We start from the raw sequence: 71443 nt of genomic DNA on the forward strand, positions 1-71443 counted from the left end.
TATTGTAGCTTTAACCTTTGATATATATTAATAAAGCTTAAAATTGACAAGTGGCGAAAGTTAAAAGTAATGTGTATTTAAAGTGAAGATATTTCGTAAATGAGAATATTACGAATAACCATTTCAATTGAAAAACAACTCTTCTTGTGGCTATTTCGAAATGTGAAAAAGAACTAAAATCGTGATATGATAAAAACAATTTGAAATGTTTGTTCATAAAATTGTTTCTCACCTCAAATATAATTTGAATGATTTTTTCTCTTCTTCTAACTTGTAATTTCTTGTAGTATAATTGCACTTTTAACTTTCATCTCAACTCTCAATTTTGTAAGAAAATACAATAAAGGTTAGAGTGAAGATATCTAGCAACAACACGAAATAAAACATGACAAAATAACGAATAAGCTTAGATCTTAACAAATATTGGTTGTAGTAGACTAACAGCAAAGTTGATTAATTTATCAACAAGATATTTATAAGTGGTATACCCACATTTAAAAAGAGAAAAAAAAAAAAAAGTGGTATACCCATACCAAAGCATCTCAAAGCACAAATAATTGGGCCTTAATAAGAACATTTTGGGTAACCGACTTTACCGCCCACCTGCAGATTCTCCACACTTCCACATGGGCTACCCGCATTTTTACCCAATCACTTTCCAACACCCGTCTTTTTATTTTTTTTTACTATTTTTAATTCCCAAAATATCTTTTGCATCACTTAACCAAACAAATTTTACGCGGTTAATTATTATTATTGATTAATTAAAAAATATCATCAATAAACCAAATTAATTTGTCCCCAGTAAGGCAACCGGATCATAAACGACGCCGTTTTGCCTCTTTGTCCTTCCCCTTTTTACCTTCAACAAAAATCCTCTCTTTCTTAGCTGCTCATACATCAGTCTCTCTCTTCACCTATCTTTCTCTTTCTCTCTCTACTTTCTCACTTATTTGAATAAGCTTTGACCGATTAATCAGAAATTAATCGCCGATCTAGGGTTTTTTTATTTTATAAATCATCAATTCAATTATACGACACCGTTTTGTTTGATTGCTGTAAATGTCATCGGAAGATCTGAAGTTGTTAGATTGTTGAAGAAGAAGAATTTGCGACCGTCGATTGAAGAAGTGGTGTCGGAAAATTTAAATTAAAGAATGGACGCCGGAAGTCGAGCTCAAGCGTCGGTAAATCCTGCCATGGATATGCCGATTATGCACGATAGTGACCGTTATGATTTTGTTCGAGATATTGGTTCTGGAAACTTCGGTGTTGCTCGTTTGATGAGAGATAAAGTTACTCGAGAGCTTGTTGCTGTCAAGTATATCGAACGAGGCGATAAGGTTCATCTTCTTCTTCTTTCGTTTCTTTTTTTTTTTTAAGGATTTTTTTATTATTTTTTTTTTGATTTTTTTTTGGAGGAGTTTTGAATTCCTATCCGTTATGGTGGGTATTGATTGCAAACTGTTTGTTTTTTTGTGGGGTTTTATTTCTTGTATTGGGAATTTTTTGTTGGAGTTGTTTAGGAAAAAAAGATAACTTTTTTCTTGGGATTTCACGTGAATGGTGTTTTTTATCTTTCGTTTTTTGGGATAAATTTGACTGGAATCTTTGATTCTTTCACGCAGATATTCTACTTTCGTGATAATCAATGCTCTCTTTATTTAATTAATTTAATTTAAAGAAAAAAATCATATACTCCGTAGATGAAGTTTTAATGCAGTGATTTGTTTGGTTAATGGTTATTAGACTAAAAGATTGATTGGGAGTAATGACGGCGTTGGGATGCTATTAGTGGTAGTGATGCTATCTGTAGAAGTGTGGCTATTTTAAGTAAAAAAGGTTTTTTTCCCCAGATATGCATTTAAAAGACCAGTCTTGGGGTTATTTTTGGGATTTTATAGATGTTTGTAAGGGTGTTTTTGGAATGCCCTGCAAAAATAGGGAGACTTTTATTATTAATGGAGGTCATATACATTTATGCATGGTGAGGTTTGGAAAGTGAGACATTTATTATAGCATAACGGTCGTAGCAAATTTGGAATTTGAGTGTTTGTTTGAGTTTTGAACCTGATATGAAGAGTTTTGAGGTGTTTCATATTTGTGTGCTGGTTGCTGAATGCTGTTGGTGAAGAACTGAAGATTGTCTTAAGAGCATGTTTATCTAATTTACAGTAGGTTCTGGTTGAGTCGTTGATGGTGTACGATATGTGACTATTGGAGAATTCGGCTTGATGAGGGTGTTCATTACTAAAATGTTAGTTAAACATAGAAGTTATTTTATTTAGAGAGGTAAAAATAGTCAAAATATGTAGTTGTATCCTTTAAGGCAAACATTGGATTGTCGAGGTCTTGAAGACAAAAGCTTCTTGGATAATTAACTTTCTTTTCTCGATTGGTGTTTCAAATGGTAAACCTTGGATGTTTTGCTTCAAATCTTAACTAACTAATAGTTAAACTTATAACATGTCTGAGACTAAGGTATAATCTTTGGCTTTTTTTGTTGTTAACATTCTCTCATGATTCATGAATCCTTGACTGGGCCTATGGTGTAGGGATTTGCTACTTAGAGAGTATCAAGTCGTGTTTCTAAGATTGGGACAATAGGAAATCACGCCTTAATATAGAGGGTTTTCATAAGTGGTATGCTGAAATATAAGAGTTTCTACTCATCTAGTTGTTTGGTTGCCTTGAGTTCAGGAGAAGGCACACATGCAAATAGATGTGACATAGGTTCAAAAGTTTGTCCTATGGACCTATTTTCTTTTATATTTTGAACTGTGTATTAACCATTGTCATCATCTATCAACATCAGTGCAGCAGCAATGCCTTTTGAAATGGCTTCCATCCAGGATGGAGTTGGATTTAAGCAGCCTTAACCTAATCATGAATGTCATGATTCATATCATGACTGAAAGAGGCTCGCACTAAACTCTTGATTCAAAGCAAATGACCAGTTTAACGAGCAAGTTTGAATAATATAATTCCGAGTGAATCTTTCAGTTCCATTGGAATTGGATTTGGGTTAACCACTGTCATGGTTTCATGATAATTATGAAGGAGATACCAAAAACTATTTGAAGTTAGGAAAATAAATATAGCTAAGAGGTAAATGGTTTGATTTATTTCTTTGATATTATGGTTTACCAATGTTCTGAGTATCTGTATGTTAGTGATAGAGTTCCCTTTATTAGGAAATCGTTGTTACTATGCTAGTATGATTTGAACTAGCAGTGTGACAACTGACAAATAACCTTGAATTTGAAACTGTTTGATAGTCAGTTCTGTAATTGACATGGGTTTTGAGACGGCTATCTCTTTTCGCTATGTTTTATTGCAGATAGATGAGAATGTTCAAAGAGAGATCATCAATCACCGGTCATTGAGGCACCCAAATATTGTTAGATTTAAAGAGGTTGGTTCGGAACCTTTTTTCTCTTACTTAAACATTTGCAGTTATAGATGCTTAGTGTTTTTCACTCTTTCTGAATAGGTCATTTTAACACCTACCCATCTGGCAATTGTGATGGAGTATGCATCTGGAGGAGAGCTCTTTGAGCGAATATGTAATGCAGGCCGATTTAGTGAGGATGAGGTTCTTGATTTCAACTGTTATTTCCTTATCGTAGGAATTTCTGTGTTTATTCAATTTCTACTGACACTTGCGTGACTGCAGGCTCGCTTCTTTTTCCAACAGCTTATTTCGGGAGTTAGCTATTGTCATGCAATGGTCTGTAGTGCAATCTTTATGTATCTGTCTTTCAGCATTTTATATTGATGCTACTGTTAATGAAATTAAAAAAATCTGTAGTCACAAATAGGATAATTTTATGGCTCTTTCTTACAAGTCTTATTTTATGATGAAGCAAGTGTGTCATCGAGACCTGAAGTTGGAAAATACTTTACTGGATGGAAGTCCAGCTCCTCGCTTGAAGATATGCGACTTTGGCTACTCGAAGGTACCACATTTGACTATGTTATTGGCCCTCTTCTTTCTTTCGTGTTCGGGTGCATAGAGATTTGTGTTTTCATAATTGAATACATGTTCTGTTTCATAAACAAGCATTTATTTGCTTCACTTGTGTTATGGAGGATTCCTTCTTTTTATGTCTTAGTTTGATGCTGTAATGCTGTATGTAGACACTTTTACTTCTTTGGATGAGACCTTTTAGGTTATCATGGATTGCTAATGATCTACCTTATGCTTCTTTCTCCCAGTCTTCTGTGTATCATTCACAGCCTAAATCCACGGTGGGGACACCTGCTTACATTGCTCCAGAAGTCTTACTGAGGAAAGAATATGATGGAAAGGTATCTTATTTTACTTTCCTGTTTGTATTTATGACATTATTTGAACCAGTTTTGCATTGGCATCTGTATTTTAGAGAGCTTTTAAAACAATCTATAAAATCCATATGGAGAAATTGTTAAATGAGCTGAGCCTATAGAAAGAACAGCTGCTGCCAACTGGTAATGCTAATGTTAAACAGGAATTGTTTGTTGCTTCATTACATTCCGCAATATGTCATTGCAATCCTCTTTAGCATAGAACATAAATAAATACAAGGAACACAACATGCACTTATAGTAACCTGCACCAAAACATATATGTTAGTACAAGCGTACAAGGGAGTTGCCTCTTATAGGATTTGCTATGTTCTAGAACCTAGAGCTGTCAGTCTGTGACACTTTGTTTACATATTATGGGGATACCTCAATTATTATGACTTATTTGAGTTCCCTTGTGTTTCCCTGTTTGTGGCTAATACTTGACTATCAAGTGAACTCTGCTCTGAATACATGCTGGAGAGGAATTGACAAAGTGGTGATGCTCAGCAGGATTTAGACCTGAAAGGCAAAGGATTCTCTGAAGAAGATTTTTTGACCTGTGATTATTTTAAAAGTCAGCTCAATTGCAAGTAGTTGATTATAGCCCACTCTAACTTTGTAAGCGAAGTGAAGTTAGTATCAACTATATACGAACCTACAATAATTTTTTCAGCTGTAGTGCTAGTGCACAGTGCCTTTTCACTTTCCGTAAAGCAACTGGCTGCACAACAGCAACAGCTGGGCCTAAATAAAAAGACTCCATGAAGTACAACTTTCATCTGTTGCATACCATCCATTCCAAGACAAATGAGTGTTTTAACAAAACTTTATTGCTTTTGGTTTCTCTTGGCTTCTACGAGCATTCCTTTACAGACTTCACCAATCAGCAATGATAAGTTTCATGACCATTAAACTTGATTAATGCACTATTTATCTGGGCATCATCAACTTATTGATAAAGTCATCATATAATTGTAGATGAGCAAACAATATGGTGGTGGATTTCCACTGGAGATAGCAGGTGCTGACAATTGGGCTGTAGGAGAGCAGGGGTCTTGAAAATTTGAGTTGGAATATGATCAAGGTTGAATCGCAGAGGAGAGGAGGGGTGGGGTGGGGGGTGGTGGTTCTGAAAGGGCAACACTTCCCTTTCTGGTTGTTTCAAATCGCAAAATGTTTATATTACTGGACATTTACCTAATTTCATGCCTATGTGCATCAGAGACTGTTTTCTGGTAGTTATCAGTAAAGTGAAGATAATATATGCAATAACTAATTGTGAACATGATAGGAAAAAGAGTCTTTTTTACATGTTTTCTGGGCTGGAGGAGAGCAGAGGTCTTAAATAGCCAGGTTGGGATCAAGGTTGAATTGCAAGGGGGAGAAGAAGAGAGGGGGGGTTCGATAAGGCAACACTTCCCCCTTTGTGGGTGTTTCAATTGGTCAAGTATCTCTGTAACTGCAATAAATAATTGAGAACATGATAGGAAAAGGATGATCTTTTTTACACTGTGAGGCAATTGGCCTAATTCTGTGGGCGTACAAAGCCCCCACCCCCCTCCCCCCCTTTTTTTTTTTGTTTTTTTGAGGTAATTGTAATAGTAATTGTACATCACAACAGAATTAAAGTCTTTGTTAGAACAGCTAGGGGTTAATAGAAATATGGAAAAGGTATTGCTGTCCAAACAGAAACCACCCTCTGATTTATGCTGTAAACCTCCTAGTATTTGAGTTTGAGTACTTGAGAAGGGATGATTGACATTTTACTATTTTCCCTGATAATATTGGTGGTATGTTGCATTATTGCACTCTTTCTAAGAGTATAGTTGCTCTGCATATGCATATCCTAGACTGCGATGTGTGTCTATGTCAAAGTGGTATGCTGTTTTTACTGACATGGAAGTATTCTGTGAATTGCAGATAGCAGATGTGTGGTCATGCGGAGTGACTTTGTATGTAATGTTGGTGGGTGCATATCCTTTCGAAGACCCTGAGGAACCAAAGGACTTTCGGAAGATGATTCAAGTGTGTAATTTGATTACTGGTATTATCCTCGGTGATTTGTTTTACATACTTTTCATTAATTATGTATGTTTCTGTGTTACCTTTTTCTGCAGAGAATATTGAGTGTGCAGTATGCAATTCCTGACAGCATAAACATATCACCAGAATGTCGCCACCTTATCTCCAGGATCTTTGTTCAAGAACCTGAGTCGGTAAGTATTCATTCTTGACATTGGTAGCTTTTTTCTTGTTATTGTCAGGGGATGGGGGTGAGAATGATTGTTGCTTTTGTGAGGGATGGCATATGTTCCTTCTTTTGCATGTTGGGAAAAGAGAGTCTCCTGTTTAGCTGGTTTACTATCATTGTTAGCTAGATTTGGCTTATACTTGTAAGTGTGCATTCCAGAGGATATCAATTCCTGAGATTAAGAGGCATGAGTGGTTTATCAAAAACTTTCCCACTGACTTAATGGACGAGAATACAATGAGCAACCAATTTCAAGAGCTGGAGCAACCCATGCAAAGCATTGATGCTATCATGCAAATCATTTCGGAGGCAACCATCCCTGCTGCTGGGTCATCAGCACTCAATTTTCTCTCAGATACTCTCGATATGGATGAAGATATTGACGACTTGTCAGATTCTGAGATTGATATTGATAGTAGCGGAGAGATAGTTTACGCAATGTGATCATCCAAATGTTTTGCTTCCTGTTTAATGGAGGTTCCAACATTATCCCCATTGCTACTCTGGGCAATTTGGTTGCTCTTTAGTCATGATTGAAATGTTTCAGCTCCTTCTATCCTCTCTTCTTTCGTGCTCCAGTTGATACATGTAGTCATAGGGAAAGAAAAAGAAAAAGAAAAATATTAAAATGGGGAGGGTAGAGGCCTTGCAGGGTCAGGTATTGCTGGATGATTCTGCCCCCCACTTACAGTGGTAAGATCGAAGTTTCCCCTGGTCCTTTAGGATTGTAATATATGTATTTTATATTATTCATGTACTCTGTTGAAATTGTTGAAGCTTCATGTTTGTTATGCTATAATAATGGACATTGGCATGAATAGAGCTTAGAACAGATTTTCAGGGTAGTTTTTGTTCCTTGAAAAATCGAAGTCTGGAGTAGAGACTTATTGTCTGTCCACATTGTACAGTATATTCTGAAGTCCTGTGTGGTTTGGTATCCTGGGCAAGCTTAGGCATCAGAGATGTATTTTTCCTGTTTGTTTAGTCTTACCACATCTAATATAGTGAGATTATCACATACAGTATACTGCAGGTGGAGATATTGCCATGATAATCCAGATGAGATTTTGTTTATGATCTTGTGCAGTTGATTTGTATCAGAAGGTTTGTTGCAGTTGTTCAGGTGGTTGTTGGATATTGCAGGTTTTCACTCTTTTCAGTGTGGAGTATGCATTATTCCAATGATCATGGGTTCTACAGTTCTATTAGGTTTTGTCATTTCTGTGTAGATATAACTCGTGATTTAGGGGGTCACTGACTCACGGTCACTTAACTGATTGGATCAAATTCACATCATGCAAGCTCCAAAACTCCATTTAAGAAACTTGTCTCAAGTCTCAAGTCTCAACTCTCATGCAACAATGAATCAAAAAGTTCAACCGAAATTGATGTAATCTAGGATCCTATTGAAAATACACTGCTCTGTATTATCATGAATGGCGTAAATACTTGTATTTCTATAAATACGTTATTTATTGTAGATGCTGCAAACATAACCTCTATTATATGAGATTGGTAGGATGAACATGCGCTCAACTCTAACAAATTATATTTTTAATTAATAATACGATTTATTAATCTTAATAGTGTGTTATTTTCCTATATTTTTGTCAACGCCAACAATTGGAAATTTACAAAATTAAAAAAAAAATTGGAAAACTACTTTTTTTTTTAAAAGAGGGTAGCTTTTGCCTTTTGGGCTAATAACATGATCCGTTTTGTAAATGGGCGGTTTATGATTTGACTCATCTTTGTCGTTGAGTTCTGCACTCAAAACTGTGAAACAATGGCAGCAACAACAACTCTTCGTTTCTCTCTCCTCAGTATCAATCTTCAAAGGAGACTCTTATCATCTTCTTCAATCAACACTAATAAACACACTCAAAACAAATTTTTGCAGAAAAAGTTCAATCACCCAGTTCATAATGAGGAAATTATAAACCAATTATGCAGAAATGGAAGATTCAAGGAAGCCATTGATATATTATGCGAGAAAAAGCTTCTTAAAGAAGCTATTCAATTGCTGGGTCACATTCATCGTCCTTCTGCTTCTATTTACTCTTCTCTGTTACTTTCTTGTCTTCAACAAAGAGCCCTTCAAGAGGGAAGAAGGGTTCATGGTCATATCAAAGCTTCGGATTTTATTCCTGGAATTTTTATATCGAATCGTTTGATGGATATGTATGTAAAATGTGGGAGTTTTAGGGATGCCCAGAAGGTGTTTGATGAAATGTCTGAGAGAGACTTGTGTTCTTGGAATACTATGATTAAAGGGTATGCCAAAATAGGGAAGGTAGAAAACGCACGTAAGTTGTTCGATGAAATGCCGAACAGAGATGGGTTTTCTTGGACTGCTATGATATCGTGTTATGTTCAACATGGGAGGCCAAAGGAGGCATTGAATTTGTATAGGGAAATGCAGAGTTTTGGGAATTTGGATTCTAACAAGTTTACAATGTCAAGTGTGATAGCTGCTTCTGCTGCTTTACCGAGTTTACTATCTGGGAAAGAGATTCATGGGCGTATATTGAGATTGGGTTTGGAATCTGATTCCGCGGTTTGGAGTGCACTGTCTGATATGTATGCTAAATGTGGCTGTGTTGAAGGAGCTAGGCGTATATTTGATAAAACTGTGGACCGAGATGTTGTTTCTTGGACAGCAATGATAGATGGATATTTTGAGGATGGGAAGTGGAAAGACGGGTTCACATTGTTGGCAGATATGTTGAGGTCTCGAATCAGACCAAATGAGTTTACATTTGCAGGGGTTTTAAATGCGTGTGCAGATCAAGCTTTGGAGAATGTAGGGAAGCAGGTCCATGGGAATATGATCAGGATTGGTGTTAATCCAGATTCATTTGCTGCAAGTGCACTTGTTCATATGTATTCCAAGTGTGGGAATGTCAGGAGTGCAAGAAAGGCTTTTGAAGGACTGTCTACACCTGATTTAGTATCATGGACTTCACTTATTGTTGGATTTGCACAGAATGGTCATACAGAGGAATCTTTGGAGCTCTTTGAGTTGATGCTCAGATCAGATACTCAGCCTGATCATGTCACTTTTGTTGGAGTTCTTTCTGCCTGTACTCATGCAGGATTAGTCGAGAAGGGGATTGAATATTTCCACTCAATCAAGGATCGCCATGGACTAACACCAATTGTAGAACACTATTCTTGCCTCATTGATCTACTGAGCCGAGCTGGCCGTTTCAAGGAAGCTGAAGAATACATTAATAAAATGCCTATGAAGCCTGACAAATTTTTGTGGGCTTCTCTTCTTGGTGGCTGTAGAATTCATAAAAATGTGGAACTAGCAGAACAAGCAGCAAAAGCGTTGTTTGAGATGGAACCTGAAAATGCTGCAACATATGCAACTTTGGCCAACATATATGCCACTGCAGGTCGATGGGAGGAAGTGGAAAAAGTCAGAAAAATGATGGATAATAGAGGGGTGGTCAAGAAGCCAGGCTTGAGTTGGGTTGAGGTCCAGAGACAGGTCCACAGGTTTCTTGTGGGTGATATTTCTCATCCCAATTACAATCAAATCCATGCATTCTTGACAGAGATCTCAAAAAAGATGAAGCAAGAAGGCTATGTGCCAGACACTGACTTTGTACTGCATGATGTAGAAGAAGAACAAAAGGAGCAGAATTTGTCCTACCACAGTGAGAAGCTTGCAGTTGCTTTCGGAATCATCTCTACTCCACCTGGGACACCAATCAAGGTGTATAAGAATTTAAGAACCTGTGTAGACTGTCATACTGCAATCAAATTTATTTCTAGGATTACCAAAAGAAAAATCATTGTGAGGGATTCAAACAGGTTCCACTTTTTTGAGGACGGAAGCTGCTCTTGTAGTGACTATTGGTGAAGTATATGTTAAGTGAATACTTGGATTTTGCTCATCCCAGGCCAAGTCCTGATTCATTAGTCTGGGTTATCTACGCTTCAGTTGAGGTTTAAGAATTGTCAGCTGCAAATTCTTCCTGTAGTGTGCCTCTTGTCAGAGAATGATAGCTACCCTTGGTGTATCTTACCAGTGCCAATCACTAGAAATGGACAAAAAAAATCTGGTCTTTTAATGACCTTATTATATACAATATGATCTGTGCAAAAATGTCATCTATACCATCCTGGAGCAGATGCATTCTGGAATCCTCATGATCATCAGTAGTGTATTATCAGCTCTCAGGTACATAGTATTTGAATTTTGGGAAAAAAAAAAAAGAAACAAAAGAAGATTCTTTGTCTTATATTAGTTTTACCAGTTATGCCAACAATATCTAAATAACTTTAATCCACATTTAACTTAATCTATACGAATTCTTTGTCCTAATTTGTTTGGGGCTATTGCTTTTGAATGCAATAAGAGCATGGTACCACTGATCTTCTGCTTTTTGTAGTGTGTTTCCTGTGGCTGAAGGAAATTGCTATAAACATTTGTTTGGATCGTACTGGTTGATCTACTTTCAGAAAGGCTTAGCAAAATGCTATTTCAAGACATAACTGTATCTAATTTCAATAACGTTCCCCCAATGACTATACGTTTATATATACTGCCTAGTATGTATCTGCCTTTGGAAATTAAGCCGAATTGAATATTATGCTTGCTGATTAATGCTATATAGATTCCTGGTCAATGGTTATCGACGATCATTCTTTGTATGAGACCCCCTTTCTCTGTCGACCTTCCCAAGTTCTCTTTACTCTGAATGTTGTATTGAATTTTCCTTAAAACACTTTTGTTTCAATTGTGTTGGAGTATCAGAGATCTTGACGTTGCTAAGCTCACGATTTGTTATTACCTATTAGCCTCCTGCTGTCTAAAAGCTATTCCAGAGACTTGTTTGTTATATGCAGTATGATGTCCCTGGTCTACAGAATTCCGGTTTTTCTCAGTACCCATTTATCTCTCTTCATTGACTAATTTACAATCATGTGATGTATTTAAAAAAATGTACCATTTGCAACTAAAATAAACAGATCTGATCTTTAAATATATTGAAGCAAGAGAATATGAAGTTGAGCATATCATCTGCACATGTTGAGTCCATGAGCAATTGAATTTTCTCAAGTGGGTTTGCAAATTGGCGCCTAATTGGCTAATTCTGTTGAGGCTGCCCACTACCAGTGTTTTTTCTTATAGATCATTGACATTTTCTATGTGTTTTGTCTGAATATGCAAATATATAAGAATCTTTTCCTCTGTTTGCACCATCATATGCCTTACTTAACTGCTTCTGAATTATTTTCCAATTAGTTCTGGTTGTGTTCGTTCTATGTAATTTGGTTGGTTGCCTCCTACACACATACCCCTCTAAGTCTCTCACTCATTTGCTTTCTTTTGCTGTTTTATGTATATGCTTTTGAAATCGTCATGCTTTTGTTTTAACTTTTAAGGATATAGAATTATGGATTTTTTGTGTATTGCAACATTTTATAACTAATGTCTCCAAATCCAGGCCAACTCTCCCCACAAATATTTCTTTTCCTTCTTTCTTCATCTCAGAAGCAAAGTTTTTTTTTTTTTTTTTTAATTTATTGTATTATATTATATTTATTTTTTGTTAAGCTTTTTATTTGGGAAACAAGATTTTTCTAACTGTTTTTTTTAGCATACTGGTTTAAGACACTGTATTTCAATGTAAAATTGAAATAAGAAAGTAAAATGTATGCAAGGCATAGCTATAATTGTTTACCATAACATTTATGAAATTGTGCTTATAGTTCACGTACGAAGATTGTTGAAAGTTTTGTAAACATACCCTATATGAGTATATAGTATACTAATTACATTATAATTTTTTTTAATATAACATTGGATGGAATTGTTTCATTATTAAAATAAAGTTTTTCCTTGGAATAAAGAGATTTGTGTCCCTTGGTGAATTGACACCCTTGCAAATTATTATCAGTAAATAGAGAATGTATTTATGATATATGGATGACCTTGAGTGTTTTGACAAACATTAAACACCAATTATCTAAAACTTTTATGTCTACCAAAATATGTTTCAAACATGAAGTTTTCATGAAGAAACAGGCTGTTTTTTTTTCCCTTCTTACATTATGTATAATTTTCTCACAATCTCTCCTCATTCTTATGCAGAGCGTGTATTAACTTTGGTACTTCCAGAAACTTGCACTGACAGTGTCTCAGTCAGTCTGTCACAGAAGGAAATCGCAATGATAGAAGTTGCTGCGGCAGTTACCAAAGGCGGCGATATCTGCAGTACCCTTAATGCTATATATATTGACCCCGGGACAGATTGTGGTAGTAATGGTAAATGTTCTGTAATCAGTCCTACAGAAGGTTTTACTTGCATCTTGGATGCCATTGATGGTATCCGTCAAGGGAAGGTTGTTTCTTTGTTTTTTTAGTCTTTCTCTCTCTCTTTTTATTATTTATGCTAATTTGGGAGGTTTGAGAGGTGTAGAGGGTTATCTGCAATTCACCTTGTATTATTTTCACTTTCTACCTTTCTCAATTGTTTATCTTATGAGTGTGCTTATGCAATGCTTTCTGTAGCCATCGTATCCCATATTAGCTCCAGTGTCTGCAGCAAATGTATTGTTAAAGGTGGAAAACTGAATTCGAAATAAAGTTCAAACTTTAACTGGAAATACAAAATGGGCAATATCCTCTACATGTTTATGGGAGTAAAATTAGTAATTAATATTAAATAGTCCCTCCTTGAATATTTATCTTTTTCTGTTTCAAGGTATAATTAGGGCAACTTAGACAATCATTCTCTTCATCTCATCTGTTCTTTGCAGATGGTGATCATTTTAGGTAAAGAAAAGAGAGAAAATAAAGGGTTTCTAATGGTGGCAGCTTCACATATATCACCTGAAGTTACAGACTATTTTATGAGGCGAGGATCTGGGATAATCTATGTGACAACAAAAGAGGGAGACTTAGAGAGACAGCAGGACCCCTGTATGGTAATAACTAAGAACTAAGTAAATATACATAACGATATGTGATATTATTGATTTATTTATTTTTCTATGCATACAAATCTATAGACTAGAAGAAATTGATTCAATTCCATTGAACAGGATATCTGACAAATCTTCATTTTTCTGTACTCTATGTGAATGTATTATATGCAGTTTTGAGAATCTGATTCTAATTTTTGGTCTTGTTGTTTGCTTCTCTATTGAATGCTCCAACGCTTGTCAGTTTATAATGATTGAGATAAGTCTCAGGACAATGAGGACAGTAAGACTTGATATAAATGAGATAATCTGGCTTATGAACTATAATAAATATGTGTGCTTGAGGCTAATGATTCTGACCAATGTTAACTGTTAACATGCTGGCATGCTGCTATACATTAGTCATCCAATGACTGCATAAAGTTTCTCTAATGGTATCATCTATTACAAGGGTTTCATGACAATGTTTTATGATGTGCTCTACAGAATGTGGAACGGGCCACTACTGCTTGCATTAATGACTTGGCAACCACCTGGCTTTAGCATCAACGGAGTCCAAAATTGAGGACTTCTGCTGCTCAGGTCCTGTTTCCTTAGTCCTTACTAAAGTATAGAGAGGGAGGGGTTCTGGAAAGAGCTGGGCACGGAGAAGCTGCTGTAGATCTTGCTGTGCTTGCTGGGCTAGAACCAGTTGGGGTTTTGTGCGAGCTTTCTTGTGAAGATGACTCAACAGAGAGACTTACCAAGCTTCATGAATTTGCTAACAAGGAGAAACTGAAAATCATATCTATCACTGATCTCATATGGTAAGTCTCAATTTAATTAAAAATGATACACCCTAGTGACCCTCTAGCTCAAAAAACTCTTAGGATGACAATACATGTTTTTACTTGTCCTTAAAGGTTGTAAGTTTGTGCATACTAGATTCTACGGACTTATTATTTCAATCCTGTTAGATTTGACATATACCCATCCTTATTCCTGCTTATTGGGCGGGTCAGGTTAGGGGTCAGTGTGGGTCAAGGGCAGGTTTGGTCATTAGCGAGTTAAACTGGCTCAAACAAAGCGGGCCACAAGTCAATGGCAGGTCGATAATAGACATGCCAATAATATAGCCAAGAAATATGTAAAAGGAAAGAGACAAAAGTGAACACAAGTGAATACTAATCTATACTTCAAACTTAATTTATAACTACTCACTCCGTCCCCAAATAAAAGTCTCATTTTCACAAATTTATTTATATTATTCACTTGGAATCATCCAAACCCCACTATTAAATCAACCAAACCCCACTATTTTCATTTTCTTATACACTTTTAATCAACAAAATCCCTCTTTCTCTCTCTCTCTCTCTCTCATCAACCAAACCCCATTACCTTATATTTTTTTATTCACCTCTCTAAAAACTTGTGCTAAAGGCAAACAAGACTTTTATTTGGGGACGGAGGGAGTAAATTTTGTACAAAATTATCGGGCTATTATTTTGGCCCCATTAACCCTGTCCATTAAAGGCTGTGTACACTGTACAATATGACCCTTTTAAACTTGACTTTAACCCTATGCCCATTGAGTTACCATGTCTATTAACTAGGTCTAATCCTAATAGCAAAGAGGGATTGTTGAATGAAAATTTGACACAAGGTTCTTACCAGGGACATGAAAAGGAGATTCCATTCAAGCATTTCATCCTTCACATCCTTGGTCCTTGAGACTTGAGGTGTTATATACGAGTTTCTACATATATGTACTCTGTACTTTAAAGTAGGTGGATGACTGAATACATTCTGTTATCTCACAGGCACAGAAGGGTAAATAATATATTGATTAATCATACTGCAAGTGCAAGTATTCCTACTACACGGGGCACATTTACAGCTCACTGTTACCTGTCAATCATGGATGGCATTGAGCATATTGCAATGGTCAAGGTGTGCAATTTTAATTTATCATTGCTAGATATATTTTCTGCTGTAACCCTTATATTAATTACAACTAATAAAAGACTATGGTCAAAACAGGGTGCAATAGAAGATGGCCAAGATGTCCTTGTGAGGGTACATTCTGAATGTGTAACAGGGGACATATTTGGCTCAGCCAGATGCGACTGTGGGGATCAACTTGCACTTGCAATGCAGCTAATTGAGGAAGCTGGCAGAGGTGTATTGGTTTACAATCGTGGGCATGAAGGAAGGGGCATTGGTTTGGGAAACAAACTTCGTGCTTATACTTTTGCAGGACGCTGGACTGGACACTGTTGATGCTAATATAGAGCTTGGTTTACCTGTGGACTCACGCGAGTATCACATTAGTGCATAGGTATTACGAAGCTTATCATGGAATGGCCATTATAAATGAATATTCATATTCACACATTTTTCAGCACATTGCTCTTGCTCTCTCCCTGCTTCTCTACTTTACATGTAGACATCCCAAATATTGTGTGTCGAATTCTAAAACCAGATCAACATCAGGGTTAATGGTTAATTGTATTACTTGGTTTTGTTTGTTTTGAATTTAGTTAAAAGAAATTCAGGTAACCAATTCTACATGAAAAGTCAAAACTTATATAAGCTCACTTTCAGTTGAACTATTTACTTTGGTACGCTGATCATGCCTTGGTAAGCTTGCAGATACTGAGGCATCTTGGAGTTCGATCATTGAGGCTATTGACAAACAATCCTGTGAAATGTGTTGAGCTCCGTAACTATGGTCTTGCTGTTATTAAGAGAATACCAGTTGTCACTACTGTCACAAAGGAGAATGAGAGATATCTGGAAACAAAACGTGCTAAGATGAACCATGTGTTTGGCCTTGGATCTGATATATGTACGTGTAACATTATCAAATGGTAAGAAAATGTCATGATCACCTTCCACCCCTATCCCCCTTGCTTTCCTGATACTGTGGGGGCTTGTTTGGATGGAAAGTGATAATAATGGTTTTGTAAGTAATATTATTGAGTGTCATGGCCATATCAACGAAAATATGCCAATTTATCTGTCGCCGAACCATATACAACCTTGTCCTCTGAACAGCTTCAGCAATTGGAAAAAAGTTGACTTTTTGTGCCCAGGCACTTAGGCCAGTTGATGAGTTTTTCGCTCTTTGCCCTCTAAGAATATTCGTTTTTTTTTTCTTTTTTTTTTCCTCTATTGGATGTCCAGAATTGTGGATGTACTTTTGTGGTGGCAGTAGGATTCTCCGCATTCCATTTGGAAAAAGTATGTTTAAATTGACATTGTATATCCTAATTTCAGGTAGTTAGCTGCCTGCTGAGCACTGGAATGCACTGGCTACTTTTCATTATCAGTGATGAAGCGGCTTGTTTTCATGATAGTGGACCAGTATTATCAATTAAAGAAATCCAGGATTTTGTTTAATTTATGCAAGCTAAATTCTGCGCTCTGTACGTGCTTCATGCATATATTTACTCTTCTTTGGCTTCTGTAATTAGATATGGCAGATTGCGCAAATTCTGGTTTGGTTTCAGCTCGATTTCGGGTTTTGAGTATATGCTCAAATTTGGTTTTTGTAAAATTACAGTACAGTTTCTAATTATGATTGATGGATTAAATTGGGTTATTTGAGTTCAAGGTTCCGTCTAGAGATAGTTTGACTGTCAATGTGAGAACTGAAAAGAGTTATACACTTATACTTGCACATTGCTAGCTGATCCAGCACTACAAATTATCATTGTTAGCTTTACACATCTAGTTCTACTATGATCCCGATTTTTTTTTTTTATTTATTTTTATTTTTTATATATCTTTTTCATTCTTAAAAAAAGAGAGATTTCATGTATTAGAGTAGAAGATGAAACAAAAGCTCCAGCTCGAGCACCAACGAATCGAGCTTGAGAAGTGCTTACAATTCATGAGAGTCATAGATATAAACTGGTAACATTTGAATATCTGATAAATCCAAACCATTAGTCAATAACTTAATACTAAAACAGACATCGGGAATGACATGTGTCACATTTTGGCGCTGTTTTTACCCTCCAAAATCCCCCTTCCCTTTTAGCAAAAAATATTTTATTTTTGAAATATTTTTATAATAAAACTATAATAATATTATTCCAAACTTATATATTATCTCTATATAAAATGTATTCCTTTTTATTGTGTTCTAAAATTTTCCATTCACATTTACCTAAAATAGTTTTTCAACTCTTTTTTAATTATCTTTTAAACGAGTATTATTGAGTTTTACCGAAAAAGTAATAATAAAATTGATTCATATCTAAGTAATTGATATTAAAGAAATTACTTTAAAACATCACTTTAATTATATTTTTTTTTCAAATTCCTTTTTATTTTGTTTATTAGACTAATGGAGTATTAGATATGACCATAAAATAAATGTTGTGTTCGACAACTATATTATATGTCTAATTCGAAAATGTAAAATATCAATCAATTTTTTGTTATTACATTATTAAAAAAAGTTAATATCTTAGAAAATACAAAAAAGTTATTATCTTTTGCTCAAACACTTTATTGAGATAATAATTTTATCACATCCGACATTCATAAATAAGCTGCATTTTAAAAAGCACGTCGGACATAGTGACATTTTTATTTATTTATTTTTTTTGGATAAATACCTATCATCGACAAATAAAATTTTAAAGCAATAAACAAATAATGATAAAACTAGAATTATTGGATAGCTTTCAAACACATTTTTATATAATAACAAAGAGCGACGATATCATATAGAGCATCAATCCATAAATAGAAAATGTACTACTAATAATATAGGTTAGTGTTGCCTAATTATTGATTGTTGTTGCTTTTAATGCTCTAAGTAGTATTTATTTCCATTGAAATTATTTTATTGGATATAAAGATGATATATTATTTAATTTGTAATATATATATTTACATGTATGTTGTGCCAATAGTTTTATTGTCGATTTTAGTTTGTTGTTTGATTAATGTTTTGATGTTTATTTAAAGGCATTTATAAATAAGTCTTTAGTCATATAGTCACTAGATTGTATAGTTTCATTGAGAATAATATGCATTATTAATGTAATATAATGTATATTACTTTTAAATATTTTCAACTCAACTAATCAACAATAATTTTTTTTCTTTCTCAATTGTAGTTTTAATGAATTTTAATATAATATAAAAATAAGACAACTCATGTGAAATAAACAAATATAATGCATATAGGAAAATAAAATAATATATAGAAAAAGATTACTACCTGATGCACGGACACTAATATAGTTATATCTAAAAACTAAGCAGAAATGAGAAAAATAGTTTTAAGTATTTAACGCATGCAAAAACAAGAGGGCCTAAGTTCGGGATATTGAACCCGACGTGAATCGAACACGCAACCTTCTGATCTGGAGTCAGACGCGCTACCATTGCGCCACGGATCCTCTAATTTAATAATAATTTTCACTATGTATACAAATACGCATCTGTTACAAACTTACCAAAACCAACTAAATATTTTTTCTTTTTGAGGAAATGCAGCTAAAATATTTTATTAAGAAAAGAATCAGAAATTAGATTTCTACATTATTAATTCATGGGTAAGTCTTGAATGTGGCTAGCCACACAGTATGGTCACATTAGTTTATAAGAGCAATCTTCATTTATATGTATGAGTAACCTCATTTTTTCATAAGAGTAACCTCATATTGTCCATAAAAGTAACCCAAATTCATCATACAATTAAAGTCAAGTAATTTAGAAATAAGTAATCCCATTTGTTCATTCGAGTAACCCCTATTATTTTGTTTTGAAAAATAAAAGAATAATTCCACTTATTAAGAAAGTAGCAATTTTTTCTCATTTAAGTAACTCCATATACGTTAAGGTAACTTCATTTGCTCATCACCATGACCCCTATTACTTAATTAATTGCCTTATATGTGATTATGTGAAGTGGCCACACCATGTGGCTAGCCACATATAAGAATTTGTGTTAATTCATTATTCAAACAATCTAATTTTTTTATTCAACTTTTTTTTTTTTTTAATTTATTTCATATTAATTCTCATTTTTATGCAATACGGAGTATTATTTTGAAAATACCTTGTCATCAACCATAGGAACAAACTATGTATTCTTATGCCTTGATCTCTCAACTTTTTTGTTTGTATTTTTATAGTTTATTCTTTTTAACATAATCACAAGGCCCATTCCCTTCATTATCCTTGCAAACACTAAATTTGACTTTAAAAAAAGGATTTATATTAATATTTTTACTTTTTGAAACTTGACAATTAAATTACTATACTTGCTATTAGTATATAGAAGGATAATGGAGTATAATGCCTCATGTCTCCCCATACGGTACCGCAATAACACCTAGAATGGTGTACCATCCCCCTCCTAATATGCATTTTAAGTTTTTAACCACGCCCAATCCAATTCGAAACCTTCTCGAAAAATATTCGATTCAGATTTTGACTTGCGTGGATATAATAATTTAACATAACTCAACTTTAAAAATTGACCCAACCCGACCCGACCTCATCATACCTAATCCGAACATCCGATTGACACCTCTAATTTTAACTATCAATTTAGCCGGTTACAAACCACAATCTTGTCATTGACTCAAGGCCACCACAAGCGACAAATAGTTCCAAACAACCTTTTATTTGTATGATTTGGGGTGCATCTCTCATCATCGCTTTAGATTCAAACACTATGTCTCAAAATCTTCGTGTCATATAATCTTCAATCTTAGAATTTTTTTGACTTTTCAAGACCAAAGAAGAAAGAGGTCGAACTACTTTGCATGGACCCCACAAAGATCCTAGGAGGTCGGATCGTATAAGGTTCCTTTGTAGAAACTTAACTTCCACACCTGAAATCAGGTCTTCCTTTCTCCACAGAAAGAAATTCCTCCGATCTAGAGAATAACGGATCAATTGAGACTTGGATTTTCACGAGTTTTGACACTTGACAGAGGATTTTCAGTCCTTTATTCTCTAACACGTTGAGCTACCTGAACCAAATTTCTAAAGTTTGTTTTCTTCGTTGTGTGGTCAATAAGATTAGTGAATTAAGAGAAGGTACATAAAAAGAGGGATTCGAAAGCAAAGGGCATGTAGACATGCCCAGGGCGATGGGTGCATACTCTTACCACCACTTGCTTGATAATCCAAATAAAAACAATTTACTGCACATTTAATAATTGAGTTGCAAAACCAATTGACTAATTACGTGGATAGTTAGTGTTTGGGTCCAATTTAGTCCAATTGGGCCTAAGCACTAAATGATCCAATTAAAAGCCCAAGGTCAAGGTTCAACTCTCCAATTGTGCTAAAGTCAAAGGTCAGCCCACAAAGCAAGCCAATTGGGCTAAGGCCCAACCTCTCCATGTATGATGAGGTATAAAAGCCATCATATTGATACATTCAAGGGGGATTCATTCTGATTCATTGATAGATTCACATGTTCATTCATATATTCTGATATATTCCATAAAAGCCTCAAGCAACAAACTCTCTTGCATAGTGTCTTCTTCTTACACATTGTACTGACTTTAGCATCGGAGGGGCCTTCCTCGGCAACACCCCCGAGGCTAGTTTACGTGTGTTTACTGTGCAGGAAACCTTCGGCCCAACATAACTTGGACCGAATCCAGCCTTCTCCATTTCAGCGGACCTTCGGCAAGGTCCCATTGTTTTCACCCGAAACAATTAGTATTTTGTACTCGCAATTTCAACTCAAAGGTCACATACAAACTATGAGTTGTACATATACCTCATCAAAACAAGTCCGTTTTTACTTTCATGGCCTGGCCTAGGTGCAACTCCTGAACTTAAAAGGAGTGGCAACATGTTACATGCATGAGCATTAAGAGTAATGTAAATTAAAGTGCAAATTGAAGACTATGCATGCATGGTGATGCCATTAGGCCATGTAGGTGGCCTTTCCCTTAATTGATGCCTTGAATACAAACAACTAACGGTGTTCATTCAATTTGGTGGTAAGTGGACTAGTGGCTCATAAAAACGTGTGGACCCTACCTAATTTATACAAACTTCAAAAGATCCCGAAGACAACCCATGTTAGCTTCCATCATTACCGAAATAACTACACTGTAAAATTGGTTAATTATTTGCCATAATCTCGATTGGTAGTCTTAATTAACAACATAAATTAAAGTTGATTTTGTACATGCCATTGCTTACACTGCATGCAAAGCCTCTCGTAGTCCCACCTTACCAATTGTAGGCTTATCTATCTTTATTCTTTCTCTAGTAACTTCTTATTTTGTAGCCACTAATTGTGGAGAAATGACCCCTTTTTAGTATTCATTGATCTGCAAGCTGAAATCTACAACTTTTAAAGGCATCCTCTCATTATGGAGCTATTCTTAAAAGTCAAAAGTTTTTCGTTAGTTTCACCCAATGTAAATGAAGAGTTAATTCTTACTCTATCTTTCCGTCTTGATATGATGGTTATACGAATTAGTTAATAGGATCTTGCTACCGAACGTCTCCAGGACGTTAGATAAGCATTTAAAATATTTTTTAAAGTAGTATTTATTTGGAAATGCATGATTAAATCACGCATCGATTGATGTAATTAATATTTATTTTAATTTAATATTTCTATTTTAGTTGTCTTATCTAACGCCCTAAGGGCGGTTGTTAGCTTTTGCCTAGTTAATGTTACCCTTTTTAAATGTTGTAATTTTTTTTTTTTTTTTTGAGGAAATAAATGTTGTAAACCTTTAAACATTAATATATATTTTATTCTTTTATAAATAATTTATATTTGGAAGTTATATTGAGACAATATAGCAAGATTATGGTAAATTTGTAATCAAATTAACTTTCACAAAGTCTTATATGTGGCTGGCCACACGGTGTGGTCATCCATCATGAGGGTTACTTCGTTAATATTATAGGGGTTATTCGTTCAGTTTTACAAGGGTTACTTCGTCAGTGTTATACGGGTTACTTAGGGTTTACTCGGTCAATACTACAGGGATACTCGGTCAGTATCATAAGGGTTACCTTGTTCTTTTACAAGTGGCCACATGGTGTGGCCAGCCGCACACAAGACGCACTGATTAACTTTTTGGTAATAGTGGCAAAATCGCAAAAGTCAAAACATGTCAACTACTAACAATAAATAGAAACAGATGAAGTATTAGATAATGTACTTGTATTTCCCCAAACCTTAAACAACTACCCCGCCCATCCTACTAAAATTTCTCCATACCCCAAGTGCCGAACTGGTTGAAGAAGGGTTCGGCAGTTGCTATAGGGAATGGAGGATCAACCCTTTTTTGGGATCATATTTGGGCTACAGATGTGCCTCTTCGTGAGCTTGCTGTTGGTCAAATCCCTGAGGATATTGATGGAGCAATTGTAGGGGAGTTATGGGATGTTGATCTGGGTTGGAAGTGGGAAAGCATAGCTGCTATTCTTCCTACTGTTGCTCTAAAGAGGATTGCTGCTCACAAAATAATCCAAGAACCTGACTTGGAAGATGTTCGCTATTGGAAAGGTGCTAAGGCAGGTGGCTTCTCTGTCAAGCATGCTATGCAACTGATCAAAGATGATGATATGGTTGCTATGGACTCAAAGTGAACCTTGCCTGGAAGGCTTACAGATGCCATGGAATATGGGAATATCGAAGCTAGTTTTGCAGATGGACAACAAGGCATGTGTAGAAGCTTTCAGCAAAGGTGCTGCTCACGGAGGAGAATACACTCATGTGCTCACTTCTTGCCGTAGATTAATTAGTTCTTTCAACAATTCTATTAGCTTTTTTCATTGTTTTAGGGAGGGGAATAGGATAGCGGTCGACTTGCCAATATGGGGATCATCTAAGAAGAGAGGGTTATTTATTTCGATGCACCTCCTATCAAAATAAATAATCTTCTAAGGGAGGATGTTATTGGGTGACTTGGCCACAGTTTGTAGCTTGATTTGGTTGTTTTGTTTTAATAAATGGGCACTAACCCTCGTTCGCATAAAAAAAAATATAATGGTATATTTCCTCATTAACAACCCACATGTCAATAATCTTAGTGTTTTAATCTTCTCACCTTAAATATCCATTAGTTGCAACCTATAATATTCTCTTCACCTAAAATATAATATTCAATAAAAATAATTTCAATTCAGTGAAATAATTTTTAATCAGTAAAATTAATAGCTTTAAATAACACATATAATAAAGAATCTGTAAAAATAAGGTGAAGAGAACATGATCTAGCTATAAATTTCATAGAATGTGATACTTCTGCTGCTGCTGCAGCATTTGTAGATTAGTGTTGTGCACTTGCCTTTTTTTTATTACTCCTTGTTTATGTAGCTTAAAATCAATTAATTGACAATTGAAAATAAAAAAATAGAGCAGAAAAAAGGGTGTTACTTGTGTCCAATGGAGGACAGCGATCAGTAGACTGACTTTAGTCCAGCCGAGATTGAAGGAATCCTGTAATACTAATACTAATGTAGTATCTTTGTTTCCATTTCTTTAATTCGATGGGGTTGGTGAGTGTCAATGTATTCTTTTTTTTAAGCACAAATATTGTTTGCACCGACTGTCCATTGCACATTAAACAAATTGTTAGATACCAATCAAATATATATGCTAATTTCAAATAAATTTAAATTAATGAAATTTAAGAAGAGGTGAAGTAGAAGTTCCCTTATTTCTCTCAACTAAAACATATTTAAATTTGACTAATATTGATTATATACTTTCTTTGTTTACGATTGATTACAATATTGTAACTTTTATATTATTCACATATTATGTTTTGACTATATATATTTTTATAATCTATATTTAAGATCAAACACGGTCTTATATATTTGTAATTAATTGATCAAGTTGGATTCATCTTAATATATAATTTAAAATATTATTTTTTTTACACAATTTGTATTTATTGGTATTCCGTAATCAAAGTTATTATTACTACATTGACCTTTGCACACAACGTCTTAAACTTAATTTATGTTATACTTTGTATGTAGTAATGTGGTATGCATGTGAAGCGAAAATCTATAATGCTACGAAGTATTTGATTGACAAAAACACTATCGTATATTTCAAAAAAACAAAAACACTACAATAAAAAGAAATTACACTTGACTTATGTTTAAGTAGTATTCCATATACACTAGCCCGTTTAAATTAAACATTTGTACCGACTCATTATAAATCCACAAATTTGTAGAATATGTACATTAATCAAATAACTGTACATTGATACAATAATCAAAATCAAAATCAACCATAAATTGGCAATTAGGTCCATTGAAATTATGGATAAAGGTTTGATGAGCTTCACGCGAAAGCGAAACCGCGTAAAAGTAGCACCGAATGCCAGCTCTTAAGGAGAAGTAGTACACACACAAAAGTAGAAAAAACCAAAAAAATTTGAAATTATTGATATCAGGAAAACTGCCTTTTCCAGGAGTTAATAAATTACACATTTTCCTGCCTCATTTCTTTCTATCTTTATTTAAATATATCCTCTGCTTTCATCACCCTCTCTCATCAGTCATTGACAGTCCTCCTGCAAGATCTTCAACCAAATCTTTGCCTCCCTTCACTCCTTAAGGTATGCACCATTATATTGCACCTTCCTCTTTTTAGCAATGTCCTACTTTATACCACCACTCCTTAGTCTAGTCGATTAAGGATAAGGTTGCGTACATCTAACTTGTGTCATGCCGGGGTTGTTTATAGTGGCATCATTATATTTTTCTTATATAAACTCTAATGTTTGTTTTTGTGTGGTATATATTTACAGGAATAGAAGATAATGGAGAGGAGAAGTTTGATAAATATAACATTATTTGGAATAGTTGCATTATTGAGTATTTCCATTGCAAAGGCCGATGACCCTTATAAATTTTTCACCTGGACTGTAACTTATGGAAACATTGCTCCTTTGGGTGTTCCTCAACAGGTTGGTTGATTTTTTTTGGTCTAATTCTTGAAATAAAAACGTACTTCATTTTTATTTTATTCTGATTATATCATTTCTTACGTAAGATCTAAGTTATTGTTATTTTTTTTTTATTTTGGCAAGGTTATTCTCATCAATGGTCAATTTCCTGGACCAAAACTAGATTGTGTGACAAATGACAACATTGTCCTCAATGTTATTAATAAATTGAATGAGCCCTTCCTTCTCACTTGGTATGTTTCCTTTCTTATCTCCTATACTTTGATTGGTTCAGTATCTTAAATTAATTAATTAATCAATTTAACTTTCAAGTTTATATGTGAAAATGAGGCATTTTCTTGATTTGTTTTTTAATTGATGTTGCATTATTGATGTATTTACTCCTCCTATTGCCATATGATTTTAGGATGGATCCTCATTTGATCTTAAATATAGTGAACTCTCTAATTTAATTGTGGGTGCAGCCTAGATGCGTGTTTAAATTAGTCGAATTTATTTTGTACCAAATCGATCTTTAATCTTTTAAATGTTGCTTCAAAGTATTTTCAAAACATCAATTATAAATAAAAGGAAGAAGAACGTAACAATTGACTGCTAATTCTAAGGCCCCACGCCCTGTCAACAAATATTATTAAACTGATATCATTTTTACCGACTAAAGTTATTAATACCGCTTAAATTGACTTTTATTAATTCACTAATTTTTTAGAATGACTGCTTTTTGCTGTGATTATCTTTTGTAATCTTTGCAAAATCTGCTAATGTATGACCGATTTACAGTAGTTTAAATTGCTAATTCACTATTGTGCTAATTAACTACTACTTGAAAACTGTAAATTAAACTACAAATGCAAGAAAACCGTAATTCTAATTCTGTATTAAAAGTACAAGATCACTGTAAGTAGAGATGTAGAGCATGTAATCCTTTTTTAATTGTAAGTGTCACAAAGAAATAATGGTGCTTCTGTTATTAGAAAAGAACCAAATAAAATGCAAACGTGGTTTTGCTTAGATTGATTGAAACTGTTATGCAAATGTGATTGCTTAGGCACATTGATAGTGAAATATGAAGGAAAAGTTATACTTATAATCTACAATTTACGGACTAATCTAGCTTCATATATCCTACATTGGCCTTCCAAAGTATGAATAACGAAACTGGTCTAATGTGAATTTTGTAATAATTATAGGAATGGAATTAAGCAAAGGAAGAACTCTTGGCAGGACGGTGTATTGGGGACCAACTGTCCAATTCCCCCAAACAAAAACTTCACTTACATATTTCAGCCTAAAGATCAGATTGGTTCTTACACTTACTTCCCATCAACTGGGTTGCACCGCGCTGCTGGTGGGTTTGGAGCCCTTAATGTCTACTCTAGGCCTCGGATTCCTGTTCCCTATGCCGACCCTGCTGGTGACTTTACTTTGCTTATTGGTGATTGGTTCAAAACCAGCTACAAGGTTTGTGTTCTATTAGTCTTTCATATGTTACTGATTCTTAATGTTTATGGGATATATTGCTTTGTAACAATTGTGAGAAACCAACCATTATGCTAGTGTTTTACCTCTAAGACTTTCAATATTTTTTGAATCTCAATTCCATATTTTGTGAATTTAGGTGTTGAACTTGGAACTTATTGCTACAAGTAATCTTCCTGAAATCTAATCCTAATTACTACGTACAAAATTATGTTTTATGCAGACCCTGCAGCAAAGCCTGGATGCAGGAAAGGTTCTTCCATTCCCTGATGGCTTGCTTATCAATGGCCAACAGACTCGGAGTACCTTCACTGGAGAACAAGGTTACCTTCATGAATCATTGATACTTCTCCAATTTTGACATATTATTTGCTTGTTTTATGTTTTAGCAATAACATCAATATCTTAACACTATTTTTTTTTTTTTTTTGTCAATTTTCAGGAAAAACATACAAGTTTAGAGTCTCAAATGTAGGATTGGTGACCACATTAAACTTCAGGATCCAAGGTCACAAATTAAAGGTGGTAGAAGTGGAAGGATCTAATGTTATTCAAAATGTCTACTATTCGGTTGATGTGCACGTGGGTCAGTCTCTCTCAATCCTTGTGACCTTAGATCAGGCTCCCAAGGATTACTACATAGTTGCATCAACACGTTTCACAAGGACTGTTCTAACTGCCACTGGAGCTCTCCACTACTCAAACTCTGCCTCACAAGTCTCAGGACCTCTGCCTGCTGCCCCTGCTGGCGGATTCCATTGGTCCTTGCAGCAAGCCAGAACCTTCAGGTATCGAATTAGATCTCTGTGCTAAACCTCAATATCTTTGATATTGATGGCAACCTTGTTGGTGTTGGCGCTTCACCTAATACTGTTGCTAAAACTATTATTTGATTAAGGGCCTTTTTATCCACCCTGACATTCTGTTTAAATGACCTTGGATTTTCTAGTTTGAATGTTTAAGCGCAAAAAATTCTGTGTTTCTGATCATGTGCTATGTTTTGTTGGTAACAAATGGTTAACCTTTTATGTCAATTTCTTAATTGTGTAGGTGGAACTTGACAGCAAATGCAGCTAGGCCTAACCCTCAGGGATCTTTCCACTATGGAACAATCCCGATTTCAAAAACCTTTGTGTTAGCTAACTCAGCACCTCTTATCAATGGAAAGCAACGTTATGCTGTTAACCAAGTTTCCTTTATCTACCCTGATACTCCTCTGAAGCTCGCCGATTACTTCAATATTCCTGGAGTTTTCAGCTTGAATTCCATCCAAAGTAGCCCATCTGAAGGTGCTACAAGGCTTGGCACATCTGTTTTGGGTGCAACTCACCACGACTTCATTGAGGTTGTCTTCCAGAATGATGAGAATGCCATGCAGTCTTGGCATCTTGATGGTTATGATTTCTGGGTTGTTGGGTACGTCTCATTACATTGTTTTTTTCCTTTCATTTTCCATTTTTACAAGTTTAAGCAGTAATTCTAATTTTTTTGACTTGAAATTGTTGCAGTTTTGGTACTGGTAAATGGAGTCAAGCCAGTAGGAAGAATTACAATCTAAAAGATGCCCTCACCAGACATACCACTCAGGTACTTGGGAAATTTGATTAATTAGTTGAATATTACTCTGCTGTTGTTTGTAATCCCCCTCGGAAAATTAGATTCTGATCATCTTTGTGACTTGCCTGTATTTGGATGAACTTTTACAGGTATATCCCAACTCTTGGACAGCAATATTGGTATCATTAGACAACCAAGGAATGTGGAACCTGAGGTCTGCAATGTGGTCGCGGCAATATCTTGGACAGCAACTCTATCTCCGGGTGTGGAACTCTGCCCAGAGCCTTGCTAATGAGTACAACCCCCCTACTAACATTCTCCTTTGTGGAAAAGCAGCTGGACGTCATCCTTAAACAACACATATCGATCAGTCTAGTTATTAATCATAATACTACTACTACTACTATAGATTTAATCAGTCATCAGAGTTTGACTGTGAGAAAGTTGAAGCAGGAAATATTCTGATTTTTTTCATTTTCTTCCCCCATGAATCGTCTGTATATTGATATGTATTGAGAATTACAGTATTTGTTTGATCAATTTATCTCTTTAATCAGAATGGAATTACTTCACCATTTTTTGAAGTTGTTTAGTTTGTCAACAGCAATTAATTGCTCTGATCACATCAATCGTACTCTTAGACTGTTTTTATTTTTAATTACGCGAGTAGAACGCATCATACTCAGCAAGTCAGCTCAACTCGCTATTACTTCATTTCAAAATTCATACTAAGATCATGATCAATGAATAAGCAAAACGAGTATTGAATTCTACGTTGGGGGATTAACTCGTCAAGTGACTCGAGTATTAGTGCAATTTTATTGATTGACAGAATATGGAACTAAAATGGGGAGTTGTAGCTTCACCATTGTTTTAAAGCAAATTAAGCAATGAAGTACTTTGGGTGAATAATGATCAATGGCATTGGATCCACTTGGGCCTTAAAGCATCTAATGCATAAAGATACGGAACAGCAGGCTAAATGGGATACGAAGTATCTAAAATTTCTCCTACTAATTAATTCTTACACGTAGTTAACTAAAAAAGCAATTTATTTGTATGAACTCTATGGCCCCGTTTACTTTACCTTATTTTTGCTGAACTGAAATTATTTTTGCTGAATCTCTATTATATTTCTTCTTTACATTTACCGATTTTTACTGAACTGAAATTATTTTTGCTGAACTGTACTTATTTTTACTGAACTGAAATTATTTTTACTGAACATTATTTTTGTAAGGTGAAGTGAACAGGGCCTATGTCTGTATCTATATGAGTTATGACTATAGATCCTAAATTTATCTTTTGAATGCCTTTTGTATATATGCATTTGTGGCGTTAAACCCCGGTCTTTTTGACTTAAAATTGTTTATATTTCAAGGATGAAAAATCTCAACAGATGAATTCATAAATCTCTTCCAAATTGAATACTACCACACTTCTCAAATGTAATTCCTGTGTCGGTACCTATTATTCTAATTGTTAAATGTATTATTATATTGTTCTCAATTTAAAGATCACGAGAACACAAAATATAGTTCACAAAACTTGATCCATCAAAACCTCCAATGATCTTCCATTCTTTTTGTACTTCCATGTGTGAGACATTAATGTTATTATTGATATTGAAAATAAGGAATTTGGATGAGTTTTTGAATCCCTAAAATTTTATTAAAAGATCCGTTCTAAGCTCCGCCGCTCTCGCTCCTATTATCTTATTACTATTTGCACCAAGGAAGCATCATACTCAATTTCTAGCATGATAACAATGTTAAAATATTGCAAATTTGGCAATCTTGTTACACTATTACAAGCAAGTCTTACTACGACGACTGCAACCAATTGAAGAATATACAAGTATTAAAATGTGAGTTGTGACGCTGACTTTATGAAAATAGCATGAAGTGCGGCGCAATAGATCTTTGACACCTTTATATTTGAGTATGGCTTGCATTAAATTTAATTCACTGAAATTTGTACAACTTCCGGGTAACTGCAACCTTAATTTGCAATCCCCATATATAATCCTTTCTTTTACATCACTTCATTCTTTTATAATCAATCAAAGGGATTTTTAACTCTCATTCAAGTGTAGTATCTATGCTTCTATTATAAGGTAATGCAATAATGCTTCATTGCTAGTTTGCTACCATAATGTATTATCTCTATTTGTTGTAGTAAGATTTTTTTTTAGTTTCATTATTGATATTTTGCTATATATATTTTCTTCTAATAATCTATCAAATCTCGTAAAAATGGGACATTTTTCCGTCCTGTCTTTCCTTCTTGGAAGTTTAGCTTTGTCAATTATTTTGGAGATTCATGCGGAGAGTCCGTATAAATATTACACTTGGAGATAACATATGCAACGATATATCCCGGGAATTTCCCCCCTCAAACGGTTGGTTTAATACTTTGCAAATTGCACCCTATAATTTTTTTTTTAATTTTTTTTTTTTTTTTTTTGCAATTATGTAATATGTTCATACTCAATTATAGGGTATTGTTATTAATGGGCAATTTCCGGGTCCAACAATTGAGGTCAACGCCAATGATAATCTCATTATCACTATCATTAATCAGTTGGACGAGCCATTCCTTATGACATGGTTAGTATTTACTCTATCCACTATTCAGTATTCAGTATTCACTATTCAATATTCAATACTTCCTTTTAGTAGGTTGTTGTGTTACTACCCAATTGCACGAGTAGGAAAGATCATTTTTCTTAACGTAGCTAAATCAATATTAAGCTTTGTCCCCTATTTTGTGTAACATAAAATATGAGTTAACATTTTACTTTTTCATGTTTGTTAATGTAAAACTTTAAACAATAATAACTATAATTGTAAAATGAGAAAAATAAATATTTTAAAAATACATACCGAGAAAAACTTAATAATATTCAACCTTTATATTTTTTCTTATGTTACGTCACAAGCAATGTTCAAAGTTTGCACCCAAAAAAAAAAAAAAAAAAAAAAAAAAAAAAAAAAACTTATTTTGATTGGTTGTTAGTTCGTTGTACCCTCACCTAGGCACCTAGCAATGACGAATTCAACTAGAAACCTATACACTTTTGTTTATTCTAAGTGAACACTTACTTATAAGTTGTGTCCAACCCTTAGGAATGGAATTTGGCAAAGGAAGAATTCGTGGCAAGATGGAGTACTTGGAACTAACTGCCCTATTCCTCCTGGGCAAAACTACACGTATAAAATGCAAGTCAAGGATCAAATTGGTACCTACATGTACTTCCCTTCCACATTGATGCATCGCGCTTCTGGTGGATTTGGTTCGATCAATGTTTACAAAAGATCTGTCATTGCTATTCCTTACCCTGAGCCTGACGGTGAACACTCTTTCCTTGTTGGTGATTGGTACAAGACTGACCACAAGGTTCGTAAGCTTCAATCATTAATTATTAATAACCACAATGTCCGATCCCACTATTCATACACTAACTTTGACTATTCGTTATCACACAGGTGCTTCAAAATAGGCTAGACAATGGTGATGCCATGCCTATGCCCGATGGCCTACTTATTAATGGTCTTCAAAACTTTAGTACTGATAGAGTCTACACCGTTGAAGCTGGGAAAACCTACTTGTTTCGGGTGGCTAATGTAGGGATCATGACTTCAATCAACTTTAGAATTCAAGGGCATACAATGAAGCTTGTCGAGGTTGAAGGATCTCATGTTCTCCAAGAAACTTACGAGTCACTTGATGTTCACCCTGGCCAATCCTTAACTTTCTTGGTGACTTTCAATGGTGCAATCAAAGACTTACATTGTTGCATCGACTCGTTTCACTAGACCGACTCTCACTACCACCGCAACTCTCCATTATGATGGTTCAAATACTACTGTTTCTGGTCCCGTACCTAGTCCCCCTGCTTTTGAGGTTCACGGGTCCATGAAACAAGCCAGATCTCTTAGGTAATACTCGAATATACTACTATGTACATTCTATTTGATGCTCGTTCTCAATTTCTCCAACTTGTACGAACATAATTATCTTGTGTAGCATAACATTCTACGTGTCATATTAACCATGATATTTTTGTTTCCTAATTCAACAGAAGGAATTTAACTGCCAATGCTGCAAGGCCGAACCCCCAAGGATCGTTCCGTTATGGGGAAATAAACATAACAAGAACATTAGTTTTGGCCAATTCAGCTGAGAAGATAAACGGCAAGTTGCAATACGGTGTTAATGGTGTTTCATACGTGAATCCAACCACGCCACTCAAGCTAGCTGATTATTACAACATTCCTGGTGTTTTCGACATCAACACGAGTAGGGACAGTCCCACACCCAGCCCTATGGTCCAAGGCACCACAGTATATGGCTTGGCTCTTCATGATTTTGTAGAAATAGTCTTCCAAAATAACGAGGCCACCACTCAGTCTTAGCATCTTGATGGCTACAATTTCTTTGTTGTCGCGTAAGCTTCTTGATCTCTCTATCTAACATTAGTAGCTCTTCAAGCCATTAAAAAAGCTATACTCAAAAGATGGTAAATGTTTCAGATACGGATCAAACCAATGGAGTCCGATAAGTAGGAAAAATTACAATTTGGTGGATGCTGTTTCAAGAAGTACTGTCCAGGTAAATCTTTGAACATACACCTTTACAACTTACGACGTATCATATTGTATCGAAAATACCAAGTACAAATTATGATACTAGTAATTCTTATTTAATTGATGTATTGCCTCTTTTCTTTATAAATTGGCAGGTGTTTAGAAACTCATGGACAGCAGTATTAGCATCTCTAGATAACAAGGGAATGTGGAATTTGAGATCAGCAATTTGGCATCGACAGTATTTAGGGCAGCAAGTTTATCTGAGGGTTTGGAATGACGAAACAAGCCTCACTACCGAATATGACATCCCTTCAAATGCTCTCAAATGTGGAAAGGCTACCATATAATCGATTTTTTTTTACTTGTTATATTTATATACCCGAAAATTGAGTGTTGTGTTAAACTTTGGGAGGACGCTATGTACCGATTGCACCATAGCTATAGTGAATGTATTTTTAGGAAGGTTTCTGTTGATAAGTATATTAGGTGACTCGTACTTCGTAGCTTTGTCCGCCCGATCGGGCGGACATTGCCCGGTCTGACCGGGCGGAAGAAGAAGAGGTGCCTGGCAAATTCGTTGAAGAAGCTGCTCTCGCGCCCGACCGGGCGAGCCTTCGTCCGACCGGGCGAGCCTTCGCCCGATCGGGCAGACCTTGCCCGGTCTGACCGGGCGGTGGGGGTTGGATACGTTGAAGCATTCGTATGGAGTTTTCTTCTCGCGCCCGATCGGGCAGACCTTGCCCGGTCTGACCGGGCGGAGAAGGAAAAATACGGAACGCGGATTTTGCGGTTTTAGGTTATCTTATTTTATTATCTTTTTGCCCAAGTATCTTTTAATTAGGGATTAATATAAAACCTCCCTAATATCAGTATTAGGGTTAAGAGAGACAGAGTGAGAGCCGTTCTTGAGAAATACAAGAATCATCTTTGTAATCTTTGCAGTTTATAGTGAAATCATTCGATCTCGGTGCCCGTGGACGTAGCTATCACATCGATAGTGAACCACGTAAATTCTTGGTGTTGTTCTTATTGTTTGCATTGAATTTCTTTATTGTTTTCTTGTTTGTTTACGACCTTTGCTTCCGCTGTCGCACAACAATTGGTATCAAGAGCTCAGGTTCAATCCTTGGATAGTTTCTTGAAGATAACAATGGCAGGAGATTCAACAATAAGAATTGAGAAGTTTACCGGGAAAAATAGTTTCGGGCTATGGCAAATTAAGATGAAGGCTCTGTTAAAACAACAGCAGATATGGCGTCCGTTGGCTCCAAAGAGTACTACTTCGGAGTCAGGAGACGGACCGACTGACTCGCAGTTAGAAGTTATGGAAGAGAAGGCACACTCTACCATATTACTTAGTCTTGATGATCAAATCATCACGGAGGTTGCTGATCAGGAAACGGCGGCTGGATTGTGGCTGAAGCTGGAGTCATTGTATATGACTAAGTCGTTGACCAACAAATTATTACTGAAACAGCGGTTGTTTAGCCTCCGGATGCAGTCAGGTACTTCCTTACGGGAACATCTAGAAAAACTTAACTCTATTTTGCTTGATTTACGTAATTTAGATGTTAAAATTGATGATGAGGATGCTGCGTTGATTTTACTTGTATCTCTACCGTCTAGCTTTGAGAATTTTGTAGAGTCTTTTGTTGTTGGTAAGGATTCTATAACCTTAGAAGAAGTGAAGGCAGCACTTCATACTAGGGAACTCAGAATGAAAGCTACGAGTGATAATGGGGATAATGGTAGTGGGTTATTTGTTAAGTCCGGAAAGTCTAAAAAGAATAAGGGGTTTAACAAGGGGAACAATGCTGGGTCGGGTGCTGGAAACGGCAAGGATGGATCTAGTAAAACTACTACTAAAACATGTTATTACTGTAAAGAACCGGGTCACTTTAGGAATAATTGTCCGGTGAGGAAAAACAAGTCCCAGGCTGCTGTAGTTGAAGAGAAACCGAATGAGAGCTATAATTCAGAGGAAGATTTAGCATTAGTCAGTTCTGCTAGGTCTGATGATTTATCTGATAACTGGGTTCTAGATTCGGGGTGTTCGTTCCATATGTGTCCACGTCGAGATTGGTTTGATACATATGAACCTCGCAATGGGGGTATGGTTATAGTCGGTAACAATGCTCCATGTAAGGTCACAGGTATTGGTTCCATGAGGTTGAGGACTGTTGATGGGCGGAGGTTAACTTTGACTAATGTACGGCATGTTCCTGCTTTAGGAAAGAATCTGATTTCATTGGGTACCCTGGATGAATTGGGGTACAATGGTGTGTTTTCAGATGGGGAGTTGTGTATTTTCAGAGGTTCTGAGTTGGTACTTAAGGGTATCAAAAGGAACACCCTCTATGTTTTTGAGGGTGTTACACTGCCTAGTTCTGCGGTTTGCGCATCTGTATCTCACCAGGAGATGACTAAGATTTGGCACATGAGGCTTGGTCATATGGGGGAGAAGGGGATGCAGCTATTGTCCAAGAGGGGTCTTCTATCCGGGGTCAAGGTTGCCAACCTTGAATTTTGTGAGCATTGTGTGTTTGGTAAGAAACACAGGTCAAAGTTCAGCAAGGGTGCTCACATTACTGATGCAGTGCTCGATTACATCCATTCAGATTGCTGGGGTCCATCTAGAGTTGAAGGTATGGGAGGTTACCACTATTTTGTGTCATTTGTTGATGACAAGTCCCGATACACATGGCTTAGGTTGCTTAAGTCAAAGGATGAGGCCTTCAAAGTTTTCAAGCAATGGAAAGCTTTGGTGGAAAATCGACAAGGAAGGAAGATCAAGAAGCTACGAACGGACAATGGGCTAGAGTTTTGCAAAGACGAGTTTAATCAGTTCTGTGCAGATGAGGGTATAGGTCGGCATCATACTGTCAGGAAGACACCACAGCAGAACGGTGTAGCAGAACGGGTTAATCAGACACTGCTAGAGAGAGTTCGATGCATGCTCTCTAATGCAGGGCTTGGGAGGAGGTACTGGAGTGAAGCTGTGTTAACAGCTTGTTATGTCATTAATAGGGGTCCTCATTCTGGAATTGATTCCAAAATTCCGTTTGAGATCTGGAGTGGTAAGCTGCCTAATTTTTCGAATTTGAAGATTTTTGGTTGTGTTGCTTATTATCATGTTATTGAGGGTAAGCTGGATCCACGAGCCAAGAAGGGGTGTTTTGTTGGGTACGGGGATGGTGTGAAGGGGTTTAGAATTTTTTCACCTTCGGAGGGTCGGGTCATTCTTAGTAGGGATGTTACTTTCGATGAAAACACCATGTATTCAATTAAAAATGCAGAGATTTCAGATTTGAGAAGGGAAGGAGACAATTTATTACAGACAGATGGGGTACTTGAGGTACATCAGTCTACCATTGCTGATTTACCTCGGGTACAATATATTGATGATGATGCTGATGTTCCAGTGCCGGGTACTCCTGAACCTGAGATTACTCCTACTCATTCTAACTCTGGGGATGAGGTGGAGCAATCTAATCAGGGGTCATCTAGTCAACCTGACACCATTCTTGAGATGCCTAAACGAGTTATCAAGAAGCCTGTTAGATTGATTGAAGAGATGGAGGGAAGAAATTGCTGTGTTGATGCGATGACAGGTTATGCATTGAGTGTAGCTGATGATGTAGAGTCATTTGAACCTGCCACATATAAACAAGCAATTAGTTGTAGTGAGTCTGCGCAATGGCTTGCCGCAATGGGTGAAGAGATGCAGTCTCTTTACAAGAACAGAGTGTGGGAACTGGTAAAGGTACCGGAAGGGAGGAAGCTTGTGGGTTGTAAATGGATTTACAAGAAGAAAGAAGGGTTGTCGGAAACTGAGCAAATACGTTTTAAGGCTAGGCTAGTTGCTAAGGGGTTCAGTCAGGTAGAAGGGGTTGACTTTGTTGAGATATTCTCACCTGTGGTTCGACATACTTCTATCCGTGTGTTATTGTCAATTGTAGCACATTTTGATCTTGAGCTGGAGCAGTTGGATGTTAAAACGGCTTTCCTTCATGGCGATTTGGAGGAGGAGATTCTGATGAAGCAGCCCGAAGGATTCGAAGTTCCTGGAAAGGAACACTATGCCTGCAGATTGCTAAAGTCATTGTATGGACTTAAGCAATCCCCCCGACAGTGGTACAAAAGGTTTGATTCTTTTATGGTTTCACAAGGTTTTGACAGGAATTCATATGATTGCTGTGTGTATCATAGTAAGCTGGATAATGGTTCCATGATTTATCTTTTGTTATATGTTGATGACATGTTGGTTGCCACAAAGAATAAATCTGATATTGCTAGATTAAAGGAGATGCTTAACTCGGAGTTTGACATGAAAGACTTGGGTGCAGCTAGGAAGATTTTGGGTATGGAGATCTACAGGGATCGGGCTAGAGGTAAGCTTTTCTTGACTCAGAAAAGCTACATTGAAAAGATTTTGTCTCGTTTTGGGATGGAAAAATCGAAGCCTATAAGTACGCCAACTACTGTTAGTTGTAAGTTGTCTGTGTCTATGTCACCTCAATCAGAGGAGGAGTTGTCTTATATGTCTAGAGTTCCATATGCAAACGCGGTTGGTTGTTTGATGTATGCTATGGTCTGTACTAGGCCGGATATTGCGCATGCTGTTAGTGTTGTAAGCAGGTTTATGGCTCGACCTGGGAGGGAACACTGGCAAGGGGTGAAAAGGATTTTTCGCTACCTGAGAGGGACAGCTGATATTGGTCTTGTGTACGGGAATGGTAAGGAATGCTTGGTCACTGGGTACAGTGATTCTGATTATGCAGCTGATGTGGATACCAGGAGGTCTGTGACTGGTTATGTGTTCACTTTGGGTGGTTCTGTGGTTAGTTGGAAGTCTACATTGCAGTCATCAGTTACGTTGTCAACTACTGAAGCTGAGTATATGGCTCTAACTTCTGCAGCTAAGGAGTCTATTTGGCTCAAAGGCCTAGTAGGTGAACTGGGTATTGCACAGGATTTTGCTACAGTGTATTGTGATAGTCTAAGTGCGATTTGCTTAGCTAAAGATCAAGTACACCATGATCGGACGAAGCACATTGATGTCAGGTATCATTTCTTACGTACTGACAAGAGGATTAAGGTGAAGAAGATTGGGACTGCTGACAACCCGGCTGATTTCTTCACTAAGCCTGTTCCGTTTAGCAAGTTTAAACATTGCTTAGACTTGCTAAATATTGATTACTACGTGATGTAGTAGGCCCTGAGGGGCGAAGTTGGGGAGCTCCTGGTGTAGGTGTGTTGGCATTAAGGTGGAGCTTGCCCGGGGCTTGTGATGCAGGTGGAGCATTATGAGTTGTTATACTTGGAGACGAGTATGTGATGGGTCTTGGTTGAAGACTTATCGGGATGTATGGCTTATGCATGAGTCCTGCATCGGGTTTGGCTTGAGATGTTTTTTCACTATGTCTTGATGGGGTCGTTTGCTGACTACGAGTTCTCGTCAAGGTGGAGATTGTTGATAAGTATATTAGGTGACTCGTACTTCGTAGCTTTGTCCGCCCGATCGGGCGGACATTGCCCGGTCTGACCGGGCGGAAGAAGAAGAGGTGCCTGGCAAATTCGTTGAAGAAGCTGCTCTCGCGCCCGACCGGGCGAGCCTTCGCCCGACCGGGCGAGCCTTCGCCCGATCGGGCAGACCTTGCCCGGTCTGACCGGGCGGTGGGGGTTGGATACGTTGAAGCATTCGTATGGAGTTTTCTTCTCGCGCCCGATCGGGCAGACCTTGCCCGGTCTGACCGGGCGGAGAAGGAAAAATACGGAACGCGGATTTTGCGGTTTTAGGTTATCTTATTTTATTATCTTTTTGCCCAAGTATCTTTTAATTAGGGATTAATATAAAACCTCCCTAATATCAGTATTAGGGTTAAGAGAGACAGAGTGAGAGCCGTTCTTGAGAAATACAAGAATCATCTTTGTAATCTTTGCAGTTTATAGTGAAATCATTCGATCTCGGTGCCCGTGGACGTAGCTATCACATCGATAGTGAACCACGTAAATTCTTGGTGTTGTTCTTATTGTTTGCATTGAATTTCTTTATTGTTTTCTTGTTTGTTTACGACCTTTGCTTCCGCTGTCGCACAACAGTTTCAATACACATTACATCAACATCTAGATATATTTAGCCTATATTATTATTATTGATGAATTTATTTATGCACTTTACAATAATACGATGTATTTATTACATTTTAGTAGTAAAATTAAGATATATACTGACCTGTTATACTCTATTACTTTGTATTGTAACAACAAGAATTAATTTGATTTGCTTTACTATAGTGGTGTTATCTAATAATTCTATTAATCCATTGTCTAATGTATGTCTATGTTATATGTTTATTCAATATATGTATTTAATCAGCAAAACTTATTTTTTTTTTTTAAAAAAAAGTGTAACTAAATACAAAGCAGTACGGATCGGAGTATTTATTTGTTAATTAAGTGAATATGACACATACAAAATCCTTTCTTCAGTGTTCTTTGACCGTCTTCATGATTGGTTATTGCCTAATAAGAAGCATGATTGATCACCCTATCTTGCTCATCCATACAGCCATACTACTAAAGAGTATGTTAATTATGTCCGTCCCTTGTTTCATGAAAAGTATCTCTTTTTACTCCCAAATATATATATATATATATATATATATATATATATATATATATATATATATATATATATGAAAAGTACCTGTTTGTCTTGTGTTTAAAATCCACTTTCCTTTTACAATTTTGAGTAGTATCTTTCATGTTTAATGTTTAATAGGACTTTTTTTGTAAGCTTTGAGGAAAAGATGATGTTATTGTCAATCCAATGTTTGTTGGAAGTATATTGTAATTCCCAGTTAAACTCTACTAAGTGATGATTAATGATTTTATGATAACCAAAGTTTCATACCCAACATTACTTTTGCTTTAATGCTTGAGCTTTGTTATTATATCAATACATAATTTGTGTCACCATATGTGTTAAAGCCTCCAAAATCATCAAAGTTTTCTTCTGTGATCTTTATTCTAAAATCGACAACATTAAATAACGTTTGGAATGGGCTATGCCCAAATCGGCTATAGATCAAATAATTCTATAAGAATAGTGGAGCATCTTTTATTTGTGGAAAGAAAATGAGAGTTTTTTTTAATAGTTATAAAGTAAGGTTAATGGAGATTTTAATAATGTTGCAACTTGCAATCGATCAATCACTTACATATGAAAAAGAGTGTGCATGTTGGGATCAATTTAGAATAGGGAGACGGACGGAGTACATTATTAGATTGATATGCAAATAATCAATAAACACACTTAGACAAGTTCCTTTCATACTAGATTACTAGTCCCCATTTCCTTATTGCTTAATAAATTGTAACAATTTGACTATCACATTTGTCGACGTATTAACTTCACCATTTAGAAGTTAATATATTGATAATGTACATTTGAACATATTCAATAACAGATTAACTGATACTGTTTGACTGTTTGTATGCTAATTAAAACATGAGGTTATAGGTAAGGAGAAACAGACCTAATGGCCAAGATGATAATCTGTGTGTTGAGCGTTGACTTAGTGAAATTTGTGATATACGGAGTACTTCATATTTTATTTTCTTTTTGGAAATTAAATGGTTTCAATTCACACTATCACACATGAGTGACTTTACTACTCATCAGTCATCACGTGGCGCAGAGGAGCTTCAAATGACTAATGTCAAATGTTCATAATTAATGTATGTAGAAAGTCAACCATTATAATGGAGATTGTATTTAAAACTCAATTAGTTTGTGAATCAGTAAAATATGATAAATCACCTAATTAAATAAACTTCAAAGATATATAAGTCAAGTCTGAAGTATACTGATGTGCCCTTGGGAGAAGAAGTATTGCGAATCTGTGACCGAATACAAATTAACCTTGAGACTCCAATATTCGGGAATAAATTTTTAGTTGAGTTGATCATTGACATAGTATTAAGAGTTTACTACATAATAAGAACGCGATTAAGCGATAAATATGTAAAGATCTATACTACATTCACATTTGAGTCTAAAAGACTCTCATGTGTAATGGTGTGATCTAAACCAATTTTGAGACTCCAACCATCAAATTAACCTATTAATTAATTTAAGCTTTTGACATATTGCTATCAGTGAAGGGCTATTTGCGTAAAGTATACCTTGTATAGTTGTACACAAAGAAATGTCACCATTTTATTGGTTAAGCATAAGTTCAATGGGGGGTGGAGGATGAAGCTTTGGTTCATCTTTTTTTTCTTTTTTTTTTTTTTTTTTTTTTTTTTTTGAATAAGAAGCTTTGGTTCATCTTGAAAAAAGCGCAAAATTAAAATTCAAGTTAGATTTATTTTAGGAATAATCAATATCGATCAAACTAAATTCTCATGTCACGTGAGTTTTGTTAAAATATCCACTCTTAATAGATTGAAAAATCTTAAAGCAATAGTCACTATTGCACAACCTCACCAAATTGGTTCGCTAAACTTGAGTGAAAAATAAAAGATGAATTTCCGAAACTTGGATCTAGTTGACTATATACTCAACATATGAAAAAGTAATAAAACAGTTAATGAAATCAAAAGAAGCGTTGACCGCAAATAATGGCGGGAAAATCACTCTGCTATGTTTCAAACTCTAATGAACACAGTGTGTACTTAGAGCTGTCAAAAGCTGACTCGACTCGGGAAATCGACCCGAACCCGATTATTAATCAATCCATTTGAACCCGAAAAATTGGTGACCCGAACTCGATATGACCCGACCTGAAACCAACCCTAAACCCGAGTTAACCCGATTTTAGGCTCGAACCCGAACATGAACCGACTTGGGGATGACCCGACCTGAATATAACCCGTAAATTATTGACCTGAACCGAACCCGACCTGAACGAAATTGACCCAAACCCGTTTTAACCCGTCAAAACCCGAATGTAACCCGACCTGTTACTAACCCGACCCGAATTTAACCAGACTTGTTACTAAACCGACCCGAATTTAACCCGACCTATTACTAACCCAACCTATTACTAACCCGACCCGAAATTCAACCTGATCTGTTACTAACCCGACCCGAAATCAACACGACTTGTTATTGACTCGACCTAAATTCAACCTGATTGTTTCTAACCCATTTCGAACTCAACCTAACCTGTTATTGACTTGATTCTATTTCAAATCGCCTTAAATTCAATTTAGACCACCTTATTAATATTGATCAAAGTATAGTTATATAGTTACGTTGTCAGTTGTGTAGTTGTGTGCTTGTGAAAACGAGTTATTATGATAAGTTCAATACTCAACTGTTCAAAACATACGACTCCTTACATAGACTAATTAAAGCTATTTGCTCATTTCTAATTGTTAGAATATATTAACCTAGTATTTGAGACCCAAATCTGAACATGACCCGACCTAATTGTAACTCGCAAATTATTGACTTGAACCGAACCCAACTTGAACCCGAGAACGACCCGACTTGGAAATGACATGACCTGATTATAACCCGCAAATTTTTTACTTGAATCGAACCCGAGTATGACCCGATCTGATTATAACCCGCAAATTATTGACTTGAACCGAACCCGACTCGAACCCGAGAATGATCCTAACTCATTTTAACCCGTGAAAACCCGAATTAAACCTGACCTATTATTCTCCCGACTCGAATGTAACCCGACCTGTTATTGACCTGACCTAAACCCGACCCAAATCCGATAAGATGTATGACTCGACGTGACCCGACTCAAGCATAACCCAACCCAAACCCGACCCGTATAGGTTACGACATTAACCCAAATTGACCCAACCTGAGTTGACCCGACCTACATTTACCCGACTCAAACTCGACCCGTTTACCCGAATTGACAGCTCTAGTGTGTATAGAGTAGAAAAATGGCTCGAAACCCTACAATTTCAGAATCAGAAAGAATAAAAGAAGGAAGACCAAATTATAAGCCTTGTTTTTCTACTTATAAAACTGGATCCACTAAAACCTCCCTCTGTTTTTAATTAAATTAATCAAATATTTCATGGAAATTGAAATTAAAATCCTTTAATTAAATTCAAAGATCCGTCCTCAGCTCCGTTGCTTTCGCAAACCTCGTCTTCTTCATCTTCTCTAACTCCTTCCTTCGCATCACCGACGCTTCAAGTTGTAGTAATAAACAAAAAAGTTCAAACTACAACTTGAAGAAATAAATTAAATCATATTATTTTGAAATTTGATAAAAATGTAACATTAAAAAAATACAAAGTGAAGAACACTCCAAGCAAGAAAGCGGGAATTGTAGTGTAGCTATAAGCCTTGTTTACCCATGAAGTGCGCCGCAATAGATCCCAAACACGTCCATTTTGACTCCAGCTTGTCCTAGTTTTTTTTATTTATTTTTTTTATTTAAGATGGGTTTGGAAACTCACACCCTTGTACTTGTACTTCATTTATAATTCTTCTTTCTCGTCTCTTTCGTTTACGAGTCGGGGGTTCGAGTTTTTTCTCCTGTAACTAGGTAATGTATTATAGTGCTTTCCTCTATTTGTATCAACGTTTTAAGTTGAGAGTTGGATAATAAGTTTGCGTACATCTATCTTATTATCACCTACATTTTACTCTAGTTAGGTACTTTACGCGCGCCACTTTCAAAACGTAGATGCTTGTTTATGCACATCTATACTTACATTATACATTTATACGTAGTACTTTGCATGTTTGGTACATAACTAGCTGTCACATAACTAATGTATGGTAATCACAATCTCAAAACAGTCAAAAGAGGAATTGAAATTGTCTTTTGCTGATAAAATTCCATATTTTTTCAGCTAATCATTTTTCTTTTCAAATAACACTGTTGGTGGTTTTTCACTTTGTCTAAGCAGGTTGGGTTAAGTAGTTAATCTTCATACAATGGGACGTATAATATTCTTGTATTTCGTCGGAATTTTGGCCTTGTCAAGTATTTTCGGAGTTCATGCAGAAAGTCCTTATAGATATTATGATTGGGAAGTAACATATGGAACAATATCACCTCTTGGAGTTCCTCAAAGGGTACAGTTTGCACCCTCAATTTTGTTTCGTAACACTTAGTACGTATTAGTAAAAACATCCTAAAGAAGCTTAATCCTGGTAATTTTTCTTACTAATAATTTCCTTCATCAAATGCAGGGTATTCTAATAAACGGCCAATTTCCTGGTCCAACAGTTGAATGTGACACCAATGATAATGTCATTATTTCTATAAGAAATAGTTTGGATGAGCCATTTCTCATGACATGGTTAGTATCATCAATTTCTTTTTAGTAGGTTTGCAATTTGCTATTATTACAAACTTATGGTTTCTTCCTTGGTTATAGGAATGGGGTTTGGCAAAGGAAGGTGTCGTGGCAAGATGGGGTACTCGGAACCAATTGTCCTATTCCTCCACACTCAAACTGGACCTACACGATGCAAGCCAAGGATCAAATCGGTACCTATATGTACTTCCCTTCCACGGAGTTGCATCGACTGGCCGGGGGTTTTGGTGCTTTCACTATTAATAAAAGGTCTGTCATTGCGCTCCCATATGCTGAGCCAACAGCCGCGTTCTCCCTTCTTGTTGGAGACTGGTACAAGACTGATCACAAGGTTCGTAAACGTAGTCACAGTCACACTAAGTAATAATGTAGCAAATTCAGAACAATTTTGTGTGAATATAAAAGAGTGTTACTAGATTAATTCATAATGCAAATTTCATCCTAGAAAAGATTAGTTGTTTTCTTGTATGGATTTATGTTACGGTTTCAATATCGACTCACGGTTTCAAAGCAAATATGATTTGACACAGGAACTCCAAAAAAAGCTAGACAATGGAGAAAGTATGCCCATGCCAGATGGTTTGCTTATTAATGGTGATCCAAGCAACACAGTTTTCAGTGGTGAAGCAGGGAAAACTTACTTGTTTCGAGTGGCAAACGTAGGCACAATGTCATCCATCAATATTAGGATCCAAGGGCATATGATGAAGCTTGTTGAGATTGAGGGTTCTCATGTCCTACAAGAAATTTACGAGTCACTCGATCTTCATCCAGGCCAATCCTTGGCTTTCTTGGTCACCCTCCATGGCTCGGCCAAGGACTACTACATAGTCGCATCAACTCGTTTTGACAGAACGTCTATAGATGCCACTGCCATACTTCATTACAATGGTTCAGATATCGGCCCTTCTCATCCTTTACCTGTTGGCCCGACTTATCAAGTTCATTGGTCCATGAAGCAAGCCAGAACTTTCAGGTAAATCTTGTTTCCATCATTGCTCTTCGTGACTCTCTATATTGTATATATGATCGTAAAAATTTAAGGTCATATTAATCTTAGCCTTGTGAAACCTTATGAACTTTTCTCCTTTCGATATAGATGGAATCTGACAGCCAACGCTGCAAGGCCTAACCCTCAAGGATCTTACCGTTATGGAGGAATCCAAATAACTAAGACAATTGTTTTGGAAAATTCTGTTGGGGAGGTCAATGGCAAGTTACGTTACGGGGTCAACAATGTTTCCTACGTAAATCCGGATACACCAATGAAACTTGCTGACTATTACGGTATTCCTGGTGTTTTCGACCTTAACACAAGTAGAGATCAACCAACACCAGGGCCTATGATCTCCGGCACCACGGTTTATGGCACTCAACTCCATGACTTTGCAGAAATCATCTTCCAAAACAATGAGACGGACACCCAATCTTGGCATCTTGATGGCCATAACTTCTTTGTTGTCGCGTAAGCTTCTATATTCTCTCTGCCCTTCTTAAAGTTGATTACTCGTATTTGTTTAGGTTGAATTATTGATTCTAATACAAGGTTCATATTTCAGATTTGGTGCGGGTACATGGAGTCCAGATGTTAGAAGAAAATACAATATGGTTGATGCTGTTTGGAGGAGCACCGTCCAGGTAAACTTAAAGTTGCTTCAAAATACTCAAATTATTTCATACTCCGTATGACAGGAAAAAAAAAATATATATATATATATATTTTACTGCGATTCGTAACAAGTCAAACAAGTTGACTGCGCTCAACTTATAACTGTGATATGCTTAGTAGTTTAAATGTCAAGTATTTTGTCTTGGATGTGATTAAAAGTATTTATTTGGATTGTAGGTGTATCGAAATTCATGGACAGCAATATTAGTATCTTTGGACAACAAAGGAATGTGGAATTTGAGGTCAGCAATATGGCACAGGCAGTACTTGGGACAGGAAGTGTATATCAGGGTATGGAACGATGAAAAAAGTCTGTTTACAGAGAGTGACATCCCTCCAAATGCTCTCAAGTGTGGAAAGGCTGCTAATTTATAGATTTAGTTTATATACTGTAGTTTTCTTGAATTGTACTCATTTCCTATTTTTTTTCTTGATTTCATATTAACCTATTGTGGGGGTATTTATTTTCCCAAAAAAGAAAAATCAGTCACAAGGGTATGACTGTCCATAAAAAAAGAGTGGGGAAACAAGCTTATAATTAAGGAGGGGATAAGAAAAAGAAATTCAATTGTACCTTGATCATATATCTCAATCCAAAGTTTTAAATTATAATAGATATATTTATTATTTTATTTTTAAATTATAATGGTATAAATTATAATTATTGACTTAGATGAAATTTGATCCATTATTCTTGATGCACGTTTATTATTTTATTTTTCTCTCTTTAAATGCAAGATGATCATAATCTTTCTGAGGCAAATTCATGCTCAAACCAGGTAATGGTTGAAAGGATGAAAATGGCAGAAAGCATACTTTAGTGCTGGTCCAATTTTGTAATATGAGCCTAAAAAATGTCAGTTCTTGTACAAAAAATGACCCAGCATATGTTGCTTTCCAATCCATTAAAAAGCCCAAGTTATTGGGCCTTCTAAAGGGTGGGTTGGTACTGTGTTGTCTGTACTCTGTAGCTCATCAAATCTACATGAAAGTAAAGAACAAAAAATAAACCCAAAGATCTACTTGTATAAAAAACAGCAAAGTGTTTTTCTTTTTTTGAATAAACCACAGTTGCACCTCTCAAGAGTCGCAAAACCTAAATAAGACCATCCAAACAAGCAGGGCCAGCTAAGGGCCTGTGCAAACAGACCCTTAGCACAGAGCCCCGAAATTTTGAGGGCCCAATTTCACTTGGAGCCCAGTTTTGTTAAATAAAAAAAAAGAAAATTCTGTGCGGCACGTCAATCAATCCGTTTGCAAATTAATTCTCCAAATCCATTTACTCCATAAATTAACCCCGGTCAATCTATATAATTTCTCATAGATGAGTTAACATTGAACCTTTATCGTTAGGGACTTAGGGCCCAATTTTAAGATTAGAACAGGACCCGAAAATATTTGAGACGGCCCTGCAAACAAGTATTGAATTAAGTACAAGTAAAAAATAACTGCTTATTTTTGTTCGAATAATATCAATCAGACTAAGAAAATCGAAAGTTGAATTGAACAAGGACGGATATAAACATGAGTGAAATAGCAAGCGGGAGGGTGATTTAAAATTGGATTATTGCAACTGTCTGTATTTGTAAAGTAATTGGGAGATGATAGCAATAACTATCATGGTTTCTTTGTATTACCTATGGTACGAAGATTTCTCAGTCTCTATCAACTTAAGTTTTTATTGACTCTAATAACTTCCATTGGTATTAAGTTGTCTATTGGTACCAACAAAGCTTATTGCATTTGTTGGTACTAATAAAGAAGTTTTTTGGGAGTACTAATATAGTACACAACTATTTAAGCACAATTTAATACCAATAGACATTATTAAAGTCATTAAAAACTCAAGCTATTAAAGGCAGAGAATTTCTCTTATTGTACATAATTATTATCTTCTTATATCATAGAATTACATACTTTTCCAGTTTAAAATATTTTATTCCACTTTAAAGTACAACAAAGCTTATGTTCACAATTACCCACTCTCACCTCACTATATATATAAAAACTCTTTTATTCCATCAAATTTAAACGATTATATCTCGAATCTCAGCTCTCTTACCCTAAAAGTGAAAATTCATTATCCACTCTTTTGTCATCGCTTTTTTTTTAAAAAATATAAATAAACAAAAAATCATGTTGCTACAATGACTATTTACTCTGCTGTATTTGATATTTGAAAATGGAGGAGTACAAGAGCTAGGTAGGACAATACTTAAGAAATTGTTAATCCATAATCCTACAATTTACTCTGTAAACGCATGTGTTAAGTAAGATCACATTAATACCGTACCATATGATTTCCTAATTGGGATAATGAGATAGCAATTCTATCATCAAAATCCAACTTGAATGCTCAATTCATGTACTGTACGTAGTTGCTAATTTTCTGAGAGATGCTAATAATGCATAAGTTAAGGATTAGGAGCATTTAATCGACTTGCTTATTATATGTCCTTCCAAAGTGTCAGGATGACAACAGAAATTAAATGACATATTATAGTTGACTTTGTAATTAAATTAAATGGCTTACTTCTTGTTTTCAGCTCCGCTTCTCTCGCTTTTCTCATCTTCTTCCACCATAGACGCATCTCATTTAATTCCTCGCATCACAAATTATGTACGGTAAATTAAGCAAACTTTAAACTACGGAGTATGTACGACCTTAAGCAATCGAAAATACGGAGTATCAATTTTGATCTAATATACTCGTACAAATTCAAACACTCTCTGTTTCCTTAGTGTTTATTCAATTTAAAATTTTCATTTGAAAAGAGAAACTGTGATCATTTATTGATAGTTATATATAAAAAATAATAATCATCATCAAAGAAAATTACGTTATATTTGTTTGAGTATGTAGTTTCTAAATACACATCAACTTTTTATGTTGTTACTCATAATGTGAAAATGTTAAATCGTACAAATATTAAGAAATGAAGGGAGTAATTACTTACTTCATGTGTTAAATTTAAAGTAGCAGATACCACAAGGAAGAAAATATAAAAGTGATTGAGATCTAGTGAGCAACACTTCAAGCAAGAAAGTGGCAATTTAGCATCTAGCATGAAGTGCGCCGCAATAGATCTCTGACACCGCTAATTAAATCCAACGTGGCTTAAAATTTGTTTAGTTCAACCAAATTATATAAGGGGATATGGGAATACACAATTGCAATCCATTTATAATCTTCTTTAGCATCTCTTTCGTTTACAAATTGGGGGATTGAGTTAAACTCCTCAATACTTAGGTAATGTATAGTGTTTTCTACTTTGTTTGCCAATACTTTTCATGTTTATGATTTTTCTTGTTGAGTCTTGGTCATATTTGCAGTGCTACTTTGGTTGTTGTTTGGTTGCCATAGATTTAAGAACCAGTGATTTTAGATTTTAAAAACGAATAGCTATAATTTTGTTTGCTATTAAAAAAAATAAAAATAAAAATAAAAAATTTACTTTCATCAAATTGAAAAAGTCACTTAACTAGTCTCTTCTAAATATTTGAAGCTTCACACATCAAGTATAGTCTCTTCTAAATATTTGAAGCTTCACACATCAAGTATAACTTGAGTTTTGCTTATGTTCATCCAAACAGAACTTAGCAAATTAAACTTACCAAAAAAAAGTTGGTAGATTAGTATGTGGCTTTTGTTACCTGATGATTTAACTATCTTTATTGTTGTTAAGAACTTTCTATTTTTTTTTTTTTTTTTTTGGCAGGTTCTTTTATAAAATATACAATCCTCACAAAATGGGACGAATAGAATTATTTTCTATTCTCCTTGGAGTTCTAGGTTTGTCAAATATCTTCGGAATTCAGGCAGATAGTCCAGATAAATATTTTGATTGGAATGTAACCTATGGAATTAGATCTCCTCTTGGAGTTCGTGAACGAGTAAGTTAACATTTTCACACCACCAAACTTATTTAATATCCATTATTCCTAGTTAAAGCATCAACGTCATTAATTTTCCATGTGATATAGAAACCACTACGTCATTAAATACTTTTGGTTTTACCCCGATGATAGGAGACCATTAATAATTGTGTACCTTTCTACTCCATAAAAAAAAAAAAAAAAAAAAAAAATCGAGGGCATCAACTTAGGGCACCTCAGTGCAAAACCATCCTAGTTAACTTTTACTGATGCTATATCTACTGTCAACTGCAGGTTATTCTTATAAATGGAAAATTTCCAGGTCCAACATTAGACTGCGACACTAATGACAATCTCTATCTCACAATCCATAATAATTTGGCAGAGCCATTCCTAATAACTTGGTTAGTGTTTCAAGCACCTAACTTCTCTAACCTTATGTATTGGAAAATATTTCTAAAAATGGGTGAATCTGACATGAAATCACCTATTTTTCATCTAAACTGATGCACATAACTCTTGATAACTAAGTCTTTAAACATGTAGGAATGGGGTTTGGCAAAGAAAGAACTCGTGGGAAGACGGGGTACTTGGAACCAACTGTCCCATTCCACCACGCTCGAGTTGGACATACAGGATGCAAGCCAAGGATCAAATTGGTAGTTACATGTACTTCCCTTCCACAGCTATGCATCGAGCTGACGGAGGTTATGGTGCGTTCAATATTCATAGAAGACCTGTTATTGCCCTACCTTACCCTGTTCCAGCTAAGGAATTCACCCTCCTTGTTGGAGATTGGTTCCATACTGGACCTCAGGTTTGTAAATACTTATTCAACCAATTTCTAATGAGGAAAAATAAAGACTTGTAATACTAAAACTCTAATACAGTAGTGTTTTCTATGATTAATCATGAAAATTAGTTCACAAATGGAGTAGCAAACATGTTGAAATATAAGTTGGACAACGGATATGGTATGCCTACGCCTGATGGCCTACTAATCAACGGGGTTCCTACTGGTACAATCTTCACCGGTAAAGCAAGGAAAACTTACCTGTTACGAGTGTCGAATGTGGGGATCACGGCTTCAATCAACATCAGGATACAGGGGCATACAATGAAGCTGGTTGAGGTTGAGGGTTCTCATGTTCTCCAAGAAATTTACGAGTCACTTGACGTTCATCCAGGCCAATCCATGTCAGTTTTGGTGACCCTCAGCGGCGCTATCAAGGACTATTACATTGTCACTTCAACTCGATTCATGAAGAAGACTCGCACAGCTACTGCAATCCTACGTTATAAGAATTCAAAAGTCAGTGCTTCCGGTCCTTTACCTGTCGGACCTACTTATCAGGTTCACTGGTCCATGAAGCAAGCTAGAACTTTCAGGTAACCTACCTTCTAATCTTTGAAATTATAAACTACGAGTAGTAATTATAACTATGTTCTTTAATCAGTCATAATGGAACACAATCTTAATTAATTAGACTAATTTTTCGGTGTCATCTAGGTGGAATCTTACTGCTAATGCTGCAAGACCGAACCCTCAAGGAGCCTACCGTTATGGAGGGATCGAAATCACTAAGACAATCATTTTGGGAAATTCGGCGGGGAAGATCAATGGAATAGGATTGAACAAGATGTATTATGGAGTAAACAATGTCTCTTATGTGAATCCAAGCACACCACTAAAACTGGCTGACCATTACAACATTCCTGGTGTTTTCAATCTTAAAACGAGTAGGGACAAACCCACACCCGGCCCTATGGTCCTTGGCACCACCGTTTATGACTTGGCTCTTCATGATTATGTTGAAATCATCTTCCAAAACAACGAAGATACCACTCAGTCTTGGCATCTTGATGGCCATAACTTCTTTGTTGTCGCGTAAGCCTACATTCTCTCTACTATTTATTTAGTATGTACAACTGATTAACTAGAAATTTTGATTCTGATATACGGCAAATATTTCAGATTTGGTGCAGATGAATGGAATCCAAACATGAGGAGAAAATACAATTTGGTTGATGCTGTTTGGAGAAGCACTATCCAGGTAAACAAAACTAAAGCATTGCTAATTAAGATATAAGCAATTACTTCACTCTCATTCATATATAGAGGTCGTAGTAAGCTAAAAAAACGTTATATTTTGTCGAAATGATGCAGGTGTATCCAAACTCATGGACAGCAGTATTAGCATCTCTAGACAACAAGGGAATGTGGAATTTGAGATCAGCAATATGGCACAGACAGTACTTAGGGCAGCAAGCTTATTTCAGGGTGTGGAATAATGAATATAGCGTAAGGACAGAAAATTTAATCCCTTCAAATGTTCTAAAGTGTGGAAAGGTTGCTAAATAATAGACTTAGTTTCTGTATTTATTTATTTTCCTTAAAGAAAAAACAGTCACGAGGGTGTGACTGACTTTAAATTAGGAAAACAAGGTTACAATATGAAGCAAAAATTGTACTCACCCATGTATCTCCTTTGGGGGAAAAAAAAAATCCCATTATATGCAAGATAGCAATAATGCCTAAGTCTTTATAATGACATTCTAGTCCTTTTGTGCAAATTTATGCTAAAATCTAAATATAGTTCACATTATGATCTCAAACTGTGTTTTCTCTTGTTCTATATACTTCGTATATAGTTTCCACACAATGACCCTGAATCTTAATTTTATGCTATCTTTGTCCCGAAATAATCTCAATGTTAGCATCACATGGAGTTTTAGGAGTAGATGTGATAGGGTAGTGGAATACTAATATTGTTATTTTCATAGGAAAGTAGATGTGAAAGACGGTGAATTAAAAATTTAACAAAAACATACTTTGTATATGGATAATTTCCAATAAGGAAAGTGTTGCAATTATCTTTAAATAAACAAAAATGAATAAAATAGTTTAGAGCTTAAATGGGCCTAAAACATTACTTAAACTCTAAAAGCCACCAGCTAAAGTCCATTAGAGGGAACATAGCTATTAGCTAATTGGCTATAATAGTAATTAAAGATGCAATTCACATTACTATCTAAAAAGGACATGTTTCCATGCAGTTCTGTCTCAAGATAACCACTCTCTAATAAGATGTCCATTAAAAAGCCACACTCAAAATATTCCCATATTCAGATCACCTCTTGGCTCTTGATGATAACTTTAAACAATACTAGATTATTTTCGCCATGCTAAAGATATAAGCTTACACAATATAATATGATCTGAGGCCATGATCATGGTGGCAAGTAGTTTTTCTCTTCGGACGGCTATTGTTTCTCGGATTTGATGGTTATGGATAGGTTAGGAGGATGGTGAAAAACAAATGGTGTGTAGTGATTTACTTAATTACAAGGTCCGTAGTAAGATTAAAATTTTCTAACAAGTATTTGTATAGATGAAAATCATGAAATGTTCAAATGTGGAAAGACTAAATTATTCAACAACATAGCTAACAGATCCAAACAGACGCGATTATAGTCTCATTCACTCAGGGACGTAAAGATAGAGTTGATGTGATTCAAGAAACCAAGACAGTACAGCTTGGTTATCCACTGTCAAAAACTCAAAAACAACTCCAAACAAGAGATGGCAAGGAAAGGAAAACTGAACTCCATTCCATGGAGAAACCCTAGTCCAAAGGCAGAAAAGTAAGATCAAGGCCATGACTGCTGTAAACAGTTGATGCGCGCCTTCAATCTCCAAGGATGTGACCTAAACTCAAGGTCTATATCCCAACACCACCACCACCACACACACACCTACACCACCAATAACAACAAAAACCTTAGATGAAGGCACCATGTATGTTAAGCTTATCCGGGTAAAAATGGCTGGAAACCTAGCATAATAAAACCAGAAGTACCCAAATCAAGCATTTAAGTCAAGGTTTATGGATTGAAGAGAATCAAACTCCTAGCCTAGTGGTTGGGATGTTGAACTTGTATCATTCAAATCCAACTTAAATCTTGATTTGTCGAAGTTTTTTTTTTTTTTTTTTTTTATGCCAATTAAGCACTAATTTCCCATTCAAATTAAACAAAAGTTGGTGGATAATAATCTAGCATGGGATATTTGAAAGGCTTGTTTATTCAAATAAAAAAATGTTTAAACTCGAGAGATCAAAATACATACTCCCTACTTCGTATATTAGTTGACCTTCACAAAATGACACATTTAAGTATGTGAATGGGAGACAAAAATGCATAAAATATAGAGCCTCAGGATATGGAGAATCTAAGGAGAACATCAGTGCAGATTCTCATAGTTCCTAGCTGCAGAACCCTAGTAGCTTAGTATATAATATGACAAACTTCACTGTGTTATCTTTCAAAAAAAGAAAACTTCACTGTGTTAGACTCTAGCTGTTGGATTACTCCGCTTTTACTTACCCATTCCCTATACACGTATTAGAAAACTGTTTAGTAGTGCTATGAGATTAGATTTAATTTGTATTAACATGGGCAAACTGCTGCCCAACCTGAAGCTTAATTAACTTATCAATTTTAACTACCGTGACAAGCAAATTACAACACCATCGAATTCATAAAAAACGAAGCAAAGGAAAAGAGGATCAACTCGATCAATATCCTGAAGCAAGTTGGTTAAGCTTAGAAAAAACTTAAAGCAATTATGAAAAGTTCATCATGCAATTCAGTCATTCAACCTATGAATATAATAGTAAGTTTGAAACATTTATAAATAATTTCAGCACATTCCCTAAAACATGCATAGTTTTTCAAGGGCAGGACATTCAACTTCTGAGCCAAAGATCAAAAGTACAAGTTAATTAAAGCTTACATAGAAAGTATAAAGCAAGAACATTACAAAGATCAAAAGGAGTGATTAGCCATATTAATTCACCATATACCTCAAACCCCAAACTAACTACAATGAAGAGAAACAATAAGCAAAAGGCAGCTCATAGAAGGAAAAAAAAATGAAATTACAAAAACACCCCCCAAAAAAACAACAAGAACAAAGTAAAAGGCAAAGATTAAACTAACCCATATATATATGTATACAGTTTCAAGGATATGCACCATTAACAGGTGCTATTGGATAATCAGACCAACCGGACATTGCTGGAGAACTCATGAAGCTATAACCTCCATAATTATGGTCTCCTCCTCCAACCGGTGCCGAATCCAAAATAGTCGAATGCATAGGAGAAGAAGGCGATGCTGATCCCACCATATTGCCTAAAATAACCGTCCCTTGATTTTCATTCCCACAATAATTATTGTAATTTGATGATGATTTTAACCTTTGATACAGCTCTAATATATTGCTATTGCTCCCATTATTTTGCATGAAATCTGGAACAACCCCAGATGAGAACCCATTTACTTGGTGTTGGTTGTTCCTTTGGAAAGACCCGATTCCAGATTGAGATCCATTACCATATGAATCCAACCCAATATTGGAAATAGTAGTAGTAGCACCCTCAGTTTTAACATGACTAAAACCACTTGATATTGGGTTAGGGTTAGGGTTAGGGTTAGGGTTATGGAACTGGTTTGAACCTCGAAGCAAAGATAAGATATGAGAGTTTGGTTGAAGTGAAGGCCAAAGGATAGGGTTTGAGCAACCCGACTGAAGATCCGGATGATGGTGAAGATGATCCAACAACCCACTTCCAAGAAAACCCGGATTTCCATTGACTAGCAACTCGGATGATAGAGTTGCCTTAGCCTTAGCCATGGCATTTGAGGATGACTTCACTAAACCAGAGGGAGTAGATGACCCACTTACCGTTGTGCTCTTGTTCTTACGACAACCACCTCCGATGGGAACGTTCCGAAGAGTTCCACCCTTTGTCCAGTACCTCCGACACGTCTTGCAGAAGTGTCGAGGTTGGGTGAGGTTGTAGTTGTTGTAGTAACAGAACTTTGTGTTTGTGGAGTCGCATCTCGGACACCTCAGATTTTGCTGGCTAGCGTTAGCCTCTGAGCTGTTGCTGTTGTTGTTATTGTTATTATTACCACCGCCAGTTTGCGAATTCACCAAAGTTGCGGATGATGCAGTTGTTGCAATGGAAGTAGTAGTAAGAATTGGTGTTGTAAAAGGGCATGTAGTTGAAGGAGGAGAAGAGAAAGGTATGGAAATCTTTCTCTCACCTAAAAAACTTGTAGGAGCACTACTACCTCCCAATAGTTCTTGGATCATCTCTTTTAACTCCCTTTTGATGAGTTTTTTTCCTTAAATTTAGCGTAAAAGATGGTATAATAAGAAGGAATTTGAGTCTTTTTTGAGATCAAGTTAGCAAAGTGGAAAAGCATAAGCAAAGATGAGTTTTTGTTTCTATGTGTTATTACTTGTTAAGGAGAAGAAAGAGATGGAAAAGTTTGGGTATTTGCAAGTTTAATTTGACTGGTTTTGAGATTGGTTTGTGAGTTGGAAAAGAAAAGATGGCAAGGAAGATAAAAGGGCTAGTGGGGGAAGCTTTAGTTGGACAGATAAATATATACATGATGAAACTTGCTTTTTGGTTGTTGCAATTAAAATAAACCTAAAGTTGATTTGGATTTAATTTTGAAATATGGTTAGGTTTTTGGAGGGTAGTGTATGGAATTTTATTTGTCCTTTTTCCTTAATCTGTCATCTAGCTGCCTTTACTTGCATTTTTAATGTCGTAAAACAATATTTTGATAAAAACATATCATGATTACTCTCATGATTTTGGATGACTACATACAGTAGAAAAATTAACCGAGAACTGTACTAGTTAACTACCATTGTTTCACATTTCAAGTAGTTTTTACCTCAATTGGCCAATCCTATTGCCCTAGCAAGTGTTGCAACTTCTGTTACTAGTTTCTTTCTTATGGTTACTTTTCTTTTTTACCCCTTCCTTGGTTACAGTAATTGGTGTAAAGCTATTATTTACTACAGTAATTGCAACCTTTCACTAATACTAGCACAATTATACCCTATCAAAAAGTATGCATAGGTTATAATCCACCTCCACATTGTAAACGCTCTACATGTATTTTGCACCTCATACAAACAAATAAAACTAAAAATACTACGAAGCATGCACTATGATCTAAACCCATAATTTCAGCAATGTACGTATTCATAAGACAAATTTAAACCAACTTTTTGTCAACAGATTCATTTAGAAGGACTTTCGACTTTATACTTTATATATGGATCGGAACTAGATATAGTAGTAACACCATGCTTAAAAATGAGGATTATAAGAGATGAAAGTAGCTCATATTAGGAATAAGGAAAATCTCCAAAATAAGCAATTCAAAAGAAAATGTGATTTTCCTAATAATTAGTTCATGAAACACAGAACTAATTATATCCCTTGCAATTATCTAAGCACTAGCACCAATTGACCAATAAACAGAAGAAAAAAAGGTTTAGGAAGTGGCGAGTAGGAGTAGGATTATGAACAAATAATAATGACAATATTTAATTAATTAAACCTGATGCAATCAATTTTACCAAAAGAATAATCTTTGTTAGAGTCATTGGAGTTTCCATTCTTGCAGATGCCATTCAAAGGTAATGATTACAGTTTCAAGGTGGGGGAGAGAGAAAAGAAGGAAGAGAGATAATTATAAAAGAGCTTATCATGTGCAGCTACGTGTAAAGTGATTATACAGTGCTAGCCTAGCCGAGACTTATGCCACAAATGGAGCCCTTAGCTTGCATTACCATAATGCATCATATATTAACATGATCAAATGATATAATTACATCAGCACATTATAATAATCTGAGCGATGATAAAACACTCTTACAGATCGGACAGTTTAATTCTAATTCTAAGGATAGTATATATATTCAGGATCTTATAGGTTAATCTCGAAAATTGACGAGTATTTTATCATCCAAAATTAATCAATCAAGGTATACTCTATTGTAGTAAATGATTCGGTATTTGTAAGTCTATTTATGACCATGTAAACACGTGTGATGTGGCCACACACACTGGTACGCTAGTATGTAATTCATGATGAAATGATCCATTTGAAGTTAAATTTATGTGGTTGTTGATGCCTAAAGTTATATGACAATCATGAAATTCACCTACATGCATGGGTCTGGCTAAACTAGCTAGCTAGGTTTCCCTAGAGCCAACTAAACCTATGGAAGAGTCATATTTCATGAACAAGTGTTGCATGAGCCTCAAACACTGGCCTAATTAATAGACCATCAAAACTTTATTATATTATTATTATGGGGCATACTGATATGAAAATGACACCCACTTAACGTATAAAATTATGAATATAATTAATTCCCACAATTCTTTTCTCTATGACCTACAGACATTATTAAAATAAAAAAAATAAAAAAATAAAAACTAAAAATATCTTGAAAATATTGTCTAATAGTTTTACGTAAAATCCAAAATAGAGCTCCTCATACTTTTCAAAATCCAATTCAAGAAATAAAAAGGGGCAAAAGGCAACGGTTCTAATACATGTGATGAGAAGACTTAGTGACATAAGCAAAGTTAGTGAAATCTCTTTTTGAATAGCAGCAACCAACAACGGTATGATTATGAATGTGGTACATTTAACACCTTCCATTTTATAAGAGAGGACGTGATCAATGACATTAGACTAAGGATATGATATAGAAAGATCCAGATAGATTAAACTATGTTATGATGTACACCATTGTTTTAAAGAAAGGAGGGTGCAAACTTTGATTAAATTTAGGTATTCAACAATATCACCCGGGTCTGAGGTGCTTGGTCAAGTCCTTAACCTTGAAAGGAAGATCTATTGTTTATTGGTGTAGTCATGTTTGCAGAGAGGGTATTAGAAAATTCATCTATTCACATTATTTTCACTTTTTTTTTTTTTGAGAAAATTAAATCTGATAAATTCGTATGAGATAATAGGTTCAAATAAAAGTTCAGATTTGTGAAAGTTACGTTCAAATCGATCAAGGTAATAACAACGCATATTCAAATTTAACTTAAAAATGTTGGGTATGCATGTATTAAGCCATTTAGGTAGAAATTGTGTTCAGAATTTTCTACTCTTTTTGTAATTTGGGGTGTGTGTATTTTTTTTTATCTCATTTCAATATATAGATCCTTTCGATCAATTATTTACAGAAGATAAGAAGGGGGAGGTGTTTCCACACTTGCAAGGATCAATTCTTGACATCGATATTTCCATTATCGATCCCAAGTAAATCCCGTGTTTTCTCTCCTAATAATAATACTAGTAAAATAAATAAAAACACTTAAATATCCTACTTTTACAGGACAAATATTGCAAACCATATTGGCAACCAACGTCCAACATGGATCACATTGCAAACAATCAACTTGGTCTAAAACTTATCCATAAAGACTTAATTTACTACCAAACAATAGCTGTATTATCAAAACCTATTATATCCATATGAGGTTAGAGCTAGCTATAAAGTACACTGTATAATAACACTTTAACCTATTTAATTAGGACAAAGTTTAATGTGAAACAGATGTTTGCTTTTAATTATACCCATCAGTTATCAAAATCTTTAACCTGAATTATTCACTGTAGTTATACCCAAATTAGTCCACTAGTAAGTGATGTCAGCAGTTAAACATCAATTTCATTGAAACCTTAGAATTCTGAGTTTCATTGAATGAATGAAAAGAAAAGTGTACCAACATAATAAACTAACGTCCTTTATCATGAAGTACAATCTAGTAGAATAAATTTACTGTACGTTCAAACTTTGATAAGGAAATAAAGGGATTATTCTGGGTAAAGCAGAAGGCAAAACTGAGCGCGCGTGCCGTCCGGAGTGGCAGAAACTGGAAAATAAATGGGATATTTTAGGGACGAGACGGGTAGCATGGAATGCGACATTAGAGAGAATGTGGGGTGTGACTGAGATAAGGTCTTGTTTCCACTTTTTCTCTATTTTGGAGCTTATTTATGTCATTTTCAACTTTTGCATTATTTTGCTTTCTTATTCTATCCGTAATTTTTGTTTATGTTTATATGGTACTTGACTACTTGTACATTATTTTAGACACAGAGTACTAATTATATCCTCGCTACTTGAAAATTCTATATCCCTGCTACTTGTACATTATTTTAGACACGGAGTACTAGTTACCTAGACTGATTAGATAAAACAAACCTGGCCTGTGATAATCGAAATATTGCTTGAAGCGAATGACTTATCATTTGAATGTGATCCATATTGAATGATGCTAATGGAACTTGATTTGATTACCAGCTTGCAGCCTGTAATTAAATATAATAGAAAAACTTAATTCAACGTTGCGTGATTATTAGATACAATTCAATGAGATATACATCAATCAACTTAAAAGATTATAAACATAAACAAGTAAAATCTTAAGTTGTGTGGTGTAATAGTACGGGGCCGGGGCGGGTGGGTTAGCCGTCAGAGTAAGAGTAGGGGTCCCCCTCGACCCCCCCCCCCCCCCCCCCTTTATTTTGTAATTTGTATGCAGCGGCACCCCCACTCACCCACTTTACTTATCCCCTCTCTCTCTCCATTGCTACTGTAGTATAACATTCTGTGTGCATGTCTTTTATTTTATTTTAAAAAATCAGCTTTATCTCTGCCCCTATTCTTCACACTCCCCTATAAGATTCGTTTCTTCCCTCCTTCCCCTCTCGAATCTCTCTATATTTTATCATTATCATCTTCTCTAATCCCATTTTACTACTCCCTAATATAATAAAGTAATAATTTACTAATACATCGTAGAATCATTTATAGGTGACATGCCAGAATACTGCCATATCATCACTATGTGTGGATGCATCCATTTTGGTTGCTTTATGATAGAATTTAAACACGTAAAACTATAATTTATACAGTCTTACACAAACAATATTAAATATACTTTATTTAGTGTACAATAAGTGAGGACTAATGAAACCTCATGCCACACACCCATGCAACAATATGGCTTCGAGTACCAACCTGAAACTAATCACATACATATTTTAATTGCAATAATTACTAGCCTCAAACTTGGCATACAACTCGACATGCCTTCGCTAAACTAGATTAAGTATACGGGCAACGGGCCAATTAATTTGCATTGTTAGGATTAAAACGGGGATCTAACCATATTTAGAGCACACTAAGTTGTCTACTACGAGTATTATGTATAGGTATTCCTCATATCCTTTCTTCTGAACTATCCCATAACCATGGGATGCGTTGTGATCGAAGGATCATTGGGTCTAGTTCTATAACATAAACAAAGAAAAGGCAAGTATAATCCGTAATACTTAAGATCGCTCGCACATGCTTAACACGCTTGATGAACTATTAGTGGTGCAAAGCAAGGCAAGCAACAATAGTATCTAAGGGGCCAATTAAAGAACACAAATCCAAATTAAAATCCCTACTTCATCCAAACAGTATTATCCAACAGAAAACATTAAACAAGAGGATCATAATCACTTATAGAGTTGATCCAACTTTAAAGCACTGTAGTAACCAAGTCTATAAACAGGAACTTTATAAGGTAATATGATTTGAGATCAAAATGAGTTGACATGACATGAAAAACAGTGAATAATCAAATTGTCACATATATGAATACTTGTTCAAACAGTAAATGCGTGATCACATGACTCAATATAGTAAAAAGAAGAAAAGTTTTTAGGTCAAAAATTAGACCACAAAATTACACTGCATTACTTATCAAGGACAAAGTTAAAAATAGTGACTGTTAACCTAAAATTCTATTATTGCTGATGACACGAATGTGTGAAAGAGAGTTAGAGATGAATAATTATTACGAGTTACCTAATTCCATTGTTATTATTGTAGGTCCTTAAAAAGCACAGCCATTTGTCTCCCCTTAGCCGGCAAATGGAAAAGCTTTGATTTTCTAGGGTTTTACAATCGAGTTTACTAGTACTGTTTTAATGGGTGTGACATTTTGTTGTCACTTTCAGGCCATTCCATCTCTTGTCCTTCTGTGCCATGCTGCTGCCCCTATTTCATTTCACTCACCATGACTCAAGCTAGGTTATGTTATTCTTCTTCCTAAGATGGTTGGTGTACAATACATACTATATAAAAGTATATGTATATGTATCGTACCTTCTAAAATACTCCGTAGTATGTTTTTCTTAGCAATGGTACATCGAAACAGCATAAGTCGGATTAGATTAGTCGTTTTGTGTAGAATAAAAGTCTCTTTTAACATCGAAACAGCAATGTTTTTACTTTTCTATCTTTATTACTATTCTACTTTTACTTCATTGCTAAAAGGTTACTCCCTAACCTCTTTATCAATTCACACATAATCACAAACAATTCTCACTCTTTGTTCAAACCTTGGTTCCTCTTCTACTCTTTTATCATTTTTAACCCTAAAGATCCTTATAAGCTTTTTCTGATACATTCAAATCTCCAACTAAGGCTTATGCAACATAAAACAAAATTATTTAGGAAGTTTAAGAAAGTAATTATCATCATTAGACGCTTCACATAGGATATGGGGTGAGACATTTTTCGGTGTGTTTACATTAATATTACTTATGTACTTTGTAACTATTTAGTGATTGTTAGCAATGTTAAATCAAATTAAAACACCGCAAGTCACAAATATGTGTTGTTTTGTGTAAATTAATTAAGGTCCTTCCTAACATCAAGGCTAATCAAGAATTTTAAAATTAGAGAGGCAACATGTTTACTTTTCTACTTTTACTTCATTGTGATAACTCAATACCATTCTTTTATAAACAACAAAAGGTAATCCTATAATCAAGGGACAATCTAAAGTTATACTTTGTCAAATTTGGAGTAGCAAATTTGTTTTACTATAGCCAAACACCACCTTTAATGGATGGTTGAGTGAGTTTAGCTCTCAATTCTTCTCAATTTAGTTGTCATCCATGAAAAGGATTGATTTGGAAGACGATTATTTTAGGGTTACTACTTGCTAGTGAGCTTCAAAATATGAAAACATAAACAATCAGTTAAAACACTTAAGTGATCAGACTCAAACAATGATGCCAATTCATTTTCAAAACATCTTTCATGGCCGGTGATATGCTTTCTATCTACTAATAATCTATTATTGAAATGGACTAAAAGCTAAACATAAATATAATACTTGTAGCATGTTAAAAATGAGGATTAATGTTAAAGTTTCAACTATTCCAAATTTCCAATTAAATATCATAAACAAATAAATAAATAAAAAGCTACAGAATTCTCATCATAAGGAGAAGAAAAAAAAAAGGGAGGGGGGTGAAAGGGGAAGAAAGTCCTTGGTTCCCAAATGATGTAAGGAATAAAATTGTTCTTTCTCAAAGATATCTTCCCAACCTCCCTTCCCCTAAACATAACCCTTGGTTCCAATAATCCTGCTTATGAACTAAATATTTCCTATCATCTGGGAAAGAGGAATTATTAGGAGGGTAAGCACACTATACATCTTTCTAGTAGTTTTAGTTGTCTAACTGTTACTGTAACTATTAGCTGATGAGTTTTTCTTTCTACCATCAAAGAACAAGGAACTATTCAAGGGTAAGAAAAATAAAAAGCCTTCTTTTATTATAAATTGTCTAACTGTTATGAACTGAATTTTTCTTTCTATCATCTAGGAACGATGAATTATTAGAAGGATATGAACACTATAAAGTTTTCTCGTAGTGTTAGTTGTCCAACTGTTAGACAAATACGTAGTACAATTATGGGATAAACAAGCTAAGTTAAAAATTATTACTACAAACTCTCAAGTATGAGACTGCAGAAGCTACAAGATAGAAAACATATACGAGTACTAGTCGTATAGGATTACTAGAGACATTGATTGGTGAGATAGTGGCTGCCTACCTATATGAAAAGACTAGACTGCCATGCATCGAGTACTCGTTCATTCAGTTGTATTGTGGACCCAATAATTGATTTGTGAATTGTGAGTGAGTGGAAGGCACTATCCACCTAGCCCCAAGTGGCCCCCTCTCGGAGTAGGACACCCTTAAAGATGCTTCAATCATTCATATACACAAGCAAACATTCTTCATCATCATTTGAAATTGGCATTTAGCTAGGGTCACACGCATTCTTGCTTAAACTTACCCAAACAAACATCATTTTACATGCTTTCAGTGTTCTGGTGTTCTATTCTCAAGTACAATTAAGAATACCAGATGAAGCTAGACTTCGTGATCAAGTACTTCCTCTATCTACAATTAATTGTCACATTAACAACATACTAAAAACAAGTAATATGACAATTAAATTCAGATAGGAGTAATAACATAATAGAACATCAATAATATCATAGAACAGCAGTAAACATCATTTTACATGCTTTCATCAAAATGATGCTTAAATTCGGCTTAATGGGCAAACAACACTGCATACCCGGCCCGAAGGGATGCAATTACACTTATGGCATGGATATAGTCTTCCAACTGTCCAAGAAGAGGAATTTGGTTCTAAGGATTCTCAACTCTATTAGCATCCTAATGATAAGTTTCTACATGAAAGTTGAGTATGTATTAGAATGTGGCTTTTAACACAGCAAACAGGCATATTCCAAGAAACCAAATCTATGAATAATTCTTGTTTGGTTAGCTAGAAATTCCATGGACCCACTTAGCCAATATCAAAACATAAAGAGACAAGGATAGGTCATTCAACATGGGAACTTCAAGTGGGGGATTCAAACTGACAAAAAAGCAAAACAATGGACAAGATCTATTCTCCTGCAGGGTACCACAAGATCATGTCTCTGAACAAAGTTTTAGCATGTGGATTCATCTTAATTGGAGGGACTAATAGGGAGAGGGACAATTTTTTTATTTCAAAAAAAAAAAGTGAGCTAAAATATGAATGTGATGGGGTTCTAAGACAAAAAATTTCTAGTGACATTCTATAGATGCCCCCCCATCAAAAATTTCTTGGACCAAGATTAGATTTGATGCATATATATCTGGGAATTTGCATTTTTACTCAGGCTTTGGTGGTACAAAAAAATTAATAATAATAAAGTTTGCCTTAAAAAAATATGTTAACTGATGATCTATCTTGCTTGTTGAAGATCCCAACCAAAATCAACTAATATATGAACTCTCTACTACCAAGATTAGATTTGGTCCATTATAACAGAGGAATCTGCACAGAAACAGGGCTTTTTATGTAAATTAATCAGCATCACGAGCTAAGCTAAATATGCCTTGGTTTGAAGATCCCAACCAACATCATGGGGCAAAAAGAAGATGAAACGTTGATCCATGAAAAAATTCCCTAGTAACATGACATGTGACCTTGGGTACATTCCTAGGCAACATGTCATTTTAAAATAGATATCATTGTAAAATACTATGGTGCATGATGATTCATTTTAGGACCTAGTAAAGTGGAGGAAGAACAGTCAAAATTAACCACTTTGGTCATTGTTTTAACAAATGACTCTCCTTTTACAAGAAAATTCTGAACAACATTGGTTGTTCCCTAGTCTGATTATTATCACGCAGTAGAAGTTTCCACATAAATATTGTCAGTAAGTGCTAAGTTTTAAGGAAAATGTTGTGAATGTCTTGATTTGGCTTATGTTCAAAAATGTAACTCGTTTCAAATTAAAAAAAGTAAATAAATTCTCCCTTCCACCAATAAAGTAGTTATATACGTACAATTTTCATGACTCGCAATGCCAATGTAGAGGATGCGAATAATACAACATGAACCAAGCATAATTTCATGATCCAAATCAGAGCAAGCGACACAAGGAGCATTCAAATGCATATGCAAACAAAAAAAAAAAAAAAATATCTTCGTTTCTTTTGGTTTTGGATTATCCATAAGGTTAAATAGAATTTCTATAAATAGAAAAGAATAAAATTAGCATGAAGTACCTCATTATTCACTAGACAGCATGTAGTAGCAGAACCCACGATTTGGTAGATAATGAATCAACTAAGAGTCTTGGAGATGTGCCATCTTTCAAACAATATTAGTCCAAGCATAATTATTGCCCTGGGATCTACCAAAGAAAATAAAGGAAATAAAGTCATCATACTGCTGGATTGTCCATACCTTAGATGAAGTGAAACAGCATATCCAGTAATCCACACTTCAAAACAAAACCGCACAAAAATAATACTCCGTACTGGCTAAGCTTTGTGCCAAGAAAGCATACCTAGCTAGATATTAGAACACTCCTTAATCAATTCTTAAGCAAACATTCTAGAATATACATAAACATGTTAATAAAACTATCGGATTAAACTTGGACAGCAATATATGTGTTGCCTAAGGATTATTGAACCCAAAATCTCAAAGCCTAGGAGAAGAAAAAAAGAACTTCCAGTCAACTTCTCTATATATTTATTTTTAACTTAAATTGTGCCCAAAGGAGGGCAACATTCGAGAACATGAAAATTACAAGCTAGAAGCTGGAAAGATTGTACAAAAGAACTGATACAACAACGCCTTGCTGCTGTAATGAAGCACTTAAATTTTAACTTCAAGGTATGAAAAATAAGGTTCACGCCTATAAAAAGGATCAATTGAGCTCACTCTAAAAGGGGAAAGATGAGTAGATCCTTGGACAAGCTAATGGAAAAACAACCGGAACTAAAAAAATGGACACACTGTATCTTGCTGGTGCACAACCTTTAACTGTGTTCTTTCAGTAGTATCAGATAAATTCTAAGTACTCAGTATGTAACAAAAAACCTCATCTTCAAGAACATTCTTTACATCCATAAGATAAAAGAAGCTGCAGCCTGCAGATGTATATGTTCCTCTCCAGTTCAAAAATTTTCGTAGAATGAAATCGATGTGTAAATGGTGAGTATGTAACAGTTGAGTTCTGTTTCCCTTTTTTGGTAATTACTAATTAGTACGGCCAAACTAAGATTTTCCTAGGCTTATCTTAATTTAAGACATCCAAATTAAATTAAATGACATATCTGTTCATGAGCATCAAACAAATGAATCTATATACCAATATTATAGGCCATTAGAACTACAAATAAATTAGACATTTTATTAACACTATTCAATTCAATGAATCAGTTAAACTGTTACAAAACAAAAGATGGAATGAATAACATTGTGTTTGGCTTAGTGTGGATGTGTGTGACTAGAAACATGAAGACAGCATCCTACACTTCTTGAGTCAAAAGTTAATTCAAAGGCACCAAATAATTAGACTCTTTGCTTAAATTCTAAGAAAACCACAACATGATCTATCATCCCAGCTCAAATGCACAATTAAGTGGAGCAACCGAGCAACAATATCTTGAAAATAAGGAGTTCTGTTGCCTATAGATAGTTAATCAACTCAGTTTAATTAAGTTCAAAAAATAGCGATTCAATGCCATTCCAACAGGACTCTCCACCCCGATTAAGAGTTTATCACACCAGCTAAGCAGTAACTGAATCCACTACAAAGCATTGATCAAAGGCGGTGATCAAACATTTTTTAAAAAAAAAAATCACTAAAAAAGTGGTCTTATATGCGCTAAGAACATTCAAATATTGTCAATCATCCAACAGGGACACTTAGGCAGTTAGGCAAACCCATTCTACAGACTGCAAAAGAAAGGACAGTGACCTATCACTTCTAAAGGAACAAGTGTTTCTGATAATTAGCAATTGCCTTTTTTTCCTAGGCATACATGTTACATCTTAAGAAATTTGATCGTGTACATGCTCAACAATTCTTTCAGTCCACACAATACAAGTAACATGCACACGCACATATTTCAAGGCATGAGCTAGTAGCTAGGAGACCAAAGCATGCATATGCAAATTATTTGACAATACATCAAATGTTGGCTATTGATTCCAAGAGTCGATGTATTACAACATGATTGGGATTGAATTCAAGTTCTAAGTAGAGTTTTAGATAATGTGCTCTAGTTAACAGATGTTATATACTCCCTTTGCCCCACTAAAATTACCCTATATTTCTAAAATAAATGTCACGTTGAGTTTGACCCAATTCTTTGACGGCATATTTTCCTCCCTTAACAACCAAAGTGCAATCACGCATTGACAAAAAAGAACCCCGTATGATTTCCAAATGAACCACCTCTTTAAAAAGCGAGCTAATGTAAATGGTATGAGGCAGTTTTAGGCTAAAGCACGAGAGAATCAATTACCAAGAACAACTCAAATAAAGATTACTCCGTAATACAAAAGGTCCTTATACCAATCATTAGGTAGTCTCGCCTTGGAAGTGAACACTCTTATTTTAGCTTCAACGCACAATTTAATCAAACATTCATCTTAGCAATGCACAAAATTAATCAACTGAATAAAAGCTACAACAATGCACAAAATTCAAAACACGTCCATCATCAGAAATTAGTGCGGGGTATAAATTAGGGTTTTGGAATCGTTAAATTCATCGATGCATTCCGAAACAATCGAATTGATTAAACTGGTAATAAAGGAGGAATTTACCAAAATACTGAGTATTAAAAAGAATTAAGATTAAATTACTGATTACGATTTGGTGTAACTGACCTAATTCTGATGAAAGCTACGATTGATTCAAACCAATTCGCGGGTTTCTTCTTCGGAAACGATAAATTATTAATTTCGAAACAGAATTACTGAGTAGAAAATTGATTTGCCAAGTTACAGAAAATAGCAATAGCATGGCTAGAAACGGTGTCGTTTTAGATTTCTTCCCTTTTTTTTTTTAGGGAATTTTATTTTGGCTCATTGCATTGAGTTAAGGAGGAGCCAGCTAAAGTGATTTAGGGCTTAGAGCCGAATAGGCTGGGCTGTGGCCCAAGACCAGTCCGACAGCCTATCTAGAGCCTGTTATTGATGATAGGTAGATTAGGTACCACCGTACCAATGTAAAATAATAATGTACTCCCTCTGTTTTTAATTACTTGCTCCAATTTTTTATGTGTGAAATTTTAGGAGAAATTAGAGAAGTAATAAATTATTAGAGGTGATCTAAATTCGGGTCGTGCCAGACTTTAATATCATATCTCGTGCTCAAATCCGTAAAAAAGTAGCGGGCTTTTCGGACTTTTTTCGAGTCGGGTTCGAGTTTTTAACTAAAAATGCATTTTTAGGTTTGTCCAAACCCGCCCTATTTTTGGGTCGGATCGGGCCGGGCTAGTGGGCTGGGCGTTGTTGATCACCTCTATAAAATATGGAATTAGTGGAGAGAGAATCTAAAATTTATAAAAATAGAAGTATGATTTATGTTGGGTCCACTAGTTGAGATAAATGAATTAAATATCGTAAAAGTTTTCAAAATAAGGAAATGGAACAAGTAATTAAAAACGGCCGAAAATAAAAAGTGGAGGGAGTACCATTGCATTGCTTTGTCAGTTTAAGCCATGTTCTTTTTATCTCATTTTTGTTAAATTAAAATTATTTGTACTAAAATTATTTCGTTCAAATAAAATGAGTTTAGGAAAAATAATTCCATACGAAGTGCAAAATAAGGTCAAATAAAATAAAATATTAAATGGGAGAGTACTGGTTAATGTGTGGTCCGATAATTGGACAGGGGAGGGTGCCCTTTCTAGAGTATGCCTATGGCCCTTTATCCTCAAATTAGAGTAATTACTTTCTAATGACAATGAATGGTGCTTAGATAAACTATCCTTGACCTTTCCTTCTCATCTTGTTGATGTTATTAAGGGTCTATCCCTCCGTCGCCCAACTCTTTTGATGATTTCCTTGCTTTCAACTTTGTCGACCATAAGGCGTTCTTCCTGAAACCTGCTTACAATTTCTCATGGTGAAAGGAGGGGCTAAATTTGATGAAGCATTAACTGTTGGAACAACAAGTGTGTAGTGTGTGAATTTTGTGAAAAACTCAAAGTCCCACATTGGTGGGAAATGAGAGTTTTACTCTCTTTATAATATAGAGAGTGGGCTAAAGGGGTGTGGCCCTTGGGCTACCCACATTTTGTGGAGAGGGAGGACCTATATGGTAAACCATCTATCACACACACGCGCGCCGAACTGGGCCGGGCCGGGTTGGGTTGGGTCGGGTCGGGTTTATTAAATAAACTTATTTTTTGGACAAGGCTAATTGCGTGATTAGTTCCTTGATTTTTGCTAAACGTTTTTGACTGATTACATTTGACCGTTTTTATTCAAAACTGATTAATGGAGCGTTAATCATGCAAACGTTTTCACTGATTTTTTGCTAAACGTTTTGCCACGCATTAATCTTCTGTAACCGTTTTGAACGTTCAACTTATGACCGTTTTAATTGCGTGATTAGTGCCTAATTAAACAGCAGCAGTTACGTTGCAATTTTTCCTATAAAAGGCGTGTTGATTTCCTGTTTTTGATACACAAAAAAATACAGAAAGCAATCTTCTTCTCCTCTCTATTTTTCCTCACAAAAACAAAACCCTCGAGCAGTTTCTTTTCTTTTTGGGTGTTTAGTTGCCCGGTGGTTTTGTGCAGTTCCACCGGTATAATTTCAATAGAGAAAGGCTGTTTTATCCTGGGGAACATCCGGTTTAGTACGAACTGCTTGCACCTTTTCAGGGCAGTGCCGTGAATGTTCTAAAGAAAGCGACATAGTCCGCGACTCAGTCTATTTTTCGGTAACTTTGTTCTTACTGTTTTTGTTCCCGCAGTTCCGTTTATAACAATTTTAGAACATTCTTTTTCTGCCTGTATGAACCATATGTCTACCGAAGATATTACTATGTCTGCTGACCTTAACAAGCCCTTCCGTTTTGAAGGAGCTCATTTTAAAAGATGGAAACAGAAAATGCAATTTTTCTTAACTGTCAAAAAAGTTAATTCTGCCTTAACAGCCCCTAGGCCATTTATTCCTGATAATGCTCCTGAAGATGAATTAGCTTACTTGAATAGTGAAATCGAAACCTGGAATGAAACTGACTTCATGTGCAAAAACTATATACTTAATGGTCTGTCTGATAACCTCTATGACTATTATAATATGGAAAATACTGCTAAGGATTTGTGGGATGCCCTACAAAAAAAGTATGATACTGAAGAAGCAGGTGCCAAAAAGTATGCTGTCAGTAGGTACCTAAAATTCCAGATGACTGATGATAAGTCCGTGGAAGTGCAGTCTCACGACCTTCAGAAAATTGCCCATGAGATAATTTCCGAAGGTATGGCCCTTGATGAACAATTTCAAATTGCTGTTATTATTGACAAGTTGCCTCCTTCCTGGAAAGATTTCAAAAATAATCTCAGGCATAAGACTAAGGAATTCTCCTTAGAGAGTTTGATCACTCGGCTACGTATAGAAGAAGAATCCAGAAAACAGGATCTAAAGGAAGAGATTTTACAAATCTCTGCTAATAATGCTCCTAGGCGATCTGCTGCAGTACTTAAACCTACTGGTAAGAATTTCAAACCTCAGAACCGGAAGAATAACTTCAATAAACCGAATGTTCAAAAGAACAATGGAAGACAACAGTCACAACCCCCTAAGAATGGTACTGGTCAATTTCTGTGCTATCGGTGTGGAAAACCAGGCCATATGGCACGAAAGTGCAGGAACATGCCTAACCCTGTGCCAGCGCAGGCTAGCATGATTGAAGAGCCTTTTGT

General features: G+C 35.5%; 6 protein-coding genes, 1 non-coding gene and 2 pseudogenes across 10 annotated transcripts; 7 read left to right on the top strand and 2 right to left on the bottom strand.

Annotated features, from left to right (window-relative positions):
* The first annotated feature begins 864 nt into the window (after positions 1-864).
* On the top strand, positions 865-7715 carry LOC110718285 (serine/threonine-protein kinase SRK2I-like). The gene is made up of 9 exons (XM_021897123.1): positions 865-1343; positions 3341-3415; positions 3494-3595; positions 3677-3730; positions 3867-3959; positions 4219-4311; positions 6250-6354; positions 6447-6545; positions 6740-7715. The coding sequence occupies exons 1-9, from the start codon at positions 1158-1160 to the stop codon at positions 7022-7024; spliced, it is 1092 nt and encodes a 363-aa protein (XP_021752815.1). The 5' UTR covers positions 865-1157; the 3' UTR covers positions 7025-7715.
* Positions 7716-8265: 550 nt separating this feature from the next.
* Positions 8266-17116, top strand: LOC110717541 (pentatricopeptide repeat-containing protein At4g37170-like). 3 transcript variants are annotated; one of them, XM_021896267.1, is made up of 8 exons: positions 8266-10772; positions 12690-12940; positions 13358-13525; positions 14009-14328; positions 15322-15451; positions 15542-15839; positions 16154-16371; positions 16781-17116. In XM_021896267.1, exon 1 carries the CDS (start codon positions 8367-8369, stop codon positions 10449-10451), a length of 2085 nt encoding a protein of 694 aa, XP_021751959.1. In that variant the 5' UTR covers positions 8266-8366; the 3' UTR covers positions 10452-10772; positions 12690-12940; positions 13358-13525; positions 14009-14328; positions 15322-15451; positions 15542-15839; positions 16154-16371; positions 16781-17116. The 3 variants fall into 3 exon arrangements, with proteins under 3 accessions (XP_021751959.1, XP_021751958.1, XP_021751960.1); XM_021896266.1 differs by having other exon boundaries at positions 12690-13525; XM_021896268.1 differs by having other exon boundaries at positions 12690-13525; positions 16154-16349.
* LOC110717481 lies at positions 12650-17116 on the top strand (annotated as a pseudogene).
* Positions 17117-18849: 1733 nt separating this feature from the next.
* TRNAW-CCA lies at positions 18850-18921 on the bottom strand. The gene has a single exon. It is a non-coding gene; the product is annotated as a tRNA-Trp (tRNA).
* A 6023-nt stretch (positions 18922-24944) lies between these two features.
* On the top strand, positions 24945-29069 carry LOC110717626 (L-ascorbate oxidase homolog). The gene is made up of 9 exons (XM_021896373.1): positions 24945-25098; positions 25291-25449; positions 25573-25682; positions 26640-26910; positions 27152-27251; positions 27371-27716; positions 27979-28344; positions 28437-28515; positions 28635-29069. The coding sequence occupies exons 2-9, from the start codon at positions 25303-25305 to the stop codon at positions 28836-28838; spliced, it is 1623 nt and encodes a 540-aa protein (XP_021752065.1). The 5' UTR covers positions 24945-25098; positions 25291-25302; the 3' UTR covers positions 28839-29069.
* A 1485-nt stretch (positions 29070-30554) lies between these two features.
* Positions 30555-33539, top strand: LOC110717706 (annotated as a pseudogene).
* A 9882-nt stretch (positions 33540-43421) lies between these two features.
* Positions 43422-46675, top strand: LOC110718126 (L-ascorbate oxidase homolog). The gene is made up of 8 exons (XM_021896925.1): positions 43422-43609; positions 43977-44145; positions 44263-44372; positions 44451-44721; positions 44921-45366; positions 45490-45855; positions 45950-46028; positions 46237-46675. Exons 2-8 carry the CDS (start codon positions 44005-44007, stop codon positions 46432-46434), a joined length of 1611 nt encoding a protein of 536 aa, XP_021752617.1. The 5' UTR covers positions 43422-43609; positions 43977-44004; the 3' UTR covers positions 46435-46675.
* A 2557-nt stretch (positions 46676-49232) lies between these two features.
* LOC110718169 (L-ascorbate oxidase homolog) lies at positions 49233-52487 on the top strand. Of its 2 annotated transcripts, XM_021896974.1 has the most exons (8): positions 49233-49309; positions 49779-49953; positions 50230-50339; positions 50482-50752; positions 50858-51324; positions 51446-51823; positions 51911-51989; positions 52103-52487. In XM_021896974.1, the coding sequence occupies exons 2-8, from the start codon at positions 49810-49812 to the stop codon at positions 52295-52297; spliced, it is 1644 nt and encodes a 547-aa protein (XP_021752666.1). In that variant the 5' UTR covers positions 49233-49309; positions 49779-49809; the 3' UTR covers positions 52298-52487. The 2 variants fall into 2 exon arrangements, with proteins under 2 accessions (XP_021752666.1, XP_021752667.1); XM_021896975.1 differs by lacking the exon at positions 49233-49309 and having other exon boundaries at positions 49693-49953.
* Positions 52488-54704: 2217 nt separating this feature from the next.
* On the bottom strand, positions 54705-56461 carry LOC110717686 (dof zinc finger protein DOF2.1-like). The gene has a single exon (XM_021896449.1). The coding sequence runs from the start codon at positions 56096-56098 to the stop codon at positions 54959-54961; it is 1140 nt and encodes a 379-aa protein (XP_021752141.1). The 5' UTR covers positions 56099-56461; the 3' UTR covers positions 54705-54958.
* Between the last annotated feature and the right edge of the window lie 14982 nt (positions 56462-71443).

This window comes from Chenopodium quinoa, unplaced genomic scaffold, assembly GCF_001683475.1.
Source record: "Chenopodium quinoa cultivar QQ74 unplaced genomic scaffold, ASM168347v1, whole genome shotgun sequence".
Classification (NCBI taxonomy): domain Eukaryota; kingdom Viridiplantae; phylum Streptophyta; class Magnoliopsida; order Caryophyllales; family Amaranthaceae; genus Chenopodium; species Chenopodium quinoa.

Excerpts from the sequence above, each read along its gene's own strand:
- LOC110717686 (XM_021896449.1), bottom strand. The coding sequence starts at position 56,098 with ATGATCCAAGAACTATTGGGAGGTAGTAGTGCTCCTACAAGTTTTTTA.
- LOC110718169 (XM_021896974.1), top strand. The coding sequence starts at position 49,810 with ATGGGACGAATAGAATTATTTTCTATTCTCCTTGGAGTTCTAGGTTTG. Across the intron at positions 49,954-50,229 it reads CTCTTGGAGTTCGTGAACGA|GTTATTCTTATAAATGGAAA; the intron begins GTAAGTTAACAT and ends TGTCAACTGCAG. Across the intron at positions 50,753-50,857 it reads GGTTCCATACTGGACCTCAG|TTCACAAATGGAGTAGCAAA; the intron begins GTTTGTAAATAC and ends CATGAAAATTAG.
- LOC110718126 (XM_021896925.1), top strand. The coding sequence starts at position 44,005 with ATGGGACGTATAATATTCTTGTATTTCGTCGGAATTTTGGCCTTGTCA. Across the intron at positions 44,373-44,450 it reads GAGCCATTTCTCATGACATG|GAATGGGGTTTGGCAAAGGA; the intron begins GTTAGTATCATC and ends CCTTGGTTATAG. Across the intron at positions 46,029-46,236 it reads TTTGGAGGAGCACCGTCCAG|GTGTATCGAAATTCATGGAC; the intron begins GTAAACTTAAAG and ends TTTGGATTGTAG.
- LOC110717541 (XM_021896266.1), top strand. The coding sequence starts at position 8,367 with ATGGCAGCAACAACAACTCTTCGTTTCTCTCTCCTCAGTATCAATCTT.
- LOC110717626 (XM_021896373.1), top strand. The coding sequence starts at position 25,303 with ATGGAGAGGAGAAGTTTGATAAATATAACATTATTTGGAATAGTTGCA. Across the intron at positions 25,450-25,572 it reads CTTTGGGTGTTCCTCAACAG|GTTATTCTCATCAATGGTCA; the intron begins GTTGGTTGATTT and ends TATTTTGGCAAG. Across the intron at positions 28,516-28,634 it reads TCACCAGACATACCACTCAG|GTATATCCCAACTCTTGGAC; the intron begins GTACTTGGGAAA and ends GAACTTTTACAG.
- LOC110718285 (XM_021897123.1), top strand. The coding sequence starts at position 1,158 with ATGGACGCCGGAAGTCGAGCTCAAGCGTCGGTAAATCCTGCCATGGAT. Across the intron at positions 3,596-3,676 it reads GCCGATTTAGTGAGGATGAG|GCTCGCTTCTTTTTCCAACA; the intron begins GTTCTTGATTTC and ends GCGTGACTGCAG. Across the intron at positions 6,546-6,739 it reads TTGTTCAAGAACCTGAGTCG|AGGATATCAATTCCTGAGAT; the intron begins GTAAGTATTCAT and ends TGTGCATTCCAG.